This window comes from Peromyscus eremicus, chromosome 8b (assembly GCF_949786415.1).
Source record: "Peromyscus eremicus chromosome 8b, PerEre_H2_v1, whole genome shotgun sequence".
NCBI classification, from domain to species: domain Eukaryota; kingdom Metazoa; phylum Chordata; class Mammalia; order Rodentia; family Cricetidae; genus Peromyscus; species Peromyscus eremicus.
In genome coordinates, this window is record NC_081424.1 from 15,352,929 (window position 1) to 15,425,017 (window position 72,089).

At 41.3% G+C, this 72,089-nt stretch overlaps 1 protein-coding gene and 1 long non-coding RNA gene across 2 annotated transcripts; both read right to left on the minus strand.

Moving 5' to 3' along the window:
• Positions 1-5,806: 5,806 nt before the first annotated feature.
• Hdac2 (histone deacetylase 2) lies at positions 5,807-33,910 on the minus strand. The gene is made up of 14 exons (XM_059272544.1): positions 33,770-33,910; positions 19,684-19,796; positions 18,468-18,585; positions 16,661-16,735; positions 15,305-15,443; positions 13,744-13,885; positions 12,642-12,734; positions 12,459-12,567; positions 10,561-10,701; positions 10,183-10,291; positions 9,493-9,623; positions 8,972-9,127; positions 6,811-6,868; positions 5,807-6,177 (listed from the first exon to the last, which is right to left on the minus strand). The coding sequence occupies exons 1-14, from the start codon at positions 33,819-33,821 to the stop codon at positions 6,147-6,149; spliced, it is 1,467 nt and encodes a 488-aa protein (XP_059128527.1). The 5' UTR covers positions 33,822-33,910; the 3' UTR covers positions 5,807-6,146.
• An 8,223-nt stretch (positions 33,911-42,133) lies between these two features.
• LOC131918771 (uncharacterized) lies at positions 42,134-45,791 on the minus strand. Its single transcript, XR_009381082.1, has 2 exons — positions 45,643-45,791; positions 42,134-43,525 (listed from the first exon to the last, which is right to left on the minus strand). It is a non-coding gene; the product is annotated as an uncharacterized LOC131918771 (long non-coding RNA).
• Between the last annotated feature and the right edge of the window lie 26,298 nt (positions 45,792-72,089).

Sequence of the window (72,089 nt, forward strand, 5' to 3'; positions counted from 1 at the left end):
AGCTGGATGTGGAAGTTTGGGAGGCTGAGGCAGAAGGATTGTGGGTTTGAGGCAGAGCTTCTCATGTCTTTAAATCTGTGGTTTGTTTTACTGGTTCCCCGTGGCGTCCACTCACTGGTCTTTGTCAGGTAGAAGCAGTGTTCATTATTTAGTTAGTTAGTTAGTTAGTTTTTTGTTTTGTTTCGTTTTGGATCAGGTCTTAGTCTGTTTCCTAGGCTGGCCTGGAACTTGATTTTCCTGCCTCGGCCTCCTGAGTGCTGACTCTAAGTCTGAGGCACCACACCCAGCTTGGTTTTGATGACCTTTGCTGCCTCTCTGAACTTGCCTGTTTCGTGAACTGCTAGGGTTTGAGCTCAGTGCACTGAGTACCACACATCTGGAAAGTGACCCCTAAAATGTTGATTTCTGAAGAAAGAACAAGATGACTCGTTACATAATACTCAACTGATGTTGGAAACGTCTGGCTTATCAATAAACCCTAAACGTCACAACCTTAAAAATATAGCTTTAGAATTCAGTCAGAATCTTGTTCACCTCATTCCTAAACACAAACTGCTGGACAGCACGTAATACTAGCCACAGCATTTTACCTATTCATAACTCTATTTTCAGAAAACATAACATCGCATATCCATTTTCAATATTTATAATAAGACATTCTTAGATTATTATGAACAAATAGAATGTCATCCAGGAATCCATTTACTCTCATTTACTCAGCCAAGACTTTGTGGACAGAAACCAGGCCCTGTATAAGCACTCTATCACACGACAATCACACTCCCAGCTCTACTCAAAGATTGAATAACAGCAGTTGTGGGACAACATTCCAATTCCCTTAAATATCAATTTCACCATACTAACTTGAATTCCTGGAAACAACTCTTGATTCTCCATTATGTATATTAACAAGTTCTACATCCAGCCAAAGTGAATTATTCTGGCTCTCATATTCACTTCCATTCTACTTCCAACTAGAAAAATCACAAATAATTAATTGCTATCAGACACAGTGTTTTATGGATATAAAGCTTGGGAATTAGTGTAAACAATTGTTCTATTTACAGAAGAACCTCAATCAGTACTGCAAATTGTAGTTTAATTTGAATAATTTTAGCCCGACATTACATTCAAAAGAATCCGGGGCTTGGGGATTTAGTTGAGTGGTAGGTACTTGCCAGGCAAGCGCTGGGTTAGGTCCTTAGATCCAGAAAAGAAAGTGGATGCTAGCCAGGTCTGCTTGTTAAACAGAACAACCGACTGCAGGGAAATGCATGCACACATACACGGAAGAGAACGTTTTCTTTTTAAATGGAGACACTGCCATCTTGTGGCATCGTGGTGGGAAAGCAATGGAGCCCTTTTTAAATGCTGTGGCCTTCCTGAGTTTACTACTTTTACATTACCACCACAGCAAACAGCCAGTACTAACAGTCCTGGTTTTCCCTTGACCCACTGGCCATCGTTTTCCTTGGTATTATATTTTAGCGAATTACTAGGAGATTAATATTCCCCTCAACTTGCCAAAATGTATTAGTTTTCCTCAAGGAAACCAAGTCTTGGAAGATTACTTTGGTATCAACCATTATCTATTGATTTGAAATTAGAGGCATCAGCCGGGCGGTGGTGGTGCACGTCTTTAATCCCAGCACTCGGGAGGCAGAGGCAGGCAGATCTCTGTGAGTTTGAGGCCAGCCTGGGCTACCAAGTGAGTTCCAGGAAAGGCGCAAAGCTACACAGAGAAACCTTGTCTCGAAAGAACCAAAAAAGAAAAAAAAAAGAAAAAAAAAAAAGAAATTAGAGGCATCAAACCACAACAAGAGCTCGGATGCAGCCCATCTGGTATCTCTAAAAACACCCGAAGGTGTGAGGCTTCCTTCCCGGACCATTCTACTGCCTTTACCTTGTTACAGTGACTGCAGCATTACATGGACGTTTACTTGAACTTCACTCATAATGAACCCAACAGGAAACATTTTTTCCCTCTTTTTAAATAACACAAATTTAGGCACAAAGGCAATCATTTGCGTGAGAGGACTCTGAAGGGACCTAGGACTGAGTAGATGTCGGCTCAGTGGGTACAGCATTTGCCATCAGGATCAGAGTTCAGATTCTCAGCACCCATGTAACCACCAGGCAGATATGGTAGCTTACCTGTAATTCCACTGCTCGGGAAGAAGAGACAGGGATAGGTAAACGGGCTAGCTACAGCCAAACCAGTGAGCTCTGGGTTAGAGTGAAAGTCTGCCTCAGTATCTAAGGTGGAGAGTGGTCAAGGAAGACAAAAAAACTCGATGTCAACTTCTGGTCTCCACATGCATACATATGAATGTACACCTGCACAGGGGTGTGCCCACACATATACAAATGTGCATACACACACACTAAATAAATATAAAAATAATTTTATAGAGATTAGCTCCCGGGAGAATGCTGGTAGCTTTGCTAGGACAAAGATTAGTTACAAGCTTATCTTGAATAGTACCAAAGCTGATTTAGACCAGCATGCCCTGGAGAAAGAAGAAACGCTAAGGGCATAGCAGTAAAAACCTCATAAATGATTGGGTTCCCAAGCTGAAGTCTCCGTCTTTAAACATAATTTTTAAGGAGACAAGGATGATTGTGACTTTCTCTTTCCATATGTCTCTTCCAGCTGATCCTTGGTTCTCAGCAATGGGGCTTTTAGCCATATATAAAGAAAGGAAACTAAGCAACTACAGTTGTAGCACTCCTCAACTGTATGAGTAGGCAGGCTCTAAAGGACTATAAACCATTGTTATTCTGGAATTATCTGTACATATCAGAAACTACTTTTCTCCACATGGCTCAGTGTTCAAATCCCCATGAAGGCGCTAATGTACTTGAATCTCTTCCCCAGGACAGAATTTAATCAAATTAACTGAGTATTGTTTTCATAGAAAAGTATATGTCATATGCCTCACATCTTCCTTTTTTTTGTTTGTTTGTTTTTGAGACAGGGTCTCTTGATGTATGTAGCTCTCTCTGGCTGTCATGAAGCTTGCTATGTAGCCCAGGCTGGCCTTGAACTCACAGAGATCCATCTGCCTCTGGCCCCAGTGCGCAGGGATTAAAGGCGTGCAACACACCTTCCTTTTCAGTTGCTGACACGAACTTGATAGTCCACTACCTCAGACGTTTCAGCGGCATTCATATAACTGTCCCTTACAGACAATTTAAATCGTCTTAATGTTATATAATGAAGTCTTCGGACTCACTTGTATATAAAATACCCAATGTCTCCCAATGAAGTGCTGAATCCTATTAGCAATCCTGACAATGTCAAATTAAGCACAAGGGGTTCGTTCCATTAGTCTACCTTCATGGGTTTCATTGAACGCTTGCCCTTTTTTTTTTTTTTTTTGTTAAAGCTACTTTTAGTTAACATGTGTGGGTGTTTTGCACTTGTGTGTGCACGTGGTACTATCAGACACCAGAAAAGGGTGCTTGGATTTGAACCCAGATTCTCCGTAAGAGCAGCAAATACTTCTAGCCCCTTGCCAAAATAAGAGAATAAAATTAATTTAAAAAGGGCTGGGTGGTGGTGGCGCACGCCTTTATTTATTTATTTATTTTTGAGACAGGGTTTCTCTGTGTAGCTTTGCGCCTTTCCTGGAACTCGCTTTGTAGCCCAGGCTGGCCTCGAACTCACAGAGATCCGCCTGCCTCTGCCTCCCGAGTGCTGGGATTAAAGGCACAGGCACGCCTTTAATCCCAGCACTCGGGAGGCAGAGGCAGGCGGATCTCCGAGTTTGAGGCCAGCCTGGTCTCCAAAGCGAGTTCCAGGAAAGGCGCAAAGCTACACAGAGAAATCCTGTCTCGAAAAATCAAAAAAAAAAAAAAAAAAAAAAGGAAGTTTTTGTTTGGTTGGGGTTTTGTTTTTTTTGTTTTTTTTTTTTGAGATAGGGTTTCTGTGTAGCTCTGACTGTCCTTGAACTCACTCTGTAGACCAGGCTGGCCTCGAACTCAGAGAGATTTATCTACCTCTGGCTGAGTGTTGGATTATAGGCTGCACCACTGGAACAAACACATCATAGTTGTACTTTTACTTGTGTGTTGCTGGCCTGGAGAATTTCTAAGTATGTAGCTTATTTGAGGTTTGGTGTCAAGCTTTATCCTTCTTCACTTTTGGAAAATTTCCATGGCTTTTACAACTTACTATTGTTTTTTCCTATTTAAATCTCACTCTTGGGATGGAAAAATGAATTTATTTCCCTTTACTTGGTTCTATTTCCTCATTGTTTTGGATTATTTTCTAACCATTATTTCTTCAGTGTTGAAGTCTTAGCTTTTGTCTTGATGGTCTATTGTTAACAGTGATCTTATTCATTGTACATAGAATCAGTCCTACACATTTGTGGAAACTATCATTGCTATGTAAATGGAACCTTCCTTTGCTCTTCCAAAGATGTGGGCCATGATTTGACTTTATAAATTACTGGTATCAGTGTTTTTATGTTGTCCCCAGTCACCTGTTCTGAAACTGCTTTAGTGCTACAGGCTTATAAATATGAAAACATAGCCGGGCGGTGGTGGCACACACCTTTAATCCCAGCACTTGGGAGGCAGAGGCAGGTGAATCTCTGAGTTCGAGGCCAGCCTGGGCTACAGAGTGAGTTCCAGGACAGGCTCCAAAGCTACACAGAGAAACCCTGTCTCGAAAAACCAAAACAAAAAAAAGTGAAAACAGAGTTTCCCAGATCCACTCGAGAAGATTCACTGTGGCATCTTCAAGACATAATCTAGTAGATTCATACAACAGAACTTAATAATAGCAATTGTTACACATCAGAGGGCAGATCACAATACCAGATGTCGTGTCCCAAGTGTGCACGTTACTTGTTTTATGAACACTATACACTGAACTGTCTCTGCAATGAAGGGACTCTGCTTCATTAGTTCCTAATGTTGTAAGTTATGGATTGCTGCTGACAACACACAGCACAAGGGGCGAAATCATGGGTGTGAAACCTCCAAACCTCAGGACAGCGGTACAACATTCTCCACACACTGCCTTCCACCAACCTGTCCTTCTAATCTCACAATGAGCAACCTGGTTCTAGCAAGTAGGAGGATTTCAGCACCTTTGGCAAATTCCTAAAAATACTTGTTTTCTCTCCTCTTCCACACGATGAACAGAAACTGCTTCATGTCTGCTCTGAACCATAACAAATGAAAGCACTTTTTAAGTTTTATTCAGCTGCAGTGATTCCCAAAACCTTCAAATGAGCAGCAATGAATAGCTGCTGACTGACAACGCATGCTGTTTTAGTTCTCTGAACTGTGATCTAACCGCAGGACAAGAACCAGATTCTGCTGGTAGAGTTCACACTGACAACACAACACGGGGACATTCTGACTAAACAGCCCTCATGCATGTGTGCAGGGCGTGTGTCCGGGAAGAAGCAACCTTTAGAGACAGTTCAGCAGGGACATATGCAATTGCCCATTTCAATTACAGGAATTCTCTTTCAATTTACAATGTCCATGTCTAATTTTTGAGTCTTTGGTTCAGTTCAAAACGATTCCTTCACCTCAGCTGCATAGCTTATGAATTTTGGAGATAGTTTATGCAATGGCAGTCTTCACAGCACTGGCTGAGCTACACAGTGAAACAGTCTAACTTCTATAGCAGCAAGAAACGCCCATTAGAGTGAGCCAGTGAACACCTTAAAGACACAGTGGCGGCCTCTCAAGCTGAAATGACCTTTGGTGTATTCCAGTCCCACAGACACCATCAAGTCACCAGCTCCAAAACAAGTCTTCGCAATGAACAGACAGAAGGCGATCCAAGTACAATTTTTTAATAAAGATAATTACAAAAGATGGAAAAAATCAGCTCAGAAAGGCCAATTGCTTTTTTTAATAGATCCGGTTTTTGACATAATAACACATCAATTTAAATACAATCACATAAAGCATGGTGAAAAAAAAAAAGAAATTTTGCTTCATAATTAGAAAAACTCACAATAAAACCTGCCAAGAAAAACAAAAACAAGCCATTTTGAAAATAAATACAGTCCATGCCAAAACAGTACAAAATGAAGCCAGGCGTCCTCAGACAGTAAAGGTTTCTCATCCCAGTCTTGTCTCACTTTTCCAGAGGATCCTGAAGTTGGGGGTCAAATTCAAGGGTTGCTGAGTTGTTCTGATTTGGCTCTGTTGAAAGAGGTAATGTGAAATATTAAAATAGTAAGTAGTCTTGGTTTAAGACCATTGACTAGCTGCAGATCAAGACTTGTAGATTCACGCCAAGTAATTCACGCCAAGTTGTTTCTGGGCAATGAAAGACTTAATGTCTTAATCTTTTTGATGGTTTTACAACTAAGCATTCCAAGTTATCCTTAAAAATTAGCATACAACTGTGTGTGACCAAGCACACACACTTGCTTTTGACATAGAAGCTCACTCTTCAGCTTAGACTGACACTTTAACATTCACTATGTAGCTCAGTCTGAATTTAAACTCATGGTAATCCCCCAGCCACCACACATGCACTCCGACAATAAAATTGTTAAACAGGCTTCACTTAACCCAGCCATCTCCCAACATCAAAATGTTCCGAGCACAGGAATTTGAGCGTTATGCATACCCTGACCGCAAACATAAAGGTCGAGGGCAACAGTGTAGGACACATTAACCCCACTCAGGAGGTAGATCTCTTACAGTACGCTGTTCTCAGGGTTGGCCCGGCAACCCCACTCAGGAGGTAGATCTCTTACAGTACGCTGTTCTGCGGCTCCCCAGACACACGTATGACTGTGATGGTCTCTAGAGGGAAGCATCACTCACCCTTTGGTATCTGTTTTTTCACCACTACTGTCCTTGGATTTGTCTTCTTCCTTAACATCTAAAAACAGAGTGAAAAGATGAAAACCTGCTTTGAAATATAAAATACACTTTATTTTAAAATACAAAAATCTGCACTGGGCTCACTCCTCCCGAAGTCTGTCACTAGAAAGTGCCCTTAGCAGAGCGATGCAGGGCCCACTGTCAACGTGATGATGTATGTGCTCGTACCCTCCTTAACTTTCAGTTCTGAAGCGTCACAGCATGACAGATACTGTGAAGAACTTCAGAGGACAGAGCAGGGCACAGAGCTGTCGGGATGGAAGGACACTGAAATGGGAACACACTTCAGTATCTTTCAGAGAAAAACTGAAGAGGAGTAAGGTGAGGAGGCAGTGGTCAGTCGGGAGCTGACGATGAATGTGTCTGCTGTAAGGCAGACCTGACCCTAGAAGCAAGCAGAAGCGAACTCACTGTTTTCAAACATTTATTTATTTAGAGGGTCACGGCATCCACAGGGGTGAGAAGACAGCCGCCTGAAGTCAGCAGATCCTGGGGATCACATCCTCACGCTTGGCAGCAAACACCCTATTACCTGCTGAGCCATCCGTCCTGCGGGTCCACAAAAACTACATCCCATTGTTTGACCTTTAGTTTTTCACTACCACTACACTGAAATTCCTGAGTTAAAATGCAGTAATAAAGTAACCGTCCCAGATGTGACGAGTGTTTTCTCCATGTAAAACTAAGTCATGAAGCAAGGCCCAAAGACAAGGCGCAGGAACATCAGCATTCTCACGATCACACTGCAGGATAGTGATGCCACCTTTCATACCAATGTATGCACTGAAAATGAGAACTTTACCCCATCTTAGTTTGTGGTTAATTTTGGCTACACTTTAACTCGTAGTGCCAAAGGGGTGGTGGCAGTTCTTATTCTAGGTTTTGGCCTAAAGATTTTTGTCTTTATTTAAAACAGCGTTAATTTTGTGTGAAACGTAAGAGACAATTTACCTATCACGTTCGTATTTGGAAGAAAGAGAAAATGCAGAAGATATTTGAAAATGAAAACAAACTGAGTTGGATGTGGTTGACACATTTCTGTAATCCTAGCACCAGGAATCTGAGGAAGGAAACCATCTTGAGTTTAAGGCTAGCATAGTCAGTACCAGACCAGCCAGGGCCACACGGTGGGTGAGGCCATCTCAGATGATTAACGGTCAACTAAAGCTTGCGTTCATTATCACTGTTAGTATGAGGAAACAAACGCTCAACAGTCTACTTCCCGTTCCTCACCCCTGCCTGTTCAGCATGGCGACCAGGGATGCCAGACCCTTTAAGAAGGTGCTGTAACGGCTCGCTAAAGAAAACCTTCTGAGGCACCTAAGACATCAGAAACCACCTCGGCAGCCCAGCTCCGAAGCCCCTTTCTATCGATCCTGTTTTATCTTCTTTAGTTCCTGAAGAGTCTTCTTGTTTAAAGCAATTTTTCAAAGGATAACGGAGCTTAACTTTTGCTTCATTAACTCAACTTTAAACAGTTCAAAATTATCTTAGAATTTTTGCTCTGAAACAGGTGTACTGGAATATGCCTCTAATCCCAGCATACAGGACGAGGCAGGGGGATCACTGTGAGGTCAGTCCTACCCTGAGCTACAAACAGTAAGGTGCAGTTCTGCTCAGAGGACCAATGTTTGTACCCCCATCCTTCCCTTCACCCCATTCTGTGACACGGAACAAAGTTTCTGTATCACAAAGAAGATGTGAGCACACACACTTGAAAATGCTTTAAAAAGAATTCTGAAAGCACTGAACAACAAGCTTTAGAGGTAAACATCATTTACACAGGGAAAGGTACCTCAACGAGTGCATGTACCCTGACCCTTGTGTGACTAAGGATCTCCTAAAAGCTACAGTGCAACTCTTTTTTTTTTTTTTTTTTTTTTTTTTTTTAATTTTCTTCAAGACAGGGTTTCTCTGTGTAGCTTTGGAGCCTTTCCCGGAACTCACTCTGTAGCCCAGGCTGGCCTTGAACTCACAGAGATCCTCCTGCCTCTGCCCCCTGGTGTGCTGGGATTAAAGGTGTGGGCCACCACCGCCCGGCTACAGTGGAACTCCTAAGCAGCGACAGTGACAATGACCAGTCACCAAACCGTAAACTGACCTGTCTTTTTGTCCTCTGTCTCCTTCTTATCTTCTTCGATCCTAGCTTTCTTTGCTCCCTTTTTATGGTCAGCAACGTTTCTACGACCTCCTTCGCCTTCATCCTCAGAATCGGAGAACTCTTCATCGCAAGCTATCCGCTTGTCTGAGGCGCGAACTGACACACAAAAGATGTTAATAAATCTGACAGTGGCCACAGGTTCGACGATCATTACACACATCTCTACACATATAAAAATAGCGACCACATTCAACTCAGCACACTGAGCAAATCGAATACTTTCCAAATATACCAAGTGCCTAAGTTTTGGACACAGCCATGTCTGTGTAGTCACACAAAATAAAACTAGTAATATTAACACCGTCTTTGAGAAATCAGGAAGCTAAATCGACATGTAATTAAAATGGAGAAAAGGACACTCATAACATGTCCTAGTGAAACATGCCTGTGTACCTTCAGTTTTAAGTCTTATTTGGATGAGCCAGAAATAGGCAAAAAGACATTATCAAGGGCTTTCTTACTAGAAATTCTCTTGTCTGGGTCCTCTCCATCCTCATCCCCACTGTCTTCGTGAACAGCATCTTCTGGAATAGCTTGCATTTGAACACCAGGTGCATGTGGTAACATTCGAAGATTTTCAAATAGACGCTGTCTAAATGACACAATTTATTAGACGAAACCACTTTATGTAAAGTTCCTGTTATAAACAGGCAGAAACATTAAACAAAAAAAATCATCTTTTGAACTAACAATATTTAAACATCAATTCTTTGCACATACTAACTAATTGAACTCACAGCCCAAGAGGTAGGTACTAATTCATCCCCCATTTAATGATGAGGTAACAAGCGCACTTGTCCAATATCATACAACTTGTCTATGGAAGAGAGGACCCACCCACACTGATGCATGTCTCTGCACTGTGTAAACAAAGCTTTAACAAAATGTTTCAGATAATGCAAACAAAGCACCAGTTTAATGGAAAGCAAAAAAGAGTAAATTTTAGTGTCCATGGCAATTTAAAAATGCATTTGAATAAAAAATGTTTATTTACAAACGTTGTACATTTGTGTTCATAGAATAGATTAAAACATCAGTATTCTTTAAATCCTTTTAAAACAAAGGAAATACCTGATGCGTATAGCTAAAATGATACCCTCTATTTGACCTTTTATAGCCTAAACTTTCATTAACATGAAATGATTTCTTACTTTATCTTTTCCATATATTCTGGAGTGTTCTGGTTTGTCATGTTTGAAGGACTAATATGCAGTTTGAAGTCTGGTCCAAAATACTCAAAGTAATCATTATATGGCAACTCTATTAAAAACAATGAAAAACAAGTCACACACTCAGAGCTTAGTTTCCATAGAAGCTAACAAATGCAATCCGGATCCAGACAGAGAACTAGTCCCAAAGGAAAGCTTGGAAATGAACACAGAGGGAATGCGCTCTCTCTCACGGATTTGCAATCTAACCATTCAGTCATAGATGAGATTGCACATTCCAGGGGCAAGGCTGTAGATTCTCCCACTCATCTATCTCTACGTATTGGATGTTCTAGCAGACACTACAACTTCAACACTTACCATTAGGAATTTCACAGTCAAGGGCAACTGCAGTCTCATACGTCCAACATCGAGCAACATTGCGGATTGTGTAGCCACCTCCGCCCAGCATCAGCAATGGCAAGTTAAAAGTTTTTACTACTTCTACACATTTAGCATGACCTAAGACAAAGAAGATTTATATAACAACAAAATATGTATTTTGTAGCAACTTAAAAAAGGACCTTAAAAATGATCGAAACAAAATTTTACTCAACCAAAATAAGGTTTCTTGACTGCCAGGCACAGTGCCACATGTCAGTAATAACATCTCTGGAGGCTGAGGTAGGTGGATCAGAATTTGGAGGCTAGTCTGACAATATAGCATGACTTTGTCTCCAGGCCACCCCACCTTGCAGGGAGATGATGACGGGACTCTATGCAACAAATAAGTATAAAATATGCACACACATATTTTATTAACATAGAAAACATTCATAGGAGATCACATAAGGGAGAGAAGAAAAATCAGAGCAACGAAACATACAAATTTTAACTTGTTTCCATCTCCCACATAGACATGTGTGGCTTAATTATGTGATTACAGACTGTCTTTAGGTGCTGGTATTATAGATCATTTTCTTAACTTACCTAAGATCACAAACCTAACATAGGAACAAGTTATGAGCTACTAGTCCTCAGGTTCACATGTAAAGAAAGACTCTACAGTAACACATGCAATGTATACAACAAGTCACTTCTGATCCAACCATTAACTTTATTATGAAGCCTTATTTTTTAAAAAGATTTATTCTAAGCCAGGTGGTGGTGGCTCAGGACTTTAATCCCAGCACTTGGGAGGTAGAGTTGGGGGGAATCTCTGAGTTCAAGGCCAGCCTACAGGTCTACAAAGAGAGTTCCAGGACAGCCAGGACTATGCAAAGAAACCCTGACTCGAAAAACAAACACAAAATAGAAAGTGTTCCATCATAATGTGAAGTAACAACCAAGAGGAAATGGAGGGCACACTGGTCAGGAAGATGTAATAAAACAGAAGCAGAGGAGCTCCATGTCCCACGAGATCCATGAGGACACTCAGTCCAAACAGGAGATCAAAGGACCATTCTTAGGTTGGTGACAGCGCCCGATATAGCTGAGCAGACTATATTTAGAAATTCAATTTAGTAATGAGCAAAGAGAAAACTAAGCAAACAAAAACTCTGCAAAAGAGTGACCTGTGCAAGTGGGGAAGACGGCTAAGCTAAAGTAGGCTGCTGCTGGTGAGCAGTGACCACCACAGCCCAGATCCTCACACCTCAGAACGGAAGTGAGAAGGGTGCATGCAGAGCAGAACAAATCCTCATCTCTGTAACAGCAAACCCACCATTTAATCAGACAGCAAAGCACAGGGTTTCTGGAAAAACTGATGAAACATCATGATAAGAACAGACAACTCCTGCCCCAGTTAAAATGGCAACAAAGCAGTCATGGACAAATGTATAAACATAAATATGGACCTGCTGGGAAACAAGATTAACTAACTAGTCAGCCACATACCAAACAAAACAAAAACAACCACAATAACAAAAAAAAAAAAAAAAAAAAAAAAAAGGGGGAAAGGAAAAAAAAAAGATAAAAATCCATTGAAAATACAAGTACAAAGTTTGGCATCAAGTTGGCAAGCAAAAGATAACAATGAGAACTTTTTTTCTCAAAATACTTTTTTAAAATGTGTATGTTGTGCACCATGTGCAATGCCTGGTGCCTGTGGAAATCAGAAGAGGGTGCTGGATCCCCTGGAACCAGAATTACACTTGGTTTTAAGCCACCATGTGGGAGCTGGAGTTGAACCCAGGTCCTCTGCAAAAGGAGCAGTGTCCTTAAGCATCATCTCTCTCCAGCACTCAGCAATGAGAACGTCCAGGGGAAGCGGCGCTTACCTTTGACAGTGAGGTTGAAGCACCCAAGCCTATCCCCGGACAGTGAGTCTGCACCACACTGCAGCACCACAGCACTAGGCTGGTACATCTCCATCACTTTTGAGATGATCTAGTCAAGGATAAAACACATTAGTATTTAATGATATTTTACAACCCCACTTAATTTCTGAAAGCAGTACTTACAGGCTTAAAAATCTGTCCATATGATTCATCATCTATACCATCTCTCATGGGAAAATTGACAGCGTAGTATTTTCCTTTTCCAGCACCAATATCCTGTAACACAAAAACAGATCTTAAGAGACATGAACAAAAAAGCTTGACATATTTTGAAATTATTAGAAAACCAAGTAACACCCAGTTTTGGAAAAGGAAATAATAATAAAAGAAAAAATAAACAGGTACATGTTCCAGTATTCTAAGGCAAGTTTTAGAGAAGAAATTTAATAGCAGCATACAGTTAATACAAATAAAACACAAGTCTTGTAGCTTGGGCTGGTGAAAGGGCTGAGCAGGTAAAGCTCAATTAGTTAGATGCCCTGAGTTTGATCCCTGGGACCCAGCCACGTGGCAGGAGAGAACTGACTCTTGCATGGTATCCTCATGGCCCTGCCCGACACACAAAGTAAAAAGTTCTGACAAATCTCAGTCTGATTACTGACCACGAAAAAGGCGGACCCAGAACCCCAGGTGGGGTCTCCAGAGCCAGTACCTCCAACTGTCTTGCAGCCATGACACCAACTGCAGCACTCTGGAACCACAACCCCAGGTGGGGACCCCAAAATCATTCTCCCGTACCACTTACCAAGACACCCCGGGACCATGTGGCCCTCCGTGCCCTTGATCTGGGATAAAGATCCTGTCTTGTCTCCACTGATCCATTACTACTCGAAGACAGTGTGATATCCTGCACCCCACTCCCACAGAGCACTGCCTATTCCCAATGTGACAGCGGTCCCTGCTGCCAAGGACAACCTGCAGAACCTAGAGAGACCTGAAACTTTTTCAGATTGGCACTTATGCCTAGCTGACTTGAAACCATTTCCTACTCCCTATTCCTACATAAACGGAATGGTCAAAACTAAACACCAAGCACCATTTAGCTGGCCCACAACCAAGGCAAGGCCACATATGTGTACCAAGAAACACACACAGCCAACAACCTAATTCCAGATGCCTAGGTCCCATCATAAATGCACAAAAACCAAAAACAACAACAACATGTCTCCTCCAGAAATCAGCAACCGCCCCAGTTCATCTCATATTCTGACAGATTTGGTCTTACCCTCAAGTCTCCTGTTCCAGGAAAGTACTCCCCATACTTATGGAACGAAACCGTCATCACACGGTCTGTTGTATAAAAAGCTTCCTCAACACCATCGCCATGATGGATGTCTATGTCAATATACAAGACTCTCTGATGATACCTGAAAGGAAAGCAGAAGTAAGCCAGGATTCAGGAACTCGAGCTTCCAGGCCTTTGGGCAACCTAGAAAATCTAGAACTCTCTGCGGGCTACCCTCTTCTATACACTTCAAAGACAAGCATACATTTCTATACAGTCACACCCAAAGATTATGCCGATTGCCACATTAGAAAATTCAGCATTGCTGGGCGTGGTGGTACACGCCTTTAATCTCAGGAGGCAGAGGCAGGTGGATCTCTGTGAGTTCAAGGCCAGCCTGGTCTACAGAGTGAGTTCCAGGACAGCAGGGCTACACAGAGAAACCTGTCTCGGAAAAAAACAAAAACCAAGAAAAGGGGGGATTGGGGACTGCAGATGGCTCCCGGTTCAGTTCTCAGCACCCACATGGCAGCTCACAACTGTCTGTAACTCCAGTTCCAGGGGACCCTCACACAGACATACGCACAGGCAAAACACTAATGTACATAAAATAAGAATACATCAATTACTTAAAAAGAAAAAAAAATAAGGCCTGAATGGCATGGACATGAAGGTGCCTGGAACCCAGGGCTTACCCCTTCCCTCATAAATCAGAACAGATCCCCAGCATTTCTGTCCTGTCCATTGCTTTTTGTCTGATCCCAGGTGAATTCTATTTGTGTTTATGTCTATTTATTTAATTTAAACTTTTGTTTTTGTTTTTTCGAGACAGTGTGTTTCTGTGTAACAGCTCTCTCTTGCTGTCCTGGAACTAGCTTTGTAGGCCAGGCTGGCCTCCAACTTCCATAGATCAGACTGCCTATTAAAAGCATACATCACCACAGTCTGACTAATTTTACTTTTCTTGTGTGTGTGAGTGTGAGTGTGTGTGTGTGTGTGTGTACAGGTGTATGATTTCCAAAGCTGAGCTCAGTGATCATGAAAGACAGAGACAGGACACTGAGGGCAAACAAAACGAACAAACCAAAAACCAAACACCATGGGTTGGGGACTTAGCTCAGTGGCAGAGCGCTTGCCTAGCAAGCGCAAGGCCCTGGGTTTGATCCTCAGCTCAAAAAACAAACAAAACAAACAAACAAAAAATGGGTAGACAGACATCCTTTAATACAGGTTTCAAAGTTTTGTCTTCAAGTTACTGTCAGCATTCACACTTCCAGAGTCCTAGCAATCATTTTTATCAGCTAAAACAAATGCAAACCTAAATTCACAAACTACATCTAATGATTTTTAAAAGGCCATTTAGTGATAGTTTTAGGTATCTGTGCTTATTTCTTACCCTAGCCAGGGCAGTGGACTACTGTCTCATACCTCTGCATTGGCTTGTAATGAGTCCATACAAGATTCAGCATCAACCTATGATTTACTTGATATTCTTTAAAATCATTTTTTATTTCAGTTAAGTGATCTGATCACGAGGACAGCTCAGTTTGAACAAACTCACTTTAGTAATTCGAGGATGGCAAGCACGATATCATTAACATAGCAGAACCCCGACGCTTCCGACTTTTTGGCATGATGCAGTCCTCCAGCCCAGTTGACAGCCATGTCAGTTTGCTGCCGGTTTAACTTCACAGCCCCAGCTAAGAGGGAGAAACGTGTTATGGTATTTATTAAATATTTAAAATAAAAAAAATCAGTTCACACAAAATCCCTTTAAGTGAAGCCCTATTAAATATGCCATGTGTAAGCAAAAAACGTTTTGACATTGAAAAGCTAAGGATTATTTATAATTTAGGATCCTAAGTTTTCCTTAGATAACTATTTTCCTATAGTTTACCTAATTTAATGGCAGTATACATGGAAAGTTGTAGTAAAAAGGACAGAAAAAGTCTCTGATTGATCTAATAAAAAGTTGAATGGCCAATAGCAAGAGGAATTATAGGCAGGACTCCGGGCAGGGCAGGGAGAATAAGGAGGAGGAATTTAGGGTCGAGGGAGAAAAAGAGGAGAAGACACGGAGGAGGCTGGTAAGTAGGACACACAGAATGAAAGAGAGGTAAAAAGCCCCAAGGCAAAACATAAATGAGTACAAACAGGTTAAATTAAAAGAGCTTGTGGGACAAGCCTAAGCTAAGACTGAACACTGACAATATTAAGTCTCCATGTCTTTATTTGGGAGCTGGCTGGCAGCCCCCCAAAATTTGAACTACACCCCAGAACCCCATAAAACATTTAGTCACCACTGTGGTACCACTGGAGGAGATGGAAGAGTTGAGGTCTGATTTTAGTTTACTGGAGGCCTAACCTTGAAAAGGTCCCCCCATTCAGCCACCTTGAGGTAAATGGGCTACCCCCCAAAAAATGTATCCCATAGTGTGCTACCACAGTCCCAAAGCAGCAGGGCTGCTTCATGGTTTAAGCCCCCAAACTGTGAACCAAAATAAACCGTTCTTTTTAAAGGTGTCTCGGGTTTTACTACACTAATGGAAGTAGTCAACACGCCTGTAATCCCAGGGCATGAGAGGCTAAGGCAGGAGGATTTCCACAAATTCAAGGCCAGCCTGAGCACCATAGTGAGCTACAGGCCAGCCAGGGCTACTGAGTGAGACTGTCTTAAAAACAAATCTATAAGCACTAAGTTGGCATGATAGCACGCATCTGTAACCTTAGCATTCAGGAGGCAGCCCCATGTGGACTATGAGTTTGAGGCTTCCTGAGTGACACAGTGTAGCAAAAGCAAAATAAAACAAACAAAAGAAAATCCTACTACCATTAAAACATTGCTTTAGACAAAAACTACAGAGACACCACAGCTCCCTTCGGATCATGTTCAACCTCAGGGACTCGGGACACTCACCGACTGAACCCCCGGTTGAGAGCTGACAGAACTCAAAGAGTCCGTCAAATACTGGACAATCTTCTCCAACGTTAACTGTGGAAGACAAGTGCATGAGAGTCAACCCATTATGCAAACGACTGAAAGCTCTTCTTAAAAACTATCATAAACATTTTGTTTCAAGCAATCATAGAGCATACCCTTTATGGTACTAATATAAAATTTGTAATTTTAAAATATGACTCATATTTTAGTGAAGATAATTAAATTGTTATCTGTGGAATGCCATTACCAAATCTTATCAGGATACTTGTGAATATTGACATATATTCCCCCGCCTCCCTGTGGTTAACACTGACTTTAGAAGATGCTAAGAATTAAAGAGTTTCATGGAACAAAGATACAGAAGAATGGGTATTTAAAACAAGATGAGAACTCATAGACAGACGTGTCACACTATCACGACATGCTTGGTTGCTCATGCTGAAAGAAAACATTATTGAAGTTGTGTATAACCCATTCTTAGTCACTCTTCATACTCCAAATGACAGCCCCTTTAGGAAGAGGACAACCGTTTCACACACCTACAAATTACAGGTACTAGAAAGAAATCACTCTTTTGTTGTTCAAATATGATTTAATATAAATCAGCATTATATAGGTTTTAAAAATTTCTGTCATATATGCAAGGGCTATCTGTAACTGTGTAATTCCCAAACAAAAACAACAAAAACCTGTAGATAAGTAGTATCTGTCCTATCATAGCCTTGCATTATCAAATGGGCTAGTCACAGAGAAATATATGAAGTTCTATGAACTTAGGAAATTCTTATCAACTGCACTAAATCTAATATAATCATCACGGAAGTACATCATAAAAAGTCCATCTCGGAGCTGGGCGGTGGTGGTGCACGCCTTTAATCCCAGTACCCAGGAGGCAGAGGCAGGCGGATCTTTGTGAGTTCAAGGCCAGCCTGGTCTACAGAGTGAGATTCAGGAAAGGCGCAAAGCTACACAGAGAAACCCTGGCTTGAAAAACAAAACAAAACAAACAAAAAAAGTCCATCTCTCCCTGAGGAAATTGACTCCAGTATTAAGCTTCAAAAGATAGCATTCCCAATGTTTTAGGATATTCTGCAGTATTTCTTCAATTCAATTTACTACCAGTCCCTAATAACAAAAATCTTTAACCTATAAAAGAACACATGTAGGAGACTAAGGAACACTTCACCAACGTCCCACCAAAGGGGAAATGGTCTTCATATTATAGTGCAATGTAAGTGAAGCATGAAAACAGCAAACTGCAGGCGGATCTCTGAGTTCGAGGCCAACCTACATTAGCAAGCTTCAGGACGGTCAGAGTTATAAAGCCTCAAAAGCCTTAAAGCAAACAACAACAACAGAATGAAGTATATTTTTCTTTTTTGTAAAACAGTGACCTCCTGACCAATCCCAAAGTTATCATGAGAACAAAATAAAAAGAGAAAGACAAAATTGACATTCTAATTTGACATTCTAATTGGTTTTTTAAAGTAACATTAATATTGGTCCAATGACCTTCTGAATTAATAATTATATTAATACTTTAAACCAGTAGGAAAAAATATTTACTCAGGCTGCTCTACACCTAAGCTCCTGAAAAGATTTATTCTAAGCCAGAATAAGCAATCAGGAGGAAGAGGCAAGCAGATCTCTGTGAGTTCAAGGACAGCCAAGGCTATACAGAGAAACTGTCTCAAAAAAAACAAAAAACAAAAACAAAACAAAAAAAACCACAAAAAGATTCATTTACATTCACCACTATTAAAATATGTCATTTACAACGTACATCTCTGCATCTGCTTACTGTACTCAGACATGTTATCTGGTCTTATTGATCGTAGAAATTTGATATACTCATCACTGTGGTATTTTGTCATTTCTTCTGCAGTGGCTTTATGCGGCCTCTGAAAAGAAAAACACCAAGATGCTGGAATTATTAATTGTTAAAATAGAATTCTCAAGTAAGATGCTTAAGTTTTGTGATCAGTCTCTTCTAAAGAACTAGGTCCACCTGAGTAACATAAATTACAAAGTTAATCCAAACTCAGACATTTGTTGTCCAGGAAAAGCTAATGTCACTCTTGTTTAGTAGAAATAGGTCACACGTTCAGACTCTCGCTCATTTCCATCACACCTTTATTGCTTAACATCTACCTTGGCCTTTCATTTATTCTAATTTTCGTTCTGAAGAGCTCAATTTCACTGATGACATACTTCTTCCACAAGGTTTCCCACATCTCTAAAATATCTGTATCTGAAAGAAATGATTTCTACAGCACTGTTTAGGACTGTTAACTGTTTCAAACCTTCTTCTCCTTGAGGTGTTAAGCATCATCCTGTCTTAAACTTTTACATACACTCCTGCCCTTATTTTGCAAACTCATGAGGTGGCTGTGTATCTTACACTATGTTTTATCTACCTGGCTACTATCAACAGTATTTTATATATATGATAATCAAATAAATGCAAGATTAATTTTCTACAAACCTCTTGCAATAGTCCCAGTCAATTCTTTTCTTTTCTTTTTAAAATTACATTGTATTTATTTACTTATTTTTGGAGGTGTGTGTCACTGTACCCATGTGGTATCTAGAGACAATGTGGGGGAATTAGGTCTCTCTTTCCACTGTGAGAGCTCTGGGGATTGAACTCTGGTTATTAGGCTTGGTGCCTTTATCTATTAAATTATCCCACCAACCCCAAGTAAATTCTTTTTAGCAACACGGGCAATTCAACAGTACTGTCACAAAAATATCTGGTATGCTGGGCAAAGCTATTCTCCAGAACACAGCCTAAGACCAGGGTGGGGTGAGGTGGTGGTTTAAAACGATTAAGGAAGGAAGAGACTATTATTACTCCTATAACTTGGCCTTTCTCTGATGAATCAAACCAAAAGAACTGTCTTCTTTCAGATCTTCTCATTTACTAAATGCATCTCCCACGGCAGCATAAGAAGCTTTCAAATACTAGTTTAAAGAAGCAGTGCCAAAAGAGTACTTACATATATTTCCATTTTTCGGTATAAACCATAATTTAGCAGCAAGTTATGAGTCATCCGGATTCTATGAGGCTTCATGGGATGACCCTGACCATAATAATAATTTCCAATATCACCTAAAAGAAAAAAGATGCCCATTAAACAACACATTTATATGAGTGTGCATTCAACTCAAAAAAATTTATCACTTAAAGAATTGTTAAAAATTAGATTTTTTTTTTTTTTTTTTTTTTTTTTTTGGTTTTTCGAGACAGGGTTTCTCTGTGTAGCTTTGCGCCTTTTCCTGGAACTCACTTGGTAGCCCAGGCTGGCCTCGAACTCACAGAGATCCGCCTGGCTCTGCCTCCCGAGTGCTGGGATTAAAGGCGTGCGCCACCACCGCCCGGCTAGATTATTTTTGTAACATTCAAATTTTATTAGAAACCCAATATATCCTGCAGATTTTATATATGCTGAGGACTCAATTTCTTTGTAGGGAGAGGAAAATTTTTCTAACTTTTAGTTCTCCAATTTTAAAGAGAAACCCGTTTTTAACGGATTTGTTGTTGTTTATTTTGTGAACTTAGATACATAAAATGTATTCTTGAAGTCTGAGTTATCATTTAATTTGTTTAGCTAGTCTCACTTCTTGGATGACTTTTTGGCACCCCACAGAAATCTCTTACAGTTGAGCTGGTATGTTCAGTGTCTACTAGGGGAGTTTTGGTAACTGAAATTTAGGGTCTAAAGGAAGCTTTGCTATGCTAAGACACATTCATGGCATTTTTCAGGTAATAAGAACAATCTTGTCCTTGGGACTAGACAGCTATAGCCTGTCTGTTAAAATGTCTTAGTGCCCAATGTCTTAAAGCAAAAAACAAAATAACGCCCAGATCTGGTTCTCATCAACAAGACACTTTAGGTAACGTTGTACTGCTTATCACAAAATGTCAACGATGAGAAAGCCTGTCAACAAACTTAGAAAAAAATGTGTATTACTTTTCTAAGGTAAGGGACACTTTTTAAATATGATTTATTTTTATTTTATGTGCCTGAGAGTCTACCTGCATGTACATCAGCAGACCACATACACGCCTGGTGCCTGTGGAGGTCAGAAGGTGTCAGATCCCCTGGAACTGGAGTTACAGATGGCATAAGCCACTCTGTGGGTGCTGGGAACAGAACCCTGGGTCCTCAGCAGGTGCTCCAGTGTTCTTAACTGATGAGCCATCTCTTCAGCTCTATAAAGGATACTTTCTTTACAATAGCCTTGTCAAGCAAGAAATGAGAAATTACCACTAATAATGGAGTTTAGATAAAACATTCAAACACTGTTAGGACAGCTGAACTGATTTTACCAGCCTGCAAATCTTACTGTTTCAACATGGGTTTATACACTAAAAGCTAAACCCTAAACTCCTTATACCTGCCCTTAAAACAAAAAAAGGAAGTTTTCCCATGTCCCAGCCTGCTGGCGGTTGGGACAAATCTCTCCCACTTGCGTTCCCCAAGTAAACACATAGAGGCTTACATTAACTATAACTGCATGGCCATGGCTCAAGCTTTTAGCTAGCTAGCTTTATATCCTAAATTAGTTCATAACTATTAGTCTATGTATTGCCACATGTTCCATGGCTTTACCTATGTCCCATTACATGATGCTCCTTGGGTGGCTTGCTGGTATCTCCTGACTCAGCCTTCCTCTCCCCAGAATTTCCCTTGTCTGCTTATCCCGTCTATACTTTCTGCCTGTCTACTGGCCAATCAGCATTTTATTAAACCAGTGTACAAAAGCATTATCCCACAGCATTTCCCCTTTTCTGTTTAATTAAAAAGGAAATTTTAACTTTAACATAGTAAAATTACACACACACACACACACACACACACACACACACACACACACACACAGTTACAAAGAGATTAAAAAACTCAAGACCTATAGGCTGAAGATCCCCATAAGAATACAGCACCCTTTATCAGCAGGTTTTCTAGGTATACATAGATATAATTCAATTAGGTAGGTAATCTTCAAATACTTCAAAGACCTACAGAATATGGCATTTAAAAGGTTTTAAAAACTTACGACTTTCTGGACAATGAGACACGTCTGCTCCTGGCAACATCGATTTACTTCAAAGAGAAAGATGGGTGTCAAAGACACTCCATATGGAGTTTATCTTATTCTTGGCAAAAATAGCCATTTGGGCAAGAAACTGTTTTTGCCTGAACTGTTTGACAAAATGTTGTGTCAATGAAGGACCCATAGGAAGGTGACCACTGAACTTTGTAAGGTAAGATGGTCCTTTAGGTTCCTGCTTCACAGAGGAAACTGCCAGACATTCTATAGGACACAGGAAAAAGTGACTGAGAGACTCTACGCCTATTGGCTGAAGGCTGAAGATGGATGCCCCAATGTTGCAGAGGAACTTTGGATGACTGTCCAGGCAGACAGCTGTCTCTGTCATTATAGATTTTTGGAAGTTGCTTACAATGAATTTCCTGTTTACTTAGATAATATTATATCCTTCTAGAGTCTTTGATGTAGTTGAAGACTAGATAGTTTTAATTATAATTTTCCTTAGTTATGATAAAAGATAAGTTAGATATGGAACCTTAGATTCACAAATATAGAATAAACAGAATAATTTTCAATTATATTTGCCAAATATAAATAGACTAGAAATTGTGACTGTAATTCTTGCTTGATAACTGTTTTGTTATATATAAGTTTACTAGGTTAAAGTTAAAACCTTCCTTTTTGATTAGACAGAAAAGGGGAAATGCTATGGAGTATCTTTCTGTATGCTGTGAATATATGTTGCTCTGATTGGTTGATAAATAAAGCTGCATTGGCCTATGGCAGGACAGGATGGAGAGGTGGGAGAATTCAAGAGAGATAGTGGGAAGAAGAAAGGAGAGGCAGAGGAGATGCCATCCCGCTGTCCAGAGAGCAGCATGTAATGGCACACACACACACACACACCACAGAATATGTGGTGACATACAGATTAATAGAAATGGGCTGAGTTTAAATATAAGAGCTAGTCAGTGGTAGGCCCGAGCTAATGGCCAAGCAGTTATAAATAATATTAAGCCTCTGAGTGATTATTTTATAAGCAGGTCATGGGACTGCGGAGCCCAGGCAGGACTGGAGAAACTTCTAGCACCCGGGGAAGCAGAAGCAGGTAGATCTCTGTGACTTCAAGGCCAGCCTGGTCAATCTATCTACACACAGAATTCCAGGCCAGCCAGAGCTCCATAGTAAGACCCTTCTTCAAAAACAAAATACCCCCCGTTTAGAATCTTTCCTAATAAAGCCATTTCATTTGTACAGTGGAAATAAAAAATGTAGAGCGTTTCATACTACTACCTAACAATAGTCCAGGAAACATTTGCTTTTCTTCCCTCGAGAGAAAATTCTAGTTATGTAGCCCAGGCAGGCAATGCATTCATGATCCTACTGAGAAAGTGCAGACTTTTGCCACCACCCCCAGGTGAACATTCATTCTGTTAAAACCTGTCATCTAATAGTATGACTGAATATGTTGGTATAGTACTTCCAATTTATTTAACTTCATTTTCAACACAAGCTATCTTCTGTAGACAATTTATAAACAGGGGACTACTTAGAATGCTAGCTCTCTTTTCAAAGATGAATGCAAACAGCAGAGCTAAGAAACAACACATCTCATTGGCCTATGTAGACAATTACTTTTTTAAATTATATTTTTGTTGTGAAATAATCTTATTGTGCACTGTGAAGATGTGTCTTTTTCAAGGCGCCTTCTGATTTGTTTAATAAAGAGCTAAATGGCTAATAACTAGGCATGAGGTATAGGCAGGACTTCCAGGTAGAGAGAGGACTGTAGGAAGAAGAGAAGCAGAGAAGCCAGCCAGACAAGGAGAGGAATAGGGGGTGCAAGATGAAAGAGAGGTAAAAGACACACGGTAGAATGTAGATTAATAAAAATATGGGTTAATTTAAGTTATAAGAGCTAGTGGGACAGGCCTAAGCTAAGGCTGAGCCTTCATAATTAATAAGTCTCTGTATTATTTGAGAGCTAGCTGGTAGGACAGAGAAAGACTTGTTACATATGGCACCCAAATTGGGGCTCAAATATCCAACCATAGAGCCTGAAAAAGCTACGAAAAATTCTGGACAAGGAGTTGTATGTGGATTCCTATTCCTGCAGTCTCTCAGGTGGGCCAGAGTGGCTAACATGACACGATTTGTCTTACGTGGTCAGAAAATGCTTCAGGTACTTAGTAAAGTGAGATCCAGACACAGAAAATCTCAAAAAGGTACACTATGTTTAAAAATGTGCTTAGATGCCATGGTAAAGAAAATCGCTATAGACCATCATGAAAAAAATAGTTTAAAATAAAGTCTTTAAAGACAGAGTAAGAAATATTAAAAAAAAGAAAGCCTCATAAAGATGGGAAATACACAGGGCATCTGGATCCTGTATGGTGTTTTGTTGATTTTGAATTTTTTGAATGCTAATGAACAGAGAACAACTGCTGCTGAGAGACACTGGACTGTAGAAGGGACTGCGGAATTAAACCAGCCTAGATACTTTAGGGATAGCGTGGCTTCAAAGTGGAAGTCAGACAATGTGTTGCATTGGGGGAAAAGTTATGCTTTTGTTTCCACAGGAAATGAAAAGCTATGGATTCCTTCAAAGTTCATCAAGATCAGATTTGACCAGGGGAGACCTCCTGAGGATCTTGGCTACAGACATGAGGGGAAAAGCCAAGAAAGACTACAAGACAGGTGATGTGTAAGTTGATCCCTCCACATGGGAACAGCTCTGAGACTGGATGAAACAGGATAGATCTTAGTGGCTACAGAATCCTCATGACTTATTATCATATGCCATCCCTTCATATGACATGGACAGAGATTTATATTATAGTTTGATTATACAGTCCAAACAAACTTATAAAGTTGAAAGATGCCTTTTACCTGCTCAAAAATAAAGCAAAGTTATCTTTAACTGACTTGTGCACACTGTACATTCCATACTTACCTTAATGCAGATATGTTACCTTTGAAAGTTTATGTTTTCAGAAAAAAAGGGACCAGACACCAATAAAGGTTAAGTAGCCCAGATGATCCAGCCTCTCATAATGCCTCTGTTGCAGTTTCCTCAAAATTTTACAGCCTGCACATCTTCAAAGCTGCGAGTTGAAATGGTGCAGCCTCAGACTCTCTGGCCAGAGCTTCAGAGAAGCCTTACCTTCCCCATCACACTGAGACTGGACAACAGCTAGCTCTCCTCAGACTTGACCACTATCACAATTTTTTTCAGGGTCCCCTAAAGATGCCTTCAACCCCAGACAACAGGAAGCAGTCTAGAAAACATGATACTCACATTCCCAAAAGGTGGGGTAGTGGGATTTGGTTATTCAGAGGGTTATGGGTATTTGTCATTGTTTGGGGGGTCTAGTTACAAGTTGTCATTGGTCATGGTCAGGAAAAAAGCTGAACAAAGGAGATTAGATTCAAGGATCTCTTCCTGAAGGAAGAAAGGGGGGATACAATATAGAAATGATGGGACAGAAGGGTGGATTATTGAGTCTACTTTTGAACAACCATTAGTTTCAAGCATTTATGTACACTGGTATGAATTTTTGTATACTGATACAAATTTAGGGTTATTTCTGTTATACTGTACATATGTTTCTACTCTTGTTTAAGGTATTGTACCTATGCACCTCATTTAAAAGTGTACTGTATAATTTATTACATTAATGTATAATTACATAAAAATGTAGTGCATAATTAGGAAATATTGGTTAGTAGTTACTCATCTATAATAAACAAACGTGTTCATGTTAGGTATGTTTTCAAGGTTAAACATATATAGTTCAGATAGATAGGTGGTGTTCAAACACTTCAGAGATCTACAGAATATGGCATTTAAGATTTTTTAGTAATCTACAGTTTTTCATGATGTGAGACATGTCTGCTCCTGACAGCACTAATTTACTTCAAAAAAGGAGGATGGACATCTAAGAAACTCCATATGGAGTTTGCTTTTTTTGTGGCAAAGTTAGACACTGGGCAAGAAACTGCTCTTGCCTAGACTACTGACAGTATGCTGTCCAAATTGGACAAGCAGGACACAAAAGAAAGTGACTGTTGCCAAGACAAGGTAGGACAGTCCTTCAAAATTCCTGCTTCACAGAAGAGTCTGTCAGATATTCTAGACCTGCAGGCCAAAGATGGAAGCCCCAATGTTACAGAGGAAACTTGAGTAACTGTCTAGGCAGTCAGCTGTTTCTGTCATTTCTAGTTTTGAAAGTTGTTTGCTCTACACTTCCTGTTTAATCAGGTGATATTAAATCCTTGACGGGTCTTTGATGGGGTTGAAGACCAGATGGTTATAGTTAGACTTTTCTTTGTTACCAAATTCAGAAAAGAAACTTACACAAGACATAAGAGATTTATAAAGTTGAGAAACATAAGAGCTTAAGTTGTTTATCTAAGATGATGCTTTAAGATAAAAGAAGACATTTTTAGGATGGTTTAGGTATAAAACTTTGAACTAAGATAGGATAGGCAATATATTACTTTCTCTGAATTTGCCAAATACATATAGACTAAACATTGTGAATGTAATTCTTACTTGATAATTGTTCTTATTGTATATAGTTTTACTATGTTAGAGTTAAAATCTTTCTTTTTTATTTAGACAAAAAGGGGGAAATGCTGTGAAATAATCTTTTTGTACACCATAAAGCTGTGTCTTTGCCAAAGTACCTTCTGATTGGTTTGACAAAGAGCTAAATGGCCAATAGTTAGGCAGGAGGTAGAGGCGGGACATCCAGGAACAGAGAGGACTCTGGGATGAAGAGAGGCAGAGAAGCCAGCCAGACACAGAGAGGAAGCAGGAGGTGCAAGATGAAAGAGGGATAAAAGTCATGTGGTAGAATGTAGATCAATAACGTTTATTTTCCTAGAACTTAGTATTGGCTCTTTGTCTTTTCACTTATAGAATATGCTACTATTTTATAATTGCAAAGAAGAATGATACCCAGAAATGTTAGGTAATGCAGCCAAAGTTATACAACTAGTAGATAGGAGCTACATTCAGATACAGGGAGGATGGATCACAGGCAGTAAATACTCTTTTGTCTTGTCTCTGGCAGAGCAATGTCAGGGTCACATGAAAGTAACAGCAGGACCAAGGCTAATGAGAAAAGAATATAGTATAAATGCTTTTAATCAAAGCATGATTTCTGTTAACTTAAAGAATGTGAACAAAATAAATGACCTACCTAACTTATGAAAGTAACTTGTAACAGCAAGGGCCTCAAACTTATATTAATACATACAGCTTCCAACAAACTTTTGTCATAATTTTGAGGCGTTATTCTCACTAGGAATATCCATTCAGCCTAAGGACATATACTTACAAGTGCAGCCAAGCCGCAGATGATGACTTTTTCAGAATCCCTCCATAGGCCTGGGATATAGTTCAGAGGTAGAACTCTCCTCTTGCATATGCAGGCCTTTGGTTTAGTTCCTCAGCACAGAAGCGCGGGGGGGGGGGGGGGGATGAGAAGAGGAAACCTAAGGGGGCTATGGGGAGGGGGTTCTGAGGAGGGAGGAGGAGGGAGATATAAAGGGCAAAGAAGGAGGAGGGTAAACTAACAGTAAGGATGTCTCAAGAAGTCAAAGGAATCATAGGCCTAAACTACCTACAATACACATAAGTCAGCGTAAATACATGTTCCCTCCAAGAACCATTAGCCATAAAACCCCCAATACGAGGCATGAGAACCCCCTCTGAGTTGCTGGCCAGAGTTGACCAAGAGATTCTCAAAACATTATAGGGTGTTGCCCCTGGCTGCCCCCTAAGGGTAGAAGGTAACTTACTGCCTCTTGCTCAAGACATCATGCACTTCAGATGCTGGGTCCAATGGCCCTAAGCTAGACCTGACCTGAAAGCCTTCTCTAGGTCTACCCTTCATGTTATGAAAAGGAGTTCTGCAGGCTCCAGAGAGGGAAGCACTCAACAGTCCTACCCAGCAATGGCATCTATGAATCACAGTAACAACCACCATGGTACCTTAAGTGTGCTAGTGGCATGCATATCTTTGCAGTAACCAACAGCTTTCTAATTAGACTTAAGAGTCTTTCAGCAAGAGGGAAATCATGCCTAGCCCAGAAACAATTAGTACGTCTACAATATAACCCCTGCACCTAAGGCTCAGGGATCACTGGGGAAGAGGGAGCAGAAAGGCTTCAAGAGTCAGAACAACAGGGAGTTTGCTGTGAGACTGTGTCTCCTAGAAATGTCAGAAGCTACACCCATAAAGTCTCACCAATGACCTATACATGACCCAAACAAAGACACCAATAGACATGTAAGATTGGGCAATGTTCGGGAAGCCTCAAGCCTAGAAAAGAACTACAGGCAACTGCATAATGATGAGAGCAGGAGAAAGTCTTCCTCAGGGCAGTGCAGACCAATTGGTTATCTATTACCAAATGGTTGTCAGCCCCGGAAACATCTACAAGTTTTTTTTTTTTTTTTTGTTTTTCAAGACAGGGTTTCTCTGTGTAGCTTTGCGCCTTTCCTGGAACTCGCTTTGGAGACCAGGCTGGCCTTGAACTCACAGAGATCCACCTAGCTCTGCCTCCCGAGTGCTGGGATTAAAGGCGTGCGCCACCACCGCCCGGCAATTTATATAGGCTGAACAGGTTGTATTTACGTATTTACATATATATGTATGTATGTACATGTAAGTGTGTTTGTGTGTGTATTAACAAAGAAAACAGGCCATGAATCTGAAAGAGAGCAGGCTGGGAGGAAGGGCTATACAGGAGGGTTTGGAGGAAGGGGAAGAAGAAAATGATGCAATCAGATTATAATCTCACACACAAAAAACCCAAAACGAAGAACTATTTTGTGGGCATGGCAGTGCATGCCTTTAACAAGAGCACTCCAGTGGCAGAGGACAGGTAATTCTTGGAAGAGTAAGGGGAGGGAATAATAATTCCTAACCTTTCCAGCTCAGTATCAGTTCTGTATCTAGTTATTTTGTAGATACCTACTTCTTAATAAAGACCTGGCTCTTCTTTTTAAGAAAATGTTATCTGAACTGATTCTTTTAAAAATTTATTTAATGTGTATGGGTGTTTTGCCTGCATGTATGTCTGGGCTTGGTGTCTATGGAGAACAGAAGGAATCAGAGCCTGTGGTCCTGGAGTTCAAGACTGAACTGAGCAACAATGTGGGTGCTGGGAATTGAACCCAGGTCCTCTAAAGGAGTAGCCAGTGCTGAGCCACCCAGCCCCCTTCTCTTTTCTTAATTTATGGGCCTATGGTCTTTGTCAGATAATTTGGGCATTTCTAAATGGTATCCCATTTTTGTTCAAATACTTCAACTCGACTCAAGATAAAAATATAAATGTACTAAAATTGGGGTAACACTATAATCAAATGTATTTCTGAAGCAAAAATTTGTAAATATCACAGTTAGTGGAATAAAGATAATAAATGGAATCGTATTAATTCGGGATAAACCTTAGATTCCAAGTGAGTGAACAAAAAACTGGTACTTTTCAGATCATTGTAATTTCAGGACTGTGAAATGTACTTTCACCCCGTATACAGATAAGCCGTCAAAAGTAATCAAGAAAAAACAAGAAAACAAGAATAAAAAGACTACTGTGAAATTTTTGTCTGCCATCCAACACTAGTGTTGTAAAAGGCTTTAACACAGCAGGCTGTCTGTCTGCTTTGAGTCTGGGTTTCCACAAACCTGTCTTCCCCCATTTTATTCCTTCCCTTCCTCAACACCCCTGAAATCTCAGGGTTTCCTCACTTTCCTCATGCATGTAACAAGAGCCGGCCACTGGCCACACAGACAATAAACTAGGTGCCCAAGTACTCCAGGAATGACGTCCTGTCCTGTGTCTTTTCTCAGGAACGATTCTTGGGTGCTGTGTCTTTCTATATTGTCTCCTTCGACACCTCAATGATTTATGCTTGTCAGCTGAGAAATACAATTTCAGTAACTCCTCCTCCTCCTCCCTGGATTTCAGGCTCATAGAGGTAACTTTCCTAAGTGTTTCCATTTGCTCTAAATAGAGATCTCAAATACATGACGGCCAACATGGAGCCCTTGGTTAGTCTAGACATGACAGGCAATTGAGGACCAAGGAAAGCCTCTGATGAAGTGAAATGTGAGGGGGGCCAGGGATCAAGGAATTCTGTGGGAACGGGATTCAAAAGCACAGGAAATGTCTTTAGAGAGTTATGTACCAAATTTAAATGTTGTGTGCAACAAACATCAGCATTCCCAAACTGATGCAATACTTCATTAGCATGAGTCTGTAACCAAAAAACAATTATCCATTTCACGGACAGTAAAGATTTATACAGCAGCTAAAAACTAATGCAGCTGTACTAAAAGTTACCTGGCAAAAGACACTGACACCACCATTTTAAACAAAAATAAAATAAATATGACAACAGTTGGCTGCTCTGTAGAATTCTTGTATCTGACAAAAAAGTTAGGAGTACATTGAGAAGATGATTTTGATAATTGTGATAGTCTTTATTTGTGTTGCTTTTCTCTGGACCATGTCTCCAAACATTCTGATTATGATTATCTCCATCAGAGAAAAAATAAACACAGCATAAAGCAATTGGTGCTTAATTATATAAATTATGCATACATTCAATTCTATTATACTGTATACATCAGAAGGCGCTACATGATCTATCCCAAGCTTCACTCAAAACAAGGCATAGTTTACATTTCCAGATAAAGTATCAAAAGTGAATATTGCAATTAGAATCAAATGTAACTCAATCTGCTAAATTACATTTAAGTAGAGAAAACTAACATCAGTTTAAGGTCAGAAAGGGTCTTAGGGTCTACCTAATTAGCTGTAATTTTCTGTATATCATTTTACAAAGTATTGATCTTTTAGTATAGACCAACATTCAGAGATGTGTTTCTAGACACTATGGAGATGAGTGAATAGCCACAGTCCACTAAGTAAGAACAACTCTAATTTCTTGTCTGAGGTATAGGATAGCTCATATACTCATATCCCAAGGTTCACAGAAGAGCGCGGCTCAGTGATGTAAAGGGTACAATTCTGAAGACTAGAGAAGACACAAAGAAAACCACACTTATCTTTAGAAGTATTCTTCATTAAGCACACAGAGCCAGCAGTAAACACTCTGTAAGCTGTCAAGGGGCTGTGTGTGCCTATTGGCCACATTAAACCTAAGGACAGGACACCCATGGTCACAGAATTTGCTTCTTCACTCCTTTTCTTTTTTTCTTCCCTCTACTTCCTCTATCAAGTTAAAACCAGCTAGCTCAGAGTGGGAGGTGCTGGCACACGCCTTTAATCCCAGCACTTTGGAGGCAGAGGCAGGTGGAGCTCCAAGTTTGTGGCCAGCCTGATCTATAGATAAAGTTCTAGGACAGCCAAGACTATACTGAGAAACTTTGTCTTGGAAAACAAAACGAATCAAAAGCCCAACTAGCTTAAAGCAACCACCATATTATTAGTAGTTTGCTACTAATACTATTGCTATATCATTCAAGTCCCATTACTAATGTCACTGCCCTTTGCCAACCCAACCCTTTGTGCACCTAAAAGCCATATACTTTTTTTGGTACAAAAATTACTTTACTTGCACCCTCTGTTCACAATTTAAAAGACAATTAAAAAATCAGTTTTTATCAACTAACAAGAATGGGGATTTGGTAATGAAGATAGATGTGTAGAAAATAATTTGTGTAGTCTTGCATGTCATCCCATGTTAGTTAGCACACTTATAACATCAATTTAAGAACCTCTGCAATTTTGTTTGTTCCCCCCAAATGCAAAGATTCAGAATGTATGTAAGTTAAGTCCATTCTAAATACATGCCAGATAAGAACTGGACCAGAGACAGACACCGCGGCAGATTCCCACCATCCGTTACACAGTTGGCTGCTTACAACTAGGTAAAGTAGTTGTATGCACATACATCAAAAAAATCACATGACTGAAAAATCCCTCCATCCCTCCCATCTCTGTGAGCAGTGCCTATCCCGCCCATCAACAAAGGCTCCGCCCCCAAGAACCCAGGAACAAACAGCTGCTCAGGCAACAGCCAGAGTACTGTCTGATTCCACATCACTGCCAACAGCAGCAGACACCGTTCCCGACTGTTAAACCTCTCCCTTGACTCTAGGCTCTACAAGAGCAAGCCTCTACTTTAGAAAGGCTATAATTACCGTTTTTCAAATTAATCTTCAGGGCTACATCCTTTCCGATGGATCAGAGAACGCAGGACAAGGATCTGCCATCATTCCAACTTCACAATGTAACTCATGTTTAAAACGGCAATGTTCTCCCATCTCTGCCCTCCACAATGGTGTAATTTCAAATGAATTTTTTCACCACATATGTAGTCCCCTCAAATATGCCATTTAAGATGGGCACGGGGGTCTACACCTGTAATCCCAGCACTTGGGGGGCAGAGGCAGGCAGATGGATCTCTGTAAGATAGGGGCCAGCCTGGTCTACATAGTGAATTCTAGGGCAGTTAGGGCAACAAAGCCAGAGTCTGTCTCAAAAAAAGCCCCCAAACAAAACAGAAAGCAATTTAAAAAGCCTTTGCTATTGCGTCCCAGCTTTCTGCAAGGCTTTTGATTTTTTCCAGCCAATGACACACAGGTGGCCATTTTATCAAAAACAGGTATTAAATGCCTGGCGGTGGTGGCGCACTCCTTAATCCCAGCACTTGGGAGGGGAGGCAGAGGCAGGCGGATTTCTGAGAGTTCAAGGTCAGTCAGATCTACAGAGCAAGTCCAGGACAGCCAGGGCTGTTACACCGAGAAGTCTGTCTCTAATCACACACACCCCTCCTGACGCCCCTCACCCCTGCCGCGTGCACCAAAAACCAGACATTAAAAATTTCTGCCAAACCAAGAAAACGTGCGACTATTTTCAAGTTCAAGTCAGTTTCACTCAGCCTGGGTCTCTAGGCTCTTTCTTGTCTACCTCTTCAAGATACTGTGACTTCAATACAACAAATACAGGTCTTTCAGGTCAATGAGGCTAGTTCCGTCAAATTATGCCTTCTCTCAAGAGTTACCTACTAATGTCTTGGTGAAAGCTGTAAGACAGGGCACTACTTAGCGCATTGTAACTGAGGACGACTCGACCAACTGAAATCAGACTTTCACTGCTCATACTCCAAACCAGAGAACCCTTCCCATCACCTGGTACCATTCACTGCACTGTGCGCTCGGCTCTACCTGTTCAGAGTATTCAGTCCATTTCTCAAAGTTTCCTGCAGCAGGGTCCCCACCGCACTGGGACTGACTTCCTAACACAGGATGCCCATGCTCTCTCCTAGACCCCCAGAGCAGGGTATAACTGCAGATGGAACAAAGAGCCACAAAGAAGTGGGTGGTAGCAACCTCCCCCAGAGGCATGCTAGGACCCATCAAGCAGGAACAACTCCAAGCTTGTCTTCCTCCTCTTACTACTTCCCCACCGGCCTACCTATGCCCAACTCAGAACCCCTTAATTGTCCACCGTGCAAGGCGCAGCCTTTCCATCTGAACCCCCGAGAAAAGTGGCGCTCAAAGAACCCGGCGAACAAAGGCGAGGGATGGAGTCCACGCAAGACACGAGCGAGACAGCGCCGCTCTGCGAACTTGGCCCCCGGCCAGCAGTAACTCCTCCGCAGCCCCACCCGAGCGGCGGGGTCCCGGGTGAGGCTGGAAGCGCAGCGCAGACAGATCGCCGGCCGAGAAGGGGGACCGGGCGAGCGGGGGAGGGGACGGGGACGCGGGGCGGAGCTCCAGGCCGCCGGCTTTGTGCAGTCAGGCCCCGGGTACCGACTGGGGTTCCTCGGGGACCGGCCCGAGGCAGTGCACCCCAAACCCGCGTGTGCCGGTGCGGGGGACCCGAGAGGAGGAGCGCGGGCGGGCGTCCCCGGGCCACGATCGCGAAGCCGGGTAGGCCGTGTCCCTGTCCCCGCAGACAGCCACCCAGGGCACCCGGAGCCGCGCGTCCACCACCCCGCCGCGCCCTCCCCGCAGCCCCGCCGCAGGTTCCCGGGCCACCCACCGTCATAGTAGTAGCACACTTTCTTCTTGCCGCCTCCTTGACTGTACGCCATGGGCTCCGGCCGCCGCCTCCCGGCTGCGGCTCCTCCTCCGGCTGCTCCCGCCCGCCGCGGCCCGGCGGCCAGACAAGAGGGCTGAGCGGGGGGGGGGGGGGGGGGGGGGGGGGGGGGGGGACAGCGGGCGCGGCGGCCCGCGGAGCAAGGGCGGCCCGGAGCCGGACGGGAGCGGGTGCCGGGAAAGGCTGAGAGCACGGAGCAGGGGGTGGCAGCGGCGCCGACGCGCGACACTCGGCGGGGGAGGCCCAGGGTGGCGGGGCTGGGAGGCGGGCGCTACCACTGCGGTGTCGCAGAGGGGAGGGGAGAGCGCGGCTGTGCACGGACGCAGGGCCCGGCTCGGAGTCGACGCCGCCGGCTGGGGCGGGACAGATGGACCGATCATTGTGTCGCACGCAATCCGGAGGTGGAAAGAAGCGGACCTCGGCCCCCTGCGCTCCGAGTCCCGGGACGCGTAGCCGTCGGGCTCCCCCCTCGGATCTGCGCGCACTGGTTGCGCCTGGGCCGAGCCTGCGCACTCGGCGCCTGCTCAAACGTATCCCGGGCTGTCTGGACCCCCTCCGCCTGGGCCCACGCCGCTCCCCTCCCCCACCGCCGCGACGCTCCGGCCCCAGCCCGCCACGTGCCGCGGGGACCCCGAGGGGAACCCGCTTGAGCACTCCCCGGGGCTTCAGAAGGTGCTGCTCCCCGGCTACGAGACTGTCGGAGATGTTCACGCGTTCCGATTCGCGTGTTCTCTTCTCCCACATCAGCTCCTGATAACTACTCTTAGTTCCTGACTTAGAGACGTTAATGGCAGTCTGTACCTCCTGGATTTAATAAGCATTTATGAGACCCAACGAGTGAGCACGGCTCTCAGCACCGATGCCTGTTTATAAAGCTGTCAAAAAGTGCCGGGATGCACGTGCCATGTCCATTTCTTCTTTATAGGCGTGGGTTAGATGGAAGAGTGGAGTACTGTCAAGTGCTAAGTAATGGTCTGAGGACTGGAGAGGTGTGGAACTTTTGCAAATTCCACATGCTTTACCTACCGCATCAGACTGTGCTACTTGCCAGGCACTGGGGAGAAGAGCAGAAATCCAAAGAAAGGATTTGAACAATTGAGTCCCTGTGTTTAATAGAGTGACATTTATTCAGCCCCTGTCCGAGCTAGACTGCAAGGCGCAGGTAAAGGATGGAAAAACTGACAGTCTAACGCAACACTTGCATATCTTAACAATTATCATTTACAATTCCTTCTGCATGCACATGGTACACAGTGCCTCCTCCCTAAAGAGGTGGTACTGAAGTAAGCCACTAACAAAAACAATTATTTTTCTACTTTCAGATCCCCAGGAATCTCTTGCTTAAAACACCAATCTCCCAGACTTTACCCCCAAGAGATTTAGAATTCGTTCAGGATACCCCTTGCCACATCCCCTTCTCTCCCAAGCCTGTATTTTTAACAAGACCCTGGGAGACTAAGAGGGTTGGTTCAGGAACCACAGTGGAGAACCGCAAGCTTCCATGTTACTGTTCACTATATAGTGTTGCTATCTGAGTTTTGCTTTCAGTTACAAAGTCAATCGGGGACGATTCTGAAAAGGGAATGAGATACTTTTGCAGACACTAATGTTCTTCCCCAGACCCAACATGGTGAAGTGTAAGATAAGACTTGATTTCTTCAGGGAGACTTCTCCCTTCTCCCATGTCTCTTTCCTGTGCTTTTAATACCATGTGCCTTTTAAGTGCTACACTTAATATGTTACAGTTGCCCATAACTTTGTCTTTTTAACTGTATGAGCTTGTCTCAGTAGGATACAGTTTCACAAGCTTGTCTTGTCTTGTACATAATTATTTCTCTAGTGCCTGTGACTTCTGGCAAGCCACCTGAATTTTCTGTATAAATGGTTTTACCCATAAAATGGGAGACTTGCTAATATGACCTTGAAGAAGCTTCTTAAGATAATCCACATGGAATTGTTCTTAAAGCACATGAATAAAAGCTATTATGGACTGTATTAACCATTTTGATAAGAGTAATTATAGCTACTACTATTCTTTGCATCAGTAGAACCCAGCTTTAAACCTCAGGGAAGACGCTGGACAAATCTTTCAATTTGTTGCAGGACTTGTGATATTATTTAACAATTATAAATGAAAAGAACAGAGGATTTTTATTCTCAGAAACTAGCATTAAAGGAGACTGATTGCTTTCACATTTATGTCTCTAAGCATCTGTAATGCACTTGACTTGGAAAAGAATTAGTTACCAAAACCTATGGACACAACACTTACCAGATTCAAACTCCTTTCTATCAGACCTACTATGTTTTAGGTAATATACAAAAGGAAAAAAAACTGAGAGCATACATAATAGAATATATAGTTAAGGAGCACCCTTTGCCTTCAACTATTTTTCTCTAGCTCCTGTTCTGCATATGGAAACTTCATTGTACTTGAAGATGTTTAGTACTCTAAAATTATTCAGTAAGATGATGTATTAAGTGTATCAGGGTTAGAAACAGGGTTGCCTAGAAGCCATCTGCTCCAGCCTATGTTAAAAATGAGGTCCTGTTGCTGGGCATGGTGGGCACATGCCTTTAATCCCAGCATTTGGGAGGCAGAGGCAGGCAGATCTCTGTGAGTTTGAGGCCTGCCTGGTCTACAAAGTGAGTTCCAGGACAGCCAGAGCTACACAGAGAAACCCTATCTCAAAAAAACATACACACACACACACACACACACACACACACACACACACACAATTAGATCCTGTTGATAATTGCAACAGTTAAAAAGTTACTTGGTAAAAAGAGTTATAAAGTTGTTTCTACACCTAGGAAGTTTAGTCCTACCTGTTAAATTCTATGTAGCAGTTCCATGAGGAAATATAGAAAGTATATATAGGCTTGCAGTGACCAGTAGGGTGTTGTCCCAGATTGCAAGCCTCCAGCTGAGTTTTGAGCTCTTCGTAAGCATGCTTCTATTTCCCCACAGTACTTTAACTCAAAAATTGGAACAGTAATATCATACATTGGAAGAAAATAATTTCAACCCTGAATTTGTCTACCATTTTCAAATTGTCCATTGAAAGGACTTTTGAACCGTAGCATATCTACTAAACCACCTAGTTGGTCAACATCATTCTCAACTTTCATTCCTCAGATGGCCTTGTCAGTATCCTATTCCCCAGGTAACAGAATCTGAGAAAAGGCTGTGGAATCTAGTAAAAAACAAAAACAAAAAACAATCTGAAAATAAATGGTTCTCCACTTAATTGCATGTTTGTTTTTAAGTTGTTATCTATTCTGTGTTACCTGACTGGGTTTAATGAAGATGGTTTCTTTCATGTATATCATGTGTCTTAACTATATTCCCCTCTTACGCTCCCTCCTTCCCACCTGCCCCCTTGCTCACTCATACTAATCTCCTTCTGTACCCCAAAGGGGTCTGGACCCACAGGTTGAGGAACTTATCAGCTGTATGGCAGTGTCACTGTTGATAGATTCACAACATGCCCCCATGGTTGGGCATGTCCGGCAGACCTAGACACTTCCGCCTAGCCAGTTCCAGGTCAAAATAGCCATTTCTGGGTCAAGGCATCCCGCGTGACCAGGACCCTGTGGCTTTGCATGGTTGCATAAGAGCACGCAATGCAACCATGTGATCTGCGTGCATGCATGGAGTAGCCACATGGACCTGTGTATGCCTGTGCGACCCAGCCTTTATAAGCTGGCGCCATATTCCTGGCTTCCTTCTTCTTCTCCACGCACGTGTCTCTTCCGCAGGCCTGAGCACACTTGTCTGTCTCTCTTATCTTAATAAAACTCTTGTTAGTGGATTCTGTCGTGTTTCATGACATTTCCTCGCAGGGTAAGAGCGCCGCCAAGTAACTAACAACTGTTGCTGTTAAGATTACCAGAGTTGATTCCCAGCACCCACATGGTGGCTCACAACCATCCCTAACCCCAGTTCCAGGGGATCCAACCAGCACATATGTGATGCACATACATGTAGCAGGCAAAACATTCATACACATAAAGAGGAGGAGGAAGAGGAGGAGGTTATCGATTTGGGGGTTGGGGTACAGCCCATTGTGGGTAGAACCACCCCTGGGTTGGTGGTCCTGTGTTCTATAAGAAAGCAGGCTGAGTAAGCCAAAGGGAACAAGACAGTAAGCAGCCCCCCTCCAAGGCTTTGCGTTAGTTCCTGCCTCTAGGTTCCTGCATGTTTGAGTTTCTGTCCTGACTTCCTTTGATGATGAAATGTGTGGAAGCCTAAGCTGAATAAACCATTTCGTCCCCATTTCTCTGATCACGGTGTTTCATCACAGCAATAGTAACCCTGACTAAGACAAGCATTATCTGGGAAATGCAAGGTTAAGTACAAAGCTTTGATGGCCTCTAAGGCTCTGCAACTTCTCTCCTCAAGAGTGGGCATCGTAAGATGTTTTAGGAAATGGGCTGAAATCAAGGGAAGAATGTAACTCATTTCCTCTGTGTCACTCCAAATATCCATTTCCAAAGCTTTTCATCAGGGCTAAGTATCTGGATTGGAGTTTCAGTGGCACCCTCACATACAGCTTCCTGGCAGGGTCTCTGAAAGGAGGAAGTAAGGAGTCAGGGTTCTCTCCCACATGCTAGCCTGAGAACCAAGGACATTCTATGCTTCCAGCAAGGACAATAATATGGTTCACTCTGTGAGTCCCTGACCCCACTGCTTAGCAAGTTTTTTCCTCCTGTCCTCATCATACCTTCCCCAGGGTACTCCTCGGAGATGCTAGCAGTCTGTGTGTGAAGTCTTCTTCCACCTTCTCCGCTTAACTACTTGGAAGGGTTGGGGCCCTGATATAAGGTTTTTTTTTTTTTTTTTTTTTTTTTTTTAGTTTTCTTGAGACAGGGTTTCTCTATGTAGCTTTGCGCCTTTCCTGGAACTCACTCGGTAGCCCAGGCTGGCCTCGAACTCACAGAGATCCACCTGGCTCTGCCTCTTGAGTGCTGGGATTAAAGGCGTGCGCCACCACCTCCCCGCTTGATGTAAGTTTTAAAATTGTCTCCATTATTGTAACTTTCCTCCAGATTGGGGGACTGTGTCGCTATATTGGTAGCAATATCAACTTTGGCTTTCAGAATTACGGTAGTGCAACTAGGGATTCTCTACAATCTTAACATTTTCTTCCTTAAAGATACCTTATTTTTTATTTGAGTAGAAACAAGGCCATTTCTCTGCTTCCAATATCACATCACAGTAATTTGTACCCTAGTGGTGGTCATAAGTGACTTTCAACTGTTTAAGGAACTTGAAATTGATATCCCCTCCCCCTCATATATACACATGACCACAGAGTTCTTTCTGAAACAGCTGCCCTTAGTGACATAGGGGAGTCAGTTAGAAAACATGGTCAGAGAATTGTCCTGAATTTAAACTGATCAGAGATTATCACTTGAGTCGTAGAAACCTCTCAAATCACTGGCTAGATTGTTGCCAATGAGAGGATTGGTCTAGACAGCAGCACATCCAGCTGAGTCTGTTTTAATGACTAGGTCAAGGAGAGATCTCAGATAGGAGTCCTAAAGAATCAAAGCACATGGGGAAATCAAGCTGGTACTCACCTGGAAGTCTCGTCCCTCTTGTCCAGCTTCCACAGTGCCGGAAGTTGCTATGCACACCACCAAAGGAGAAATGTGTCCCTCTTTCTAAACTGTGTACCCAATAATAAGCTCCAATAATGATCAGCCGGGCAAGACATGTCCCAGGGTGCAATGCTGTCATGAATGTCATGGGACTAACAAACCACTGTCTGATTGGACTTTTTTTCTTTCTTTTTTTTTTTTTTTTCTGAGACAAGGTTTCTCTGTATAACAGTCATGGCTGTCCTGGAACTTGATTTGTAGACCAGGCTGGCCTTGAACTCACAGAGATTCACTTGCCTCTGCTTCCCAAGGGCTGGGATTAAAGGCCTGTGCCACCACCGCTCTGATTGGATTTAAGACCTACTCCAAAAGATAGAACCCATACTTGGAACTATAATTGATATCAAGAACCTATGGCTAGAGAGGTTATAGACCTCACTGGAGAATCTACTACTATTATTCTGCTAAACAGGCATAATATTGAACAGACTCCTAATGATGTATGGCTATACCTTTAGATTAGTGCTTCTCTCAAGCCTCATTTTGCAGTTGATGGGAACTAACGCAGAAACCCACTACTAGTCAAGGTGCAGAGAAGAAGAGATTTCAGAATGTTCAGTTCTAAATGGGACATCTATATCCCATTAGACACTCCTCCTCCAAGAGCTCAGGGATCATTGGGGAGGAGGAGGAAAAAAGATAATAATGGGTTTTCTGTCCCTCACATCAGTGTCTCCACTGATGCAGTAAGCCAGAGCAAGCTGAATTGAAAAAGTTTAACAAAAAGTATATTGAGGGCAAAGCTGCTCCTCGGTCGGTTCACTGGTCTCAGAGATCGAAGCCAGAGAAGTCGCACACCTGAGCCAGGGCAGGAAAGTTTTATAGATTGTAGATGAGGGGTGATGATGTGTCTACCACAAACTGGATTTGTGCCCAAGTGTGGTTAAAAGCTGAGTATTTAGGTGGGAACTCGGGTGTCTGATGGCAACAGGGGAGGAAGCTGCAATAGTCACCAAGAATGAGGAACTGGGCTTTTTGGTGCCTTTCCTTTGCTTGGAGACTCTCTGAGCAGGCAGAGTTTGGAGGGGGGCGGGGTCCAGGACATGCAGGGACAAGCAGGAGGCTCCAACCGAACAGATAGTAAGAGCCAGAAGAGGTTTATGACTACAGGGAAACCGTGCTTTCTGGACACAACACACATATGAACCCACAGGGACTGTGGCAGCAAACAGTTGACCTATGCAAGCTCAAGCCAGACAAAAACCTCAGTGTGAGGAGGTGAGGTGGTCATAATCAAGTCCCACCCCTCGCTGAGGAGCTATTGGCAATCAATACCTGTTAGAAGAGGGTGAGTCAGTTTTCTTTAACGGCGTGGCCTCTGAGGGGTTGGCTACGGGTCAGCTGATGGTCATACATCCGAGGGTGAGTTGACAACACAAATTGGACTTGGTGGGTTAATGAAAAAGAGAGAAAGAACACAAAGATGAGTAGGTAGGGCAGGGTTTAGATCTTGGAGGAGTTAAAGGAGGGAGTAAATATGATCAAAGTACATTGTACAAAATTCTCAAAGAACTATCAATTTTAAGAATGATGGGGGGAAAGATGCATAAGGAGAAACTCATTGGCTTTCTTTTTATTTATTTCATTTTATTTTTCTTTATTAAGAAATTTTCTACTCGCTCCTCATGCTATCCACAGACCGCCCCCTCCTCCCTCCTCCCACCCTCAGCCCTCTTTCCCAAGCCACCCCGCATCCCCACATTCCCAAAATCGAGGTCTTCCACCCCATTGGCTTTCTAAAGCAGCACTTAATGGCTTATGGGATTTTCAAAGTCTGGAGGTCATAATTGAGGTCAATGCTATATATCAGGCTCACTCTACTGCTTAGATATTGTTAATAGTGCCTGTGGTAGTTTGAATGTATTTGGCCCCATAATCTCACAGGGAGTAGGACTATTAGGCGACATGGTCTTGTTGAAGGAAATGTGTCCCTGTGGGGGTGGACTTTGAGGTCTCTTCTGCTCAAGCTTCACTCAGTGTGATGGTCAGACCATTTCCTGTTCTCTGCAAGACATAGAACTCTCATCTACCTCTCCAGCACCATGTCTTCCGGTACGCTGCCATGTCCCACCATGATGATAATGGACTGAGTCTCTGAACTGTAAGCCGCCACCTCAATTAAATATTTTCCTTTTTGTAGCTTTAAGTTTGTTTGTGTCCCGGCCGGCTGGTGGTCAGGACAAATCTCTCCCACTCGTGTCCCCCAAGTAAACACACAGAGGCTTATATTAATTATAACTGCTTGGCCATTAGCTCAGACTTATTACTGACTAGCTCTTACACTTAAATTAACCCATAATTCTTATCTATGTTTAGCCACGTGGCTTGATACCTTTTCTCAGTTCTGTCTTGTCATCTTGCTTCTCCTGGCAGCGGCTGGCAGCATCTCCTCAGCTCTCTTTTCTTCTCTCCTATCTCTCCAGTTAGAATGTTCCACCTAACCTTATTCTGCCTCACCATTGGCCAAGCAGCTTTATTTATCAACCAATCATAGCAACATATATTCACAGCATACAGAAGGACATCCCCATCACCTTTTAAGAGTTTCTGTGGTTGTGATGTCTCTTCACAGCAATAGAAATCCTAACTAAGACAGTGCTTTAACTAAGTCCTATATAAAATAAGTAGAATGAAGTTGTGCCAGTCAGATTTATTAAAGTGATTAATAGTTACATATTCATGTGAAAATTTGAGTTCTACAAACAACAGTTAGGACTGGATTACTATAAGAAGCAGGCCTGTGTCAGCCTTGAGTCTTGCATAGTTTTGCCTTGTACACCAGACTGCAAGTCTTATCTGTTTCCTGAGAATGTTCAGCGTTTGTAGATAGACATGTACAACTAAGTAGGTCAAGGTGACCACACCATGCTTATCATGTAACCTGTCACTATGAGAGGAAAGAGACTGGCCTGTTTCCTGCTTCTTCCACAAGTGTTGGCCCTTGGCACTGGGTTCCTCTTTTGCAATATATCCCATCAAGTCTACCTATATCCTTTGAGCTTCTTAAACACTCTGCATGAGGCTAGGGGCAAAGAAACTGACACACATATGCTGATGCTCATGCTGTTTGTTGTGCTGTGAGCCGTAAATACTGACTCTCCTGCCCCAAACCTCAGACTTCTGCCAGCAACTATGAATCTCTAGCAGGTTAGCTCATTAGCTTGCAAGAAGGCTAAACAAACTCTTAAATGTTTTATAGCTCATGACAACATAAAACCAAAGTACTGCTATCCAGGTGAAATTTTTCTTTATATCATTATCTGTGAGATAGGATGGTAAATCTTAGAGTCTTCTTTCCACACATTGAAATTGGGAGTAGAGTGGTAAATCCTGGCTTGTTCTAACCACACTGCTTTTTTTTTAATGGACTCTGGGAATTTGAACTCAGATCCTCATGTCTGCACAACAAGTCTTCTTGCCCAATGAGCCATCTCCACGGCTCCCTTATTTTCACTCTGTCCATTTTATATTTGTATTCATGACCAACCCTGAATGTTACGCTGTCTGGAGATTTCCTCTGCTAAACAGCTTACCTTACTACTTTCAGATTTAGCCCCACTAAAATTTCCAGAACACAAACAAAACACAGATAGATTCTTCACATGACTATAATAAGAACGGCCTCTATTTCGATTCCCAGGAAGAGTCTTGTTCCTTTCTGAAACCTAAGCTCAGACTTGACTGTACATATTTCTGTTGGCTTTCAAATTCCCACTAGAGTGGCTGTTAAGCTCTATTTACAGCGTTCTGCAGCTTCTTTAGCCCAGACTTCCAAACTCTTCAACATTCCACTTGTAAACCAGTTCAGAAGAGTTAAGAACCTCATGGTCGGGTTTCTTAGACCAACAATGCCACTTCTTGCTACCAATTTCCTGTATTAGTTGCTTCTCTGAGAGCTGTCATGAAACACCCAACGGAAGCAATTCAAAGGAGAAAGGATTTGTCTTGGCTCATAGTGTGAGGGGGTACAGTTCACTGTGACCAGAAAAGGACCGCGGCCAGAGAGCGAGGCAGCTGACCGTGTTGCACCTGTAGTCAGAAAGTAGAGAAAAATGATTGATGGTGCTTATCTGGCTTCTCCTTTTCCCTCTTTGTTATTTTTAGTCTGTATCCTTGGCACATGAGATGATGTCACCTACATTGAAGATGATCTCTCCTCTTCAGTTAATCCTCTCCAGAAATGCCCTTATAGATACACTCAGAGCTATATCTCCCAAGGATTCCAAATCCCATCAAGCTGACAGGACACGACTTATATAAGAGAATCTAGTGGAGTATCTTCTTGTGAAGAGTCTGGTTATAGTGTTGCTTTACACTGGGCACGGTAAACTGCCAGTATTAGTATCATCACCTCCATGCCAGACTGTCATATCAGCTGATACTGTCACTGCCAAGAAAATTTCGTAGCTCCTCCCTTTGCTGCGTTATTCACTTTAGGATTAGTCATGGCAGGAACATCCAATGAACAGTTCATGGATCGTATTATCCAGCTGTTATGAGTCACCTGGAGAAAGTGTGCAACCTTCTTAGTAGAAGATGAGATTCCTTGGCCACATCAAAACACACCACTGGCAGACTGCCCAGGCATAAGAAGGTCAAGATGCTAGATAACTAAAAAAAAGACCCACCTCTTAATTCAGACGTGCTACATGACTAGCTATGAGTGTTTTCTCTTTCTTAATATACTGCAAAGCTTATCTTTCTTGTCATAAATACAACTTCATGTTATAAAAATATCCTGTTATAAAATTTTCAATCATAAAACCAACCATTTCTGGGTAATATTTTTAAAAATCACTGATTGACATGAGATCTAATATAGATTAATGTAGATTATTTTAATGTAGATTATTATTTACCTTGGCTGGCTCATCATATCCAGATATGTATGTAGTCAAACATTATTCTGGGTGTTACTGTGAGATGGTCTCTTTTAGATATCAACTTGTTCGGGCCATGATGTACTTATACATCAGCCACAATACAAATAAATAAAATTTATATAATGTGGCAGTACTTTTCAGCAATTAAAAATGAACTATTGACAAATACAACAACATTTTAAAAAATCTCAAAATTGTTTATAGTAACATAAAAGGCTAAATACAAGACAATGTTTTTAGATAGACTTGCCCCCAACCTGCTTTGTTGTATTATTATTATTATTATTATTATTATTATTATTATTATTTTTGTCTTTCCTGACTCCATCTTTCCATTTTATCTTATATTTCAATGCTGAAAGCAAAAAAACAAAAACAAGAACAAAAGCCAGGCATGGTGGCATATGCCATTAACCCCAGCACTGGGGAGTGGGGAGAGAAGATGGTAGATCTCTGTGAATTCCAGGCTAATCTAGTGTATACAGAAAGTTCTAGTTTCACCAGGTCGACCTAGTCTTTTTAAAAAAAATAGTGAGACCTTGTCTTTTAAAAAAAAAAAAAAGGTGCCGGGCAGTGGTGACGCACGCCTTTAATCCCAGCACTCGGGAGGCAGAGCCAGGTGGATCTCTGTGAGTTCGAGGCCAGCCTGGGCTACCAAGTGAGTTCCAGGAAAGGCGCATAGCTACACAGAGAAACCCCGTCTCGGAAAACAAACAAACAAACAAAAAAAAGGTTACTCTATGATGCAATTCATGTGACACTTAGAAAAATATAAATAAATATTTATTATAATATATTGTACAATATGTTGTATGTAATATATAATATAATAATAATATAATGATAAATAAATATTAAATCAGACCATTGGCTGTCAACATCTAGAATTAAGAATAGGGTATTACTGCCGGGCGGTGGTGGCGCACGCCTTTAATCCCAGCACTCGGGAGGCAGAGCCAGGCGGATCTCTGTGAGTTCGAGGCCAGCCTGGACTACCAAGTGAGTTCCAGGAAAGGCGCAAAGCTACACAGAGAAATCCTGTCTCGAAAAACCAAAAAAAAAAAAAAAAAAAGAATAGGGTATTATTTTCAAATGGTACAAAGGATTTTTTGAACTAAGAGAAACATTCTATGTCTTAATCATGGTGATGATGAGTAAGCATACATGTTTTTCAAAATTCCTGGAACAATACAACTAAAAAGAATTAACTTCTTCTGTATGTGACTCATACCTCATTAGTCTAATGTTAAGAAGCAGACTCACCTGTATGCTACAGAACTGAAATCCAGTGTTCCACAGCTCTCTGTATTAAAGCTTTCTTTCTATTTTCAGGACACCATAGAAAACAGTGAAGGCAGTGACTGTAGGTAATCTAGTTTACACGTGTTGCCGAGTTTCCTTTGTACATTCCAAGTCCTTTAAAACAACTAACAGCCAACAGTAACGGTTTTTACTATTCCCACTGGGGAACTACTCAATACTTTGATAATAAAGACTCATCAGAATTTAGCTAGACTCATTTTATTCCATTAAGACTCTTTAAGGTTGCTGCTGGATTTCCAGCATGTTCTAGATCCTCTACCGCAAGTAACTGGCTTTATTGAAGGGCCTGATTGCAATGAAATGTTTCAGTAACTGTCTATAGTGAACCACCACTCCATCTGGCTTTTCACTGCACACCTAACATAGTGGTATCAAACTACCAAAAGCCTGATAGACTGCCGTGCTCCCCATCGATCACATTATCAATTCTCGGCGCTGCATCAGCTGGCTCATCAGGCCTTGACGAGACCAACTTATCTTTGTAACCTCTAAGGTCCTTTTCTAATCCATCTGTTAACTCGAGTCACTTGGGCCAGCACACCACAAAGCCTCATGTGGATATCGTCCTCTTGATGGGTGACTACAGGATAAACAGGAAAAGGCCTGACTTTAGTTTCTGTGATGGCCCAGTTTCAACTCTAAGTAGTCAGAGCGGAAGCTGATTCCCATAGATCCCTTGAGAACCTCCTCCACCCCTAATTCCATAGTTGTTTCTTTGTTGCTGTTTTTTTTTAAAGTACGTGTGTGTATGTGTGTGTGTGTGTGTGTGTGTGTGTCTGTGTGTCTGTGTGTGTATATGTCTCACTATGTATCTCTGCTTGTCCTGGAACTCTCTATAGATATCAGACTGGCCTCAAACTGATAGAGATCTGCCTACTTCTGCCTGGGATTAAAGGCAGGCACCAGGACACCTGCCTTAAATAACTTCTTTTATATATAAACAAAGGGATCCCCTTGGAGGAGATCAGCCATACCTTGTATCCTATCTAATATCTTCCTTAAGTTATCAAGCTCTTAACACTTATCAGCCACAAAGAAGGGTGATAAAATAGGTCAGCTTCTTCAATTATGACCTTATAGCTGTCTGGTACCTTCATCCGTCTGTTAAACTCTGAAGCCCCTCCCCTTTTAGAATTTCCTTTGTTATGTGGGATGCTGCTGGTCTCCACTAGGCTCCAGCTTCCCCAGCTGCAAGTGACTAGGGTTATTAAAAACCCAATTACATCAAAAGAAAAAAAAAAAAACCAAAGAAACAAAAATAAATACAAATAACAAAAAGATAGACTTTCCTACTAAATTATGCCCTTAATTCCTCACTAATTCCCGTTACAACACTTCAAGTGTTCACTTAGCTAGGTAAAGAGTCAAAGCAGGTCCACTCACTTTATTTTTATCCCCTTATCTATTATTCTACTAAATGTAGACTAGGATAATATAAAAGGCTAGATTCCCCCAAAGCTAGCTTGTAAATTGAACTTTAAGCTATTAAAATTACCTTTTAAATCACGGAAAGGGTGACTTTGATGGTATTTTGCGATATCCAAGTGCTTGCTCCTGGGACTCCAACTCCGTAGTTGACACCTAGCAAGACACCTGGGAATTTCCTTTTCGTTTGTTCTTCTTCTTTCTTCCTCTGTCTCTTTCAGAACCATCCGTCCTTTCAAGGCTTTTGTTAACAGCAGAAATGCAGTCCTAGAATGCTTTCCCATAGGGTGAATTTTCTAAAAATTCTCCTCTAAAATCTATCCTCCCAGGGAAAGAACGTTGAACCCTACATGTGATAAAATCATTACTTTTTTAATTAAAATTTGTCTTTGTCTTTGAGACTTCCATACATGTATGACATAAATGAAATATGAACGTATCTCCCCCTTCAACACTTTCCAGAATCCGCTGGCACACCCCCTCCCAATTCCATGTCTTTTTCATTACTGGTAACCCACTAAGACCAGTTAGCGCAGCTCATACGGTCAGCTTCGGCCGCAGCAGCCGCAGCCTGCCTCTGCCCCCTAAGCAGTTACGTCATCACCTGTCACCAGGTGCCTTTCCACCGTCCTCTACGTGACGTGTGCACCCCTTAAAAGTGTCCTCCAGAGCACAGCTCTCTCTCTCTTGTCTCTCCTGCCTCGTCTTTCTCTCTTGTTTCTCTTGCCTTTCTTGTCTCTTGCTCCTCTTCCCTGTTCTCTGCCTGCCTGCCTGCCTGCCTCTCTCATGTCCCCACTCCGATGAGGCCTTTTGCTTCCCCTCCCCCAACAAACCTCTTGCACTAACTCTGTTGCTCATGGCATGTTTGCTTAGTGGCATACCTTGGCAGGGCCCGCCGACAGGTACCCACTTCGCCTTTCTTTTATTTATCATTACATTGGTGTTGGGACTTGGATAGGCTCTCCCGACATCTGGTCTGGTCACAATGGGGTCCTGCCCACCCACTCCACCTGCAACAGATCTGCTTTCTTGTTCACTGACAGCTTTGCCTTTACATTCAATACCAGCAACTGGGTCTCTGACGGGACTACCCACCTCTGACCATTCCCCTGCATGTGAGGCTTCCTTTACCAAGCACAGTGCTCGCCTTCTGGCTTTTCTCAAAGTCTTGCTACCAGGTAACTGTCTGGCTCTGGCTCTTAGCCCTTGGCCCTTGTTCTTGTGTGACGACACACAGAACAGCCCGTGCCTGCTTTATTCTGACCTCCTCTGAGTCCTGGGGACACCTGAGCCTCTCAGGTTCTGGACTTCTCTCTGCCTCATCCTTGGGAACCGTGTCATACACCTCCTTGCTCCCATTGGGATTTCTTTTGGAGAACCCCTGACCACTCCTTTCAAATCAAATCTGACCTCAGTATACCTTGGACCAGGCGGTCAGCTAACCGAGAAAGAATTCTCCACTCTTTCTTTGCTCAAGACCTGCTTGTTTCTGTCTGCTCTCCCTCTCTAAACTTCATAAATATTCTGTCTGTATGTGTGGGAGTCAGAGACAGAGAGGCCAGCTTCGTCTTGCTCAGCACACACCAGCTCTCCCCTGCAGTATCTGCTGATCTAACCCTCAGTAAGGTATGTACTGATCATTTGCCTGTGAGTGAATCTAATTCCAAATTTTAGAGTCTGATTCTTCCTGCCTCACTTTCCACATGGACACGCGTGTGCTTCTCTGGCTCCTGCAGCCTGCTGCACCCACATGGACACCTCCCTTCTCTTCTGCCCCTTCCTGGAGTTCTCTCACCTTGCAGCCAGACTGCAGACCCACTATGCTATCTCTCAGTTTCCTCCTGTAGTCCTGTGGCTCGCTTTCACTCTCAACTTCACCTTGAAATTTATAGGAACACACTCGCGCAGTGTTCCACTTAATGACTCTCTCTTCCTCCATGGAGTTAGATTTTATTACAACAGCCTAGCCTCAGTACAAATCAATGGCCCAAACTGGTGTGCTTGATTTCCAAATTCTCACAAATTGTTAACAACTGCTGGTGCCACAGACAAAGGGTCCCCAAATATTTTATACCTAAACTTGCTCTGCTACACTTCCAAAGTCTCTTACCTCTAAGGCTCTACTTCCCCACTCCTAAAAATCGTTTTAGCTCTATGATTTCTTTGTACTATGTTCTCACAAAAAATAATAATAGCTTAAGATTATGCTGTAAAGGCTTAGGATTTGTAAATTACTTATTGGGTATGGTTTAAAATATGTATAATTTGTAACAAAATTTAGCTTAAAACTTATACAAGAGGCTTATAATTAAAATTCTATACATGGGTGTGTGTGTGTGTGTGAGTGTGTGTGTGTGTGTGTGTGTGTGTTTGTACATATGTGACTTGGATTTAACTCTCTCTATATGTGAATGTAACCTGGATTTAACTCTGTGTGCATACGTATGTAAATTGGATTCAACTCTTTGTATATGTGCATGTAACTTAGATTCAACTATTGTTTAGGAAAACATGTTTTAAACAGCAACCATGCGGCTCTCCTCCATCTTAGCTGGTGACCTCATCAGGATGTCGGTGGCCACATGGCTGGCAACCATCTTTACTAAGGTTAAAGAGTACATATAACGTAAAACTTCTTAGTCCTAATGAGCTCTGTGTTCGTTGTATCTCCTTTTAGACTAAGGAAGCAACAAGTCTCAAATATTTTGGGTTGGTATGGACTTTTGTATGATGATAGAAATGTAAGGTTGTATTTGTTACAACATACTGTATATGTGATTCAGCTCTGGTTTAAAGTGTACTCCATATGGTGATAAAAATTTAAGATTTTAAAGGTCTATTCAGATTAACAAAAGCTGATTTAGAGATTTATACCTGAGTACTTATGTCTTTGCCAAGTGTTCAATACCAGACTTCTACGGAATTTGGATAAGTGACAAAATATGTTTGATAAATAAGGTATTTGATAAATAAGAAAAATATTCTATAATACAATGTCTGGTCCCCTGAGAGGGTCATTTTCCAAAAGTTGGGCATTTTGGTCGATTTTCCTTGCCTTCTTAGGAGACAGCCTTAGCAGTTTGGAACAAACTTGTTCCATCACCCACGGAACAACTGCTTTGGTTTCTTTACTGAACCCATTATGTATGATTAGAAAATCTTATTTTGGTACTAGAAGAGGTTCAATTCAAAATCATTATTTTTAGGGCTAAACCTAACAGGGATGGAACATAAAGTCCTATTCTTTTTTTTTTTTTTTTTGGTTTTTCGAGACAGGGTTTCTCTGTGTAGCTTTGTGCCTTTCCTGGAACTCACTTTGGAGACCAGGCTGGCCTCAAACTCACAGAGATCCACCTGCCTCTGCCTCCCGAGTGTTGGGATTAAAGGCGTGTGCCACCACCGCCCGGCTATAAAGTCCTATTCTTATAAAAGCTACTAACTTATTGTAAACTGTTAAGGATAATTAAGAAATGCAGGTTAATGGTCAGTCACCTTAAACAGGAATGGGATGTAAAGTCCTAGTCTTATGAAAGCCGCTAACTTATTGTAGACTGTTAAGGAACACAAGTTAATAGTCATCTTATAAATGATCAAATTCTTTAATTGTAGTTATGCTGAGTACTAATATAGTTGATTACAGGGATAAGCCTTACTTAGCCTCCTGTATGTATTTTCAAAGTTAAGCTTAAAACAAGTAACTAGAAACAAGCAAATATTATCTACTCAGATATATCTATTAGCTAGATGGTCCTCAAATGCTTCAAAGATCTGCAGAATATGGCATTTAAAGTGTTTAATTAAAAAAAAAAAGCTTTTCATGATAGAGAGACATGCCAGCTCCTGGCAGTACCTCTGTTTTCTCTGAAGAAGATGGATGGGCACAGAAGAACCTCCACCCAGAGCTTACTTCAAATGTAGCAATGACAGCCATTGGGTAAAAACAAAACAAAACAAAACAAAATAAAACAAAAAAACAAACTGCCTTTCACTTCAAATGCTGCCAAGACCCTATCTGGACTGTGGACAGTCAGGACACTGGGGAATCAATTGCCCTGCTTTGCCTAGACAAGGTAGGCTGGTCCTCCCTCCACCCCCCACACCAAGTTCCTACTCCACAGGAAAGTCACTCAGATCCTCTGGGCCTGGCAGCCGAGGACTGATGCTGCCTGAGACCTCTGCCCCCAATGACCACGGAAGAACTTGGGGTGGTTGTCTAGATAGTCAGTAAGTCTCTGTCATTTTTAATAGATTAGGAAGCCACTTGGTGTGCACTTCTGCTTACTCGGGTAAAATCTGTCCTCCTCGGAACTCTGATGGTGTCTGATGGCCAGGCTAGTGAAAGCTCTGTCCGTTTAAGAGCAGCAAGCAAGGCTTCAGTGGCCTTCTCCGTTCTCTTTGTGTGTAAAACTCAGGCCAAAAGCCTCACTCTCCTGGAGTTACTTCTAGGTCTAGACACAATTTACCTTGTTACCAGATTCGGAAAAGAGAGAAACTCACAGAACGGATTCCAATGTAACTTTTCACACCATTCCTTTATTGAAGGGAACTCTATTTACAATGTCTGCCCTCCGTAATCAACCACCTCTGTCTCTTGGTAAATAATTAGATAGAAAAAAGGTGTAAAGTTTATGTGAAGATATGAAAGCTAAATTTGTGAGGATCTAAGAAAATGTTTTAGGGTCTACGGTGCTTTAAGATGCATAAATGCAAGTTATAAAGGTCTGAAGATGAGAAAGCTTAAGTGGTGATTTTGAAAAGAGGTGATTTAGGGTGTATAAAAAACCAAAAAACATTTCAGATTTCTTTCTCTTGCTATTCTGCTCTTGTATTAAGATGCTAAAAGTTCATAGTCTTAACATTAATCAAAGGAATTATGATAAGCTACTAACCTAGCTCTGGCAGACTACCACTACTATTTCATAATCGTCAGCTCAAGATTTTAAATTCCCTTTGGTTGTTTTCTAAGTATAGATTGAAAAGTGCTTCTCATTGCGCTAAAAACATCTGTCTAATCTATAGACACTCAGTCTTCTGGGTAGAGAAAAGAGTGTTCTTGCTTTTAACCAGAATCATTTTGGGGTCCCCTGTGATCCAAAGGCGTGAGTATACTGTCTTCTTTACAATGTGGATTTCAGTAGAGATTACAAACAGTGGGAATGCTAATGTGTCTAAAACTTATTTCTTTTTGTAAACTCAGAAAATTTTTGTGAGCCCTAGGGAGTTGACTTGGATCCATCTGGAACAGGTTAAATGGACTCCAGAGAAGTACTGACAATCAACAGCCTAAGTTTCTCCACCTACTTCCCGTTCCTGAGGGTGGGATCTCCCCCACCTTTCCCTGGTCTTGGGACACCCCTCCCTCAATTACCAGGACCTAAGAAAAAAAATTTCCCCCCTAATCTTCTTAACTTTATCTTCCGCTCTGCCAGCATCCTGCCAGGTCCCCTCAAACTCTGCAGCCAGGAAAGCTTGAAAATGGCTACTCCCAAATGCTCCAAGCCTCACAGGCTGCTTCAACTAGACCTGCACTTTCCTGATGGTCCCACAAAGCCAGAATAGCGAGTGAAACAACCAGATATCCCAGGACTTGACCAGCACTCCAGCTTTCTCAGGTCCCCCAAAGATGCTGATGCTTCAAGACAATAGGAAGCAGTCTAGATAAGACGGTGCCCCCATTCCTGCCTCACCTGCTACCCCTTCCTATGTCCTCACCTTTTTATAATAAATAAAAGGGAGGAATGTTAGTTTCTGCCGCAGCAGCAGCCTGCCTCTGCTACCAAAGCAGTTACGTCATCATCTGTCACCAGGTGCCTTTCCCCCACCAGCTATATGACATGTGCACCCCTTAAAAGTGTCCTCCAGAGCACAGCTCTCTCGTCTCTTTTGGCTCTTATTTCTCCCTTTGCCTCTTCTTTCCTTTCTTCCCTCTCTTGCCCCTTGCTCTTCTATTGCCTCTTCTTTTCCCTCTTGTTTCTCTTGCCTTTCTTGTCTCTTGCTCCTCTTCCTGTTCTCTGCCTGTCTGCCTGCCTCTCTCATGTCCCCACTCTGATTCAACCTTTCACTCTCCCCCTTCCCCAGTAAACCTCTTGCACTAACTCTGTTCACATGGTGTGTTTGCTTAGTGGCATACCTTGGCAGGCCCACTGAAAGGTACTCACTTTGCCTTCTTTTCTTTATCATTATACATATGTGCATGGATGTGGAGCATAGGAACCTACCAGTGCTCACACCCTCAAAATGATTTTCACTCCCCACACTGCCATCAACAGCCAATAGCTTCTCGGTGAGGACTTGGAGATCATCAAACCCATCTATGTTGTTGTTGTTTTTACTCTTTTGGGGCCCACCACTCAGCTCCCAAATAAATATACACATGGAGTCTTATTCTTTCTTATGAATGCCTGGCCTTAGCTTGGCTTGTTTCTAGCCAGCTTTTCTTAAATTATCCCTTCTATCCTTTGCCTCTGGGCTTTTTTTTAACCTTTCTTTATTTCTGTATATCTTTTCTTTCCTTCTTATTACATGTCTGGATGGATGGCTAGCCCCGTCTTTTCTCATTCCTTCTCTTGCTCCTAGATCTCTCTTCTCAGATTTCTCCTCATATTCATTCTCTCTGCCTGCCAGCCCTGCCTATCCTTTCTTCTACCTTGCTATTGACCGTTTAGCTCTTTATTAGACCAATCAGGTGTTTTGGACAGGCAAAGTAACACAGCTTCAAAGAGTTAAACAAACGCAACATAAAAGAATGCAACATATCTTTGCATCATTGAACAAATGTTCTGCAGCATAAACCAACATAGCACATCTTAAATTAACATTCCACAACACATCTATGTTGGGATTTTGGCTGGCTTGATCTTGTTTCATCTTGTGCAGGTAACCACAGCTGCTGTGAGTTCATGAGTCTGATAGTCTTGTCATGTTCAGAAGGCGACATTTCTCAGCACTCCTCCCCATCCTTCAGCTCTGACTTTCTACCTCTTTTTCTGTGATGTTCCCTGGGTCTGGGTGGTGAGGAGGTCAATGTAGATGTTTCTTTTAGGGCTCACCACCCAGGCTCTTAATCTCAGAATTTGACCAGTTATGCCCTCCACCCACTACAAAAAAGAATAAAATAAAAAACAAAGCTTCTCTGACATAGGTTGCGAGTAATCTAGCTCTGTGGGTAGAAACATAAATATTTAAGAGGCAATTTGACAGCAAGATCATTTATCAGAATACTAATAGCAGATTATATTCTGGGGCCTATGATCTCCCCAGCCAATGGCTTTTGAACAGAATTCCAGTACCAGGCATGAAATTCTCTCCTATGGAGCAGGCTTCAAATCCGAGCATAGAGTGGATGATTACCCCTTAACAGTCAATGCCACCATTGCACTAGCAGACACATTTTACTCGGAAGGTACCTATTCCGGCATGCAGGGTACAGTGCTGGGTAGAACACTGATATCTTTCTCCCCCAGTAGCATGCTTAGCAACTTCCAGCAGTGTGAAAGCTAGGCAGTAGGGAAGAGGTTTTACTGTTCATTTGAGATTGATAGCTCTATGTCCTACAGCCAAAGTCTATAGTATCTGCAGCAATATAATCTTACCAGGAAGTTATGGTGGGTAACAAAGGGTAATGTCAGCACCTTCTTAATTTTATCATATCTCTTTATCTCATATCTATCCTAACTAAATATCTAGCTTTTCAAGAATGCTACACATAAAGTGAAGCATAATATTTTTTCAGATAAAATTTGCTTTTTTTTTTTTTTAGTTTTTCGAGACAGGGTTTCTCTGTGTAGCTTTGCGCCTTTCCTGGAACTCACTCTGTAGACCAGGCTGGCCTCGAACTCACAGAGATCCACCTGGCTCTGCCCCACCGAGTGCTGGGATTAAAGGTGTGTACCACCACCACCCGGCATGTTATTTTTTTTAAGTTTCTCAACATTACAATGCAAATATGGCCTCAAAACTAAAGTTCAACTTCCTCAGAGCTTCTCAAGAATGTTCATGCAAAATTACTGTGGAACTTAAAACAAAATTGTTATAAATTTATTTATTTACTGTGTGTGTGTGCATGTGAATGCCACAGGATGAATGTGGAGGTCATAGGATGCTAGAGTCCGTTCTCTCCTTCCATCATGTGGGCCTGGGGCTGAACTCAGATCATCAGGCTTGGTGGCAAGAGCCTTTATCTACTGAGACATCGTGTCTTACTATTATGGAACTTTCTTTTGCAATACTACTTCCTCTGTTCGTGAGAAGTTACCCATTTGTGTTTTGTTTTCTCTGAGAATTAGTGTAATCTGACACAACTGTACAAGGGAATGGAAAGTAAAGGAAGTCTGATTAGCATTACTTGATAAACTCAGGTAATAGGTTTCTGTATCCTGATTATAGATCTCTCTGCCAACTAGGTAAGCAAGACCAAGCCAAGTTGAAAAAGGTAAAAGAACAGGTTTATTTGAGCAAAGCATTTTCCAGGTGGGTTCTCTAGTCCCAGAGATTGAGACCAGAGAAGCCACCCTCCTGAACTAAAGCTGGGAGGTTATATAGTCTGTAGGCAAGGGGTGATGATGTCAGTGAGCCACGAGCCACGTGGCAAGGTATAGATTTATAGAAATGGGTTAATTCATGACAGAAGAAGTAGATAACAAGAAGTCTGCCATGGACATACAGTTTGTAAGCAATATAAGTCTCTGTGTTTACTTGGTTGGGTTTGAGCGGCTGTGTGACTGGCGGGTGACAAAGATTTGTCCTGACTGTGGCCCAGGCAGGAAAACTCTAGCTACACCTAACCATGATTGGAGTGGTTCTGAGAATGATGGTGCCAACAGAGCATTGGACAGGATGCATTTTATTCTGATTCTGCCGACTCATATTGTTATTCTTTAAATGGCTCTATTTACCATGCGAGAAAAGCCACAAGGTACAACAAAACCCACTATAAGAGTTTGTTAAAGGAAGGGAACAAAAGGGGGTGCTTAGGCCTGTGGAAAGATCGAGCAAGAAGAGAGGGGCGGGATATTTGGAACCTGCTTTTATAGATTCCCCCCCCCCCCTGCAATGTGCATATGGGCTTACGTAGCTACTCCATGCATGCACATAGACGACGTGATCACGCTGTGCACAAGTTACATGATCACACAGTGCAGGGATTACGTAGGATGTAAGGCCCTGGGATGACTAAGCATCTTGCCAGCACATGCGCAGTCATGGGGGAGTGGCTAGGAATTCTAACACATATAACTTCACTTCTATAGCTGTTTTAGTTTGGCCGAGGCAATCGCAAATGTATGCCCAAATTCAAGTCAAGGGGACGTAGACCTGTTATTCTGTGATTATTGGAAGGAAAGTCACATTTGAGTAAACCACTATAGACTGAAAGGATCACTGCAGATATCTCTGAAAACGCCTGTCTTCCTCACTGGACAAGGTCATGCCTGCTTGCTTACTAGTCCATCATCCTAGCAGCACCGAGGTCCAGCTCCGCTCCGCTCCATTCACCTCCAGGCCTCTGTGAACACTCTTGAGATAAAAGTTCTCAAGGAGTCCCAGCCTTACCTTTCATTGGTTTTGCTGGGATAAAATAAACTCATGAGACTATTGCTGTCACCATTCAGCGCAGCCACCTGGGAGATAAGATGTGCCACACTCCTGTGAGCTGTATTGACAAGTCAGGGAAGACCCTTGTGTTGTTCTCTGTCCCAGAGCTACCTATAAACACTGCTCGACTTCTTAACCTGTTTGATTTCCAATTCCCTTTTGGCTTTTCTCTCTTTGTAAAAAAAGAATCTCTGCATAGCAACAATTGATTTCTACCACTCTTTGGTCCAAGATGATTTGAGTTCCGTAAGACTCCTGAGGCAGTATAGACTTGGGGAATTCTTCTGTTCCAAACAGAATGAAACTTTATGCTCTACTTCTTAAACGAGTGTAGAAGGCACAACTTAGAGAAAGCACCAAAGAAACCAGAATTGTTAAACACTTAGGCTTTCTTTCTTCAATGGGAGGGATATGTCTGCCTGTTTTCCATGCAGAAGGCTGTGAGTAGAAATGTTCATTAATATCTACTGATCTTTTGCTATTTTATGGAGCCACCCATTATCCAAATCCCCCCAAATCCTGAGCTCAGGCCCTTATCCTGAGCTTTGTCTTTCAATGAATAGAACCCATCCTTATGAAAGAGGTCCCACGTATTTTGCATTCTCAATCAATAGGACCCATTTTATGCTTATTACACATCCTTCCTCCTTAGCCCCAGATTCCTGAGCTCTATTTATCAGTCAATGGAACTCATTCTCATGGTGAAGTTCACAGCTTTTTTGCTGTAGAGATGTACTTTGCAAGGGAGTTTGGATGTAGTCATGCCTGAAGCTTAGTTGTGATAATTGTTGTGATAATTGTTAAGACATCCCAAAGTTTTACTGTGTTTAAGTGTGTAGGAAAAATAAACTGCTTGTTCAGACTCCAAAAGTTTTTGACCCAGCATCAACTAAAGTAGTCCTGACCTGGGTTTCTTTCCTAATCTCACCCAGATCATTTCCCTGCCAGGTAGTCATGACACTTGCAGGGATCCCCACAAATGGGCTGATAATTTCCACATTTTATACATGCAAAATGCTTCAGCACATGTGGAGATAAAGGATTTTTGGAGGTAGTAATTTGTTTCCCCATGTTGGTCTAGTATGAACCAGCAAAAAAGTCATTTTTGAGAGAATATTACACATTCATACACATACTCATGTGCACACATACACACTTTACAAATAGGCAAAAGATTTAAATAAATCATAGAAGATGTGAATCTGTTAATTAGGCAATCAGAAAGGTAATCACTCCAAATATCTCAAGAATTGACAATTAGAATGCCATGAAATTAAAACAACAAATGAAACAACAGATGAAGAGACAGCTTACAAAATGGGAGAAACTCTGCCAGCTATACATCCGGCAGAAGATTAATGTTCAGAATATAGAAAGAACTCAAAAATCAAACACTAAAATCCTCAAATAGTATAATCAATAGGTGGGTTAGTGAACTGAGTAGACCATTCTCAAAAGAGGCACAAATGGCCAATAGATATACTTAAATGTGTTTAACATGCTAAGCCAACAGGGATGTGCAGGTCAAAACTACCATACAATTCCACAAACAATCCAGCTTTCTCACTCCCTTAGAGTGTACCAGGACTGTAGACCATGTAGCATACCACAGAGATGCCTGCATACCACGATGAGAAACAGCATGTGAAGATGCCGGTAAGCCATGAGCCACGTGGCAAGGTATAGATTTGTGGAAATGGATTAATTTAAGATATAAGAACAGTTAGCAAGAAGCCTGCCACGGCCATACAGTTTGTAACCAATATAAGTCTCTGTGTTTACTTGGTTCGGTCTGAGGGGTTGTGGGACTGGCAGGTGAGAGAGATTTGTCCTGACTGTGGGCCAGGCAGGAAAACTCTAGCTACAGGGTCTGATCAGCCACCTGGGACCATGTTGGTGCCCAAGGGCCATACTGCATCTGGGCCTATACAGACCTAAGTGGCACATACTGTTATCTGGTCTATGGTGACATCTGGGCCAGGGCTGCAGCTGGGGGCCATGTTTGGTCCATGGCCCTACTGTAGCCAAGGTCTAGGTTGATGTCCATGCCTCCTGTCACCATGAGGGCCATGTGGATTCCTGGGTTCTGGAACACCACCTGGAGCTCTTTTGGTGTTTGAGGGCCATGTTGCCACAGGGGCCATGCTAGTCTGGGTGGTCTGTGCTGCCATCAGGGGTCATGGTACCATCAGGACCCTGGCTGCTGCTAATGACCATGTCTGGGTCTGGGTCAAAGTTCATGGCCCATGTTGCCACCAAGGGCCATGTGGAATCCTGGGGTCAGGTCTATCACCTGGATCTATGTTGGTCACTAAGGGCCATGTAGATCTGAGATGCGTGGGTTGCTACCCAATGCCATGGTGATGATTGGGCCAGAGCTGCACCTGAGGGCCTTGTCTAGGTCTGTGGCCTTACTGCAGCCAGGGTCTGTGTTGATGTTGAGGTTCCTGTTATCATAGAAGGACATGTGTGTGCCTGTGATCTGGGGCCGTGTTAGTGTCTGAGGGCCATGTTGCCCCTGGGGCCATGCTGATCTGAGTGGCCTGCACTGCCACCTGGGGCAATGGTGACATCCAGACCCTGCTGCTGCCAGGGACCATATCTGGGTCCGTGGTCCTACCACAGCTGGGTCTGTGTTGAAGTCAGAGGCCCATGTTGCCACCAAAGGTTAGAATCAGGGCTGCAAACTGTGGCCTTGTTGGTGTCCAGGGTTCATGCTGCCACCAGAGCCATCCTGATTTGAGTAGCCTGTGTTTCCTCCACCCAGAGCCAGGATGTCATCTGGGCCCAAGCTGCTGCCGAGGGCCATGTCTGGGCCCATGTTCCTCCTGCAGCTGGGGTCTGCGTTGATGTCTGTGGCCTATGTGACCTCAGGGGGCCATAGGAACCATGCATGATAAAATCAGAGGGCCTTGCTGAGCTGACCATGCCCTTCACTGACCCTGCCTCTCAATGGAAAGACACTGCAGCAAGAGAGCTGGCTGAGATCCTCATGGGAGCACTGGCCCCCTACACACACACTTGGGAGAGATGGCCTCACCCCTCACCACTGGCAGGGGAGAACTGACCCTGATGGCATGGGCATAGGGGAGCTGGCTATAGCCTGAGGCAGGTGGCACCAGTGGACTGGAAGGACCCACAGCTGGTCCTGGGTTTGTCTCACCCTAACATTTACTCCATCTAGGACCTGCTGGAGCTTGTGAAGGAATTGGTCCTTTAAAATGATATCCATAGGACCTCCATGATTTGGGGCGGCTGCGGGCTATCCAAGAGAAGTTTCAGTGAGGATCCAGTGGTGATGGTGTGCCGTAAACCACAGACCTTGAACCAGACTCATTGCAATGAACATTTGCAAGTAAAGCGACTGGACAAAAGGGTACACTGTGTGACACTCTGTGCTCCCAAGGCCACCAGGATGAATGAAGAGGTGTTGGAGAGGTGGGAAAGATGGAGAAGCTAAGAGATTTTTTCTTTTTGGTTTGCTTTTTGTTTGTTTCTGTGTTTGCTTGTTTTGTTTTGGATTGTTTTGATTTTTTTTTTAAAATTTCTTTTTGGGGGCCACTTCGGGAGTGAGGGGAGGATGTGGAGGGACTGGGAGGTGAGAAGAGTTAGGGTGCATGTTGTGAAAATCCCAAAGATTCAATAAAGGAATTATGTTAAATTTAAAAAAAGAAGGAAAGAGCATCGGGAAGGAGCCTAAGAGAGGGAAATCTGTGGTGATATTGTATCCCCCAATATATTGTGCACCCTAATAAATTTGTCTGGGGTCAGAGAACAGAACAGCCACTAGATAGACATAGAGGGCAGAAAATGGTGGCACACACACCTTTAATCCTATCACTTGGGAGGCAGAGATCCATCTGGATCTCTGTGAGTTCAAGGCCACATTAGAAACAGCCAGGCATGGTGACACACACCTTTAATCCCAGGAAGTGATGGCAAGAAGCAGAAGGGTATATAAGGCATGAGGACCAGGAACTAGAGGCTTTTAAGCTTTTAGGCTTTTTAGCAGCAGTTCAGCTGAGATCCATTCAGATGAGGACTCAGAGGCTTCCAGTCTGAGGAAACAAGATTGGCTGAGAGTTGGCAAGGTGAGATTAGTTGTGGCTGGTTCTACTTCTCTGATCTTTCAGCATTCACCCTAATACCTGGCTCTGGGTTTGTTTTTTATTAATAAGATCTTTTAAGATTCATGTTACATCAGGCGCCCAACGTGTTATATCTGGAGCCCAATGCATCTTAATTATGCATTTTGACATCACCATACTGCACCATAACATCATAATGATGCATTCTGACATCACAGTACTTCAGTGTAACATCATAATGATGCATTCTCACATCACTATACTGCACCGTAACATCATAATGATGCATTCTGACATCACAGTACTTCAGTGTAACTTCATAATGATGCATTATAACATCACAATACTGCACCATAACATCATGATGATGCATTATGACATCATAATACTGCACTATAACATCATAATATTGCATTATGACATCACTATACTGTACTATAACATCATAATACTGCATTATGACATCACTATACTGCACTATAACATCATAATATTGCATTATGACATCACAATATTGCACTGTAACATCATAATATTGCATTATGACATCACTATACTGCACTGTAACATCATAATATTGCATTATGACATCACAATATTGCACTGTAACATCATAAAGATGCATTCTGATATCACTATACTGCACTGTAACATCATAATATTGTATTATAACATCACAATACTGTAGTGTAACATAAAAATTGTATTCTGACATCACAATACTGCACTGCAACATCATATTACATTATGACATCAATATACTGCACTATAACATCACAATATTGCATTCTGATGTCACTATACTGCACTGTAACATCATAATATTGCATTATGACATCACTATACTGTGGTGATATTTGTGCTGAAATGTGATATTTTATTGTGCTTTAATAAATAAAGCTTGCCTTGAGATCAGAGGAGAAGGCAAGCCATTATAAGTAAAGAAATCAGGCAATGGTAGCACATACCTTTATCCTATCACTTGGCAGGCAGAGATTTGTCCGGATCTCTGTGAGTTCAAGGCCACACTGGAAACAGAGCCAGATGTGATGGCACATGCCTTAAATTCCAACATTAGTTAACCATGGAAGTCTGGAGGACTATACAGACAGACAGGAAGTGACAGAGCTGGGCAGGAAGAGGAAGTGATATAGCTGGACAGAGAGAGCAAATCAGATGGCAGAACAGCAAGGCATATAGGAATGGGTAGACAGGAAGTATCTTGCATTTGGAAGCTGCAGAGTTGGTGAGGTAAGGTTAGCTGTAGCTTTCCCTACTTCCTTGATCTCTCATGTTTTCACCCCATATCTGGCTCCATGTTTTTGTTTTTGTTTTATTTAATAAGAGCATTTAGAAATTCATCTAATATTGGCACCTAACAACTGTGGCAAGAATTCATTAAAAAGCTGCTTGTTACAGCCCCCCTGGCTCAGGTCTGAGCTGCAAGGTTCAGGCCAAGCTGCATGTGGCTGGAGTCTCTTTGGCTTTTTCTCTCCTGGTGGGTGGTGGGCTCTCTCTGGATTCCCATCTCAGATTGCCACCACACTAAGTAGCTGCTTTGAAATTCCCTTGGACTTCTACTGTTCTACAAAGTTGACAGGCTTGGTAAGTCAATTAAGATATCTTAAAGGGTGAAATTAGTTAAAAGAGAATTTTTTCTCATGTTAAAAAATGGGAAACATTTTTACTATGGAAGTAATTTGGTCTCCGTTTGATAACACATTAGGCAGTGTGAAAATGAAACAATTAAATGAAAGGATAATTAATATTGATGGGATGCATGTAATATCAATTATGAATATTATTTGTTTGATCATTTTTATTTTGGCATTAAAAAGTTTGGTCAATTTGAGTGCCAAGATAAAAACTTCAGAAAATTCTGTTAAAATGAATCACAGAGAAATTCAGACCCAGACAGAAGCATTTAAAAGTGAATGTATTTCAGGACTGACTTTAGAAAAACCTGTTAAAATTAATTATAGAGAAAATAAGACCCAGACAAAAGAATTTAAAGGTGAAATTATCTCATGATTGAATTATATGCTTACAGAGAAACAGCCTCAGGTTACCAGACAGCAAACTTTAATCTACCCAGTAACCTTATAGGAACTGCCAAATGCTCAAGGGCATGTACAAGCTAACTGGACTCCAGTGGAAATGTTAGATTTAAGGAGATTTAAAGAAGCTATAGTATCACATGGCATGCATTCTCCATTTGTAAAGCAGATGTTAAATTTATGGTCAACTTGTAATAGAATTATACTTCAGGATTGGAAAGAGTTAATTACAGCTGTCCTAGAGGCCAGTTCACAATTACAGTGGAGAACATGGTTTAAAGAGGAGGCTAAAATGATAGAAGGACTAGAGGTGTGGAAATTTCCTAGAATGAGCCTCTTGGAGAAGGCGATTATGCTGATACACAAAGACAATGTTTATATGATAACCAAACCTTAATTCTATGCCAAATGGCAGTCATGAATGTGTGGGATAGAATTGAGGAAGAAGGAAAAAGAAATTGAGTCATTTACGAAAGTTATACAAGGCCCCAGAGAATCCTTCACAGATTTCTTACAAAAGCTGTCTTTATCAGTAAATAGAATGATACCAAATTCAGAAGCTAGACAGACAATAATTGAATCTTTGGCTTTTGAGAATGCAAATGCAGCATGCAAGAGAGTAATCAGGCCGTTAAAGGCAAGATCAGCACCCTTGGAGAATTGGATCAGGGACACAATTAATATTGAGTCTCATGATCATGGTGATTTGTGAATAGAGGAGGTGATATCAAAAGCTTTGAGGAAAAATAATGTCAGATGTTTTAGTTGTGGTAAACAAGGTCATTTGAAAAGGGAGTATAAACAGGGCATTCCTAGAAACAATGTTCATTTAAGGAACAATGGCAACAGAATGCCCCTCTCTTCTTGATTATGCAGAAGGTGTGGTAAGGGTAAACATTGGACCAACAAATACAGATCAACAAGGGACAGACAAGGTAATCCTTTGCCTCTGCTATTGGAAAACTCACTGAAGGGCCTCTCAAATGAGGTAAATTGGCCTCTTCAGGAGGTAAATGTTCAGCATTTAGGGATTGGAACATTATCTCAAGTGAAACAGAGCTCAAGATGGCTCAAATGTATAGGGCCAGAAGGGCAGAGAGGAAAATTAAAGCCATATGTAGCTAATATAGTAATGAATTTACGGGGCCATGATCTACTGCAACAATGCAATACTCAGATTAATATTCCTCCAACCTCAGAAACAAACCATAAACTAACACATGTTTCTGAGAGAAATATTAGGAGGTATTATTATAAAGAACAGTCACCAGATATCCAGATTGTACAAGAACAGGGCACAACAACTGCTGATCTTTCAAAGACATCAACAGCTCTACCTTTAAAATGGTTAACAGACAAGCCTGTATGGGTTCAGCAATGGCCTTTAATAACAGAGAAACTGCAGGCTTTAGAAGAGCTGGTATAAGAACAGTTAAATGCTCAGCATATTGAAGAATCAACCATTCTTGGAATTCTCCTGTATTTGTAATTGAAAAGAAATCTGGTAAATGGAGAATGGTAACAGACCTAAGAGCAATTAACAAAGTAATTCAGCCAATGGGCTCTTTACAATCTGGAATTCCTTTGCCTATTCTGTTACCTAAAGGATGGCCTCTTATAGTTATTGATTAAAAAAACTGTTTCTTCTCAATACCTTTACATGAAAAGGACAGAGAAAGACTTGCCTTCACAGTGCCTACTTATAATAATTCTCAGCAAGTTAAGAGATATCAATGGAGGGTTCTTCCACAGGGAATGTTAATAGCCCAACCCTGTGCCAATATTTTGTATGACAGCCATTGAAAGTAGTATGTAAACAATTTCCTGAATATGTAATTTATCATTACATGGAAGAAATGTTACTGGCTGATTCAAATGCAGATAACTTGGAAAGAATGATTGAAGAAGTAAAGAAAACTTTGCCTTGTTGGGGATTACAAATTGCTCCTGAAAAGATACAAAGAGAAGATTCTACTAATTGTTTAGGATATAAAATAGGTCTACAAAAAATTGTCTAACCCAAAAGGTGCAAATTAGGAGAGATCAATTGCGGACTCTTAATGACTTTCAAAGATTATTCAGAGACATTTCCCATTTACAAACTGTTGTTGGGGTAAAAAAATGATGAATTGAGTAATTTGTTCAAAACCTTGGAAGATGACAAGGACTTAAATAGTCCAAGAGAATTATCAGCTGAAGCTGAGAGAAAATAGGCCCTGGTGGAAAAGAAAGTACAGGAAGGACATGTGGATTGTGTGAATCCAAAGCTTGATTGCATTTTGGTTATTTTACCCTCTAAGCATTCTCCTACAGGAATTTTAATGCAGAGGGAACATATTATGTTGGAATGAATATTTCTATCAAATAAACAGTAAAAAATTTTAAGCTTATGTGGAAAAGATCTCTGACTTGATTTTAAATGGAAAACTGAGACTTCATCAATTAGCACAAATAGACACAGCAGAAATTGTAGTACCTTTAATGAAGAATGACATTGACAAATTATGGGCCAAAAGTGAGCCTTGGCAAAGAGCGTACAGTAATTTTTTGGGAGAGATTAACAGCAAATATCCTAAAAGTGACAGAATTCAACTTATAAAGAGAGCTGACTGGATTCTGCTTTGCCTTGTTCAGGAAACACCCATATCTGGAGCTTGTACATTTTATACAGATGCAAAAAAAAAAAAAACCAAAAAAAAACAAAACACCAAAAACGAAGGAAAGGCAAGTTACAGATCAGAAAATTTAAGTAAAGTGGTTCAAAGTCCTTATAATTCAGTGCAAAAATCAAAATTGTATGCTATTCTGTTGGTATTAATGGATTTTTCAGAACCTCTCAACATAGTTTCTGACTCTCAGTATGCTGAAAGAGTGGTCTTACATATTGAGACTGCAGAATTTATCCCTGATGAGTCAGAATTAACTTTGTTATTTATTCTGTTACAAGATATACTCAGGAATAGGACGAATCCCTTATATATAACTCATGTCCAAACCCATATGGGTCTGCCAGTCCCTCTAGCACAAGGTAATGGTGAGACTGATAAACTATTGATAGGAAATGTGCTGGAGGCCTCAGAATTTCATAAAAAACATCATTTCAATAGTAAAGGTTTAAAAAAGGATTTTTCCATAACCTGGCAACAAACCAAGGAAATACTAAAGAAATGTCCTACTTGTTCCTTTTACAATCAGATGCCATTACCAGCAGGATGTAACCCAAAGAGTACTCAGAGGAATAAAACTGGCAGATGGATGTGTTTCAATTTGCAGAATTTGGAAAAATGAAATCTGTACACCACACTATTGATACTTACTCAGGATTGCAGTGGACAACTGCTTTGGGTTCTGAAAAAGCTGATTCTGTAATCATGCATTTGCTAGACGTTATGGCCATCATGGGTATACCTGCACAAATTAAAACTGACAATGCTCCAGCATATATCTCAGGTAAAATGAAACTGTTCTTTGTTTATTACAATATAAAGCAACTACAGGTATACTACATAATCCTATAGGTTGAGCAGTCATAGAAAGATCAAATCAAACTCTAAAGAATATGCTAAATAAACAGAAAGGGGTTAAAAAAACCCTAGAAATAGATTACATATACTCTATTAACTTTGAATTTTCTCAGTGCTAATGAGAAAGAAACAACAGCTGCAGAGAGACATTGGACAATAGAAAAAAACTATAGAATTAAATCAGCCTATATACTTTAAGGATGTGCTGACCTTAGGATATGTATTATGTTGGGGACAAGGCTTTGCTTTTGTTTCTACAGGAGAACATAAGCTATGGATACCATCAAAATTGATAAGGGTTCGATTTGAACAAGAGAGACCTCTTAATTGGAAGAGGTGGTAGTTCATCAACCAGCATAACCATCCAATTTAAATTAACTTATGCCACTAACAAATGCTTTTCATTTAATCAGATATAACTTGCCAAAAGGGAACCTCCCCTAAGTTAGGCTTGGGGAAGGGTTTTTGTTTTTTGTCTTTTAGGAGAATGAAGGCTAAGGAATTTGAAGAACACTGGACAAATGAGACATCTAAAGAAAAGGGACAAATCATCCAGAAAAAATGTCCTAAGAAAAAGAATAAATTGGCCTACTGGTATATATGTAATGTCATAAGTCTTCCTAAATGTTTGTTTCTGCTCTTCTATACAGATACTTAACACAAATGGTCTTTATGTATTCCCAGTTCAATTAAAAATTAAAGCTGGCTTTGGAGTTGGAGAATGGCTCTCTCCTTCTCTAAATGCAAGCATGTTTGTTAAAAAGAAAATGTAAAATCTCTGTATCATGTCAGAAGAGCCATCTGATATGGGACAGAAGAAAATCAAAGTTTAGGGACTATTCCATTGCCGCTGATCTCATAATTCCTTGGTTCTATTTTGATTCCTTAAACTTCTCTTAAGGTATAAATTTCATATCAAAATTTATAAGATTTATATATATTTTAAACTTTTGTTATGATATTAATAGTCATATAGAGTACTAACTAATTTTAGAAAAAAGGCTCCATTAGCTGCCTGTACATGTTTTTTGTGTTTGAGTCTATCAGTTTTCTGCAGGGAATCATGACCAGGCCTAATAGCAAATTTGAAGTCTCCAAGAAGATGATGGGGCCCCACAATGACGATTCCACATGGACAATAATAATACCACTAAGCTGACAAACATCACCCAAAGATCAGCTTTGGACTACAAACTGCTCAGGACAATTTTAAGATGGCTAGCTGAGATGATCTAGCCTCACAGACTATTTGATCGAGGACTTGAGACAAGCCCTGCAGTTTTGCATTATTCCGAGACTAGACAACAATGATACAGCTACCTCTCCCAGGACTTGACAATTAATCCAAAATTTTTCTTTTCAGGATCCTCTAAAGATGCCTTCACTCACAAACAACAAGAAGCAGTTTTAAGAACATGACACCCACATTCCCAAGAGTTAGGGTGGGTGGCTTTTGGTCTTTCAAAGAGTTTTTGGATAATTTCCATTGTTTATGATGGTTGGTTACAAGTTGTTATTGTTAATTGTCAGGAAAAATGCTAAACAAAGGAGATTAGATTTAAGGTTCTTGTTTGAAAAAAGAAAAAGAAAAAGATAATAAAAAAGAGGATATAGATAAGAGGTAGATTATTGAATCTACTCTGAAAAAAGGATATAGAAATGATAGAATAAAGGGTAGATTATTGAATCTACTCTGAAAAGAAAAAAGAGAGGATATAGATATAATATAGATAAAAGGTAGATTATTGAATCTACTTTTAAAAGGCAAGTACTAGTTTTAAATATTTTACTTTGGATTGGACTTTTATATATTGCATACAAATATTGGACTCACCAAAATAGGATAAATAATGAAATTTTTTGTCTGAATTTGTCAAATGTTAATGGACTGGACATTGTTAATATAATTGACTATAATATTGTATATACTTATTGGATATAATTTTTCTTTTATTAGTTATAAGCTTCTTTTATTATTTTAGACAAAAAAGGGGAAATGTGGTGATTTTTTGTCACCCAATATATTGTGCACCTTAATAAATTTATCTGGGGTCAGAGAACAGAATAGCCACTAGATAGACATAGAGGCCAGAAAATGGTAGCACACACACCTTTAATCCTATCACTTGGGAGGCAGAGATTCATCTAGATCTCTTTGAGTTCAAGACCACATTGGAAACAGCCAGACATAGTGACATACACCTTAAATCCCAAAAAGTGATGGTAGTAAGCAGAAGGGTAAATAAGGCATGAGGACCAGGAATTTGAGGCTTTTAAGCTTTTAGGATTTTAACAGCAGTTCAGCTGAGAGTCATTTAGATGAGGACTCAGAGGCTTCCAGTCTGAGGAAACAGGATTAGATGAGAAGTTGGCAAGGTGAGTTTAGCTGTGGCTTGTTCTATTTTTCTGATCTTTCAGCATTCACCCCAATACCTGGCTCTGGGTTTGTTTTTATTAATAAGACCTTTTAAGATTTATGTTACAGTAATCTTATGATGTTATGCACATATGTTCATCAGCTTTCATGAGTGTACAGAGCCAAACTGATCAAATTGTATATTTAAGAATATATACATATACCACACATTATACATATATGCATGCAATAGCAATTTAGTTTTTTAAAAAATAGGCCATGAATTTGAAGGAGAATGGGAAGGGGTATATGGGAGGGTTTGAAGGAAAGAAAGGGAAGTGGGGGAAATGTTGTAATTAAATTATAATTTCAAAAGAAACAAAAAAGAGAGACTCCCACACATCTAACCTTTAATGTCTGCAGGGTCTGCATTGAGCTAAACTTACAAAAACTGAAGGTACTTTGTTCAAATGGCCCAGAAGTACCATTTCGGAGAAGTCCAATTGTTCATTTGGCCAGTGGGCCCCTGAGGCTGTTTATACAAAAAAGTAATGTGTAAGAGAAGCTCAAGTGTCAAAAACCAAACTTTGTCAGCTCCTTAATAACAATATTAAAACAAACAAGCACACACAGGCAGCACAGGAGTAAGTGGGTTAACTTAATGAGATAAAGAAATCCCAGCCATACTGCTTCTCTGTGAATTCAGGCATCTAGAAAGGGAAGGAGTTTCTTTCAGTGACTGCATCTTCAGCTGCTTGCAAATGAAGGGGTATGCAAACGAACTTTGCTGTGTTTGGGATTTGAGATTCGTTTCATAACTGACTGAATCATACCATCCTCTGTGGAAACACCCACTTCCCGCTTGGATGCACACTCACATGCTGAGGCACATGTGGGAACTGGAAGGCATTCCTAGGCTGTCTGATCTACTGTTGTGTCTTCCTTCCACTTCTGCAGGATCTATGGGACCAACGACCAAATGACACAGATGATCCCAGGGAGCCTGCCTTGGCTTTTGTCCATCTGTGGAAGCTGGTTTTGACACATTTGAGATATACACCATCAAAGCCAACATGACCAACCACAGCCGTTTTGTAAGGCTTGAGTGTCACATAATTATTGAGTTCTCTGAACCTAAATCTTTTTATAGTAAATATAAAATGACTATTTTGGTGTTCCCCACAGGCTACCACTTAAAAAAGTTTTTAAGAGTTTTTTTTTTTTTAACATGTGTGTATGTGTATGTAATTGTACATATGAGTATAGTGCCTGGGAGGTCAGAAGAGGGCACTGGAGCTCTTGGAGCTCAAGTTACAGGCAGTTGTGGACTGCTAGGTGTAGGTACTGGGATACTGCAAACTACACTTTGTTCTCCTGCAAGATCTTTGTGAGCTAGTAAGCACTGAGCCATCCATCCATCCCATACACTACTATTTTTAAAAAAGCTATTACATGCAATGATGGCATTTGGCTTCCAGCCGCTCACACCCTAGAATTACTGTAACTTACAGAAGTACATCGATTCCAACAAGATGCAAAGAATCAAAATGAAGTTCAAGCAGAACAGTCAGGTTTAAATAACCTTCACCAGGGAAGGGTTAACAAGGACCTGGGAAGAACCTGACATTCAGTTTGTGATTATCTGAGTGCTGGGTTCCATAACACCAATTCCTAAAGTTGTATGTAATATCTTTTATAGTATAGAAGTGTTGTGTGAATTACAATGTCAGAAAATTCATAGAATAGAACAAGACTATTAGTTAGTTAGAATACTATGGGCTGAGTAAACCTGAAATTGCTTAATAAAGACATTTATTATTCCCCACTAGGAAATCTAGAAGAGAGGGAGTTGGCTTCCAGGCTGGTAGGTTTAGCAACTCAGCAGTTTTGTTCATTCCTTAGGTCAGTTTTTCTTTTTTTTTTTTTTTTTTTTTTTTTTTTTTGAGATAGGGTTTTTCCATGTAGTCCTGGCCATTCTGGGATTTGCTCAGTTGACTTAAAGGGGAGGATTTGTTAAAAAAAAAGGGGGGGAGAGTTTTTTTATATGTTAAAAATGGGAAACAATATTGTGATAGAGCAAGTTAGGTCTCTGTATGATTCCACAATTGATGGTTTAAAAATGGAACAATTAAATGAGGGGATAATCAACTTAGCTGTGCTTTACATAATGCCAATTGTAATCATTATTGGTTGGTAATTCTTGTTTCATTCCTAAAAAAGTTGGTTGATATCAGTGCCAAATACGAGAATTTGACTGATTAGATACAAGCCTTAGAAACACTTACTAGTAAGAATAAGAAAAATTTGATTGATAAAATACAAGCTGTAGAAAGACTTACTAATGAAAATAAGAAAAATACTCAGACACTGACAGAGGAATTTAGACAAGAACCTACCATGCCACCACATGATTAAATTGAAGAGGGGTGGCCCAAGGTTATTAGAAAACCAACCTTATTTTTTAGAGAAGTTAAGTGTAATCCTATAGATATATAAGATTTCAGGAGATTTAAGGAAGATATGGTATGTGAAGTGGATATTATGTGAAGCAGATATTAAACTCATGGATAACTCCAAACAGAATTATCCCTCAAGACTGGAAAGATTTGGCATCAGTAGCATTAGAAGCTCATTGTCAGTTATAATAACAAATATGGTGGAAAGAGGAAGCTAGGGCCATAAAAGAACAAAATAGGGCTAGAGGTAGTAAATATTTCCCAAGATCAATTGCTGGGTGAAGAGCAGCATGCTGAATTGCAAAGACAATTTGAATTTGATGGCCACACCTTGGTGCTATGTCAGTTAGCAGCTTTAAATGCTTGTGACAAGGTTAAAGAACCAGAAAAGAGTTCTGAGTCATTTACTAAAATTATACAAGGTCCAAAAGAAGTTTTCACTGATTTTTTGGAAAGACTGACCCCAGCTCTAAATAGAATAGCATCAGATCCAAAGTCAGACAAATATTAATCGAATCTTTGGATTTTGAAAATGCTAATTCTGAATGCAAAAAGGTAATCAGGTCTCTAAAGGCAAGATAGGCACCAGTAGATGAATGGATTAGAAATGCGGCTGATATTGGATCTTATACTTTTGATGAAACTTTAATAGGAGAAATAATCTCTAAAGGTTTTAAAAAAAGACAATCTGTCAGTGTCTTGGCTGTGGCATGCAAGATCATTTCAATATAGGGATTGTAGGCAAGGCATTCCTAGAAACAATGTTTGTTTTTTTTTTTTCCCTAGAGATAGTTCAAAAGAAGGCCCCTGCCTTCTGGAGTATGCAGAAGTTGTGGCAAAGGCAGACACTGGACTAATGAATGCAGATGAACAAGGGAAAAATGAAACAG

What these genes read in the sequence shown, in the direction of transcription:
- Hdac2 (XM_059272544.1), bottom strand. Translation starts at nt 33,821, where the DNA reads ATGGCGTACAGTCAAGGAGGCGGCAAGAAGAAAGTGTGCTACTACTAT. An exon ending in GAATATATGGAAAAGATAAA is followed by an intron (nt 9,624 to 10,182) that starts GTAAGAAATCAT and finishes TGTGTCATTTAG; the next exon opens with ACAGCGTCTATTTGAAAATC. An exon ending in GAAAAAACAGATACCAAAGG is followed by an intron (nt 6,178 to 6,810) that starts GTGAGTGATGCT and finishes CTCTTTCAACAG; the next exon opens with AGCCAAATCAGAACAACTCA.